Source organism: Loxodonta africana, chromosome 6 (genome assembly GCF_030014295.1).
Source record: "Loxodonta africana isolate mLoxAfr1 chromosome 6, mLoxAfr1.hap2, whole genome shotgun sequence".
In the NCBI taxonomy this organism is placed as follows: domain Eukaryota; kingdom Metazoa; phylum Chordata; class Mammalia; order Proboscidea; family Elephantidae; genus Loxodonta; species Loxodonta africana.
The window spans coordinates 13949298-14021386 of NC_087347.1; positions in this window are offsets into that span (position 1 = coordinate 13949298).

The following is a 72089-nucleotide window of genomic DNA, read 5'->3' on the forward strand; positions in this document are numbered from 1 at the left end:
CTTTAAATGACCCATTGTTGCTCAGTCTGAATCCTGCATCCGATTCATCATCACCTGATCTCTGGTTCTCGGAACCTTGAGCTAGCGGCCTGCCATATCACCTGCTGATCTTGGGATTCATCAGCCCTCCACAACCTGTGAACAAGCGGCCTGCTGTCTTACCTGCTGATCTTGAATTTGTCACCCCCTGTAGCTACATGAGTCAGAAGAAGCCACCAGCCTGACACCTGACCCACGGACTTGGGACTTGGCAGCCTTCGGTATAACTGCATGAGCCATTTACTTGAAATAAATCTTTCTCTCTCTTTCTGTATATATATATACACATACATATATATATACACACAGCGCATATATATTGGCTATGCTTTACTGGTTTTACTTCTCTAGAGAATCCAGCCTAAGACAGAGATTAAAAAAAAAAAAAAGGTAGAAATGAAATACAAGACAGCAGGGGGAATTTAGAAGTAAGGGGTTCTGACATTCTTAACTTTTTTCAGAAGATGGAGAACATGAATTATCTATTAAGCTAACTCTTTAATTGTAGTCACTGAAAGAACAGATAACTAATATATAACATCCAAAACAACTGGGAAGAAAAAATAGAATTTATTAACTTTGTTCAACTTAGTAGAAAGGATAAAAAGAGCAATGAAAGGTATTAAATATTAAAAAGAAGAAAATTAAAGAAATAAATCTAAATACAAATGATTAAAATATGCTAATGAATAAATGCTCATGTAAAAAGACTAATAATATCAAATGAATTAAATGCTTCTTTATAATAAAACCAGAAAACTTAAAGGTAAAGGAATGGGAAAAGATACTCCATATGAATACCAACTAAAAGGAAGCTAGTGAAAAAATAAAATCTTTTATCTAAAAGCATTATTAGGGAAATTTTATAATAAAAAGAAATTTTACTATGAAGACTTTAGTCCTGAACAAATATAAATTCATTTAACATGTCTTTAAAATATATTAAGCACACAAAACAAAACAAAAAGAACAAATTAACTTTTAAAATATTTTATTATACCTATGAATATGGTATATTTCTATCAAAAATTGATAAAATAGGCAAAAAAAAGAGTATACAGATTTGAAGTTTTTAATTAATAAGCTTAGTATATACCCTGGAACCTTCCACGCATCTGTCAGTGTGTCCTACTGTGCTGTTGCTGTGATTCTGCAAGCTATGCTACTGGTATTTCAAATACCAGCAGGGTTACCCGTGGTGGACAGGCTTCAGCTGAGCTTTCAGACTAAAACAGACTAGGAAAAAGGACCTGGCAGTCTGTTTCTGAAATATTAGCTACCAAAAATCTTATTTATAGCAGCTGAACATTGTTTGATATAGTGCCGGAAGATGAGCCACTAAGGTTGGAAGGCACTCAAAATATGACTGGGGAATAGCTGCTGCCTCAAATTGTAGTCAACCTTAATGACATAGATAGAGTCAAGCTTTCGGGACCTTCCTTTGCTGATGCAGCATGACTCAAAATAAGAAGAAACAACTGCAAACAGACATTGATAATTGGAACGTGGACTGTAGGAAGTATGAATCTAGGAAAATTGGGAATTGTCAAAAATGAAATGGAACACATAAAGATCAATATCGTAGGCATTAGTGAGCTAAAATGGACTGAAGTTGTCTTTATTGAATCAGACAATCATATTTTCTACTATGCCAGGAATGCCAAATTGATAAGGAATAACACCACGTTCATTGTCAAAAAGAACATTTTAAGATTTATCCTGAAGTACAGCACTGTTAGTGACAGGATAGTATCCATGTGCCTACAAGGAAGACCAGCTAATACAACTAGCATTAAAATTTTTGCACCAACTGCTGAGGCCAAAGATGAAGAAATTTAAGTTTTTGCCAACTTCTGCAGTCTGAAATTGATCATACATGCAATCGAGATGCACTGATAATTACTGGTGATTGGGATGCGAAAGTTGGAAACAAAAAATAAGAATTGGTACTTGAAAAATATGGCCTTGGCAACAGACCAAAATGGATGTCAGAAGAGACTCTGCAACTTGCTCTTCAATGTAGAGTAGCTAAAGCAGAATGAAGAAGTGATGAAGTAAAAGAGCTGAACAGAAGATTTCAAAGGACGGCTTGAGAAGACAAAGTAAAGTGTTAGAATGAAATGTGCAAAGACCTGGTGTTAGAAAACCAAAAGGGAAGAACACTGTCAGCATTTCTCAAGCTGAAAGAACTGAAGAAAAAATTTAAACCTTGAGTTGCAATATTGAAGGATTCTACAGAGAAAATACTAAATGACACAGGAAGCATCAAAAGAAGATGGAAGGAATACACAGAGTCGCTGCACCAAAAAGAATTGGTCAACATTCAACCATTTCAGGAGGTAGCCTGGGATCAAGAACTGAAGGCGATGAAGGAAGAAGTTCCAGCTGCACTGAAGCCACTGACAAAAAACAAGGCTCCAGGAATTGATGGAATACCAATTGAGACGTTTCAGTAGACAGATGCTGTTCTGAATGTGCTCACTCATCTATGCCAAGAAATTTGGGAGACAGCTACCTGGCCAACTGACTGGAAGATATCCTTATTTGTAAACAATCTAAAGAAAGGTGGTCCAATAGAATGTGGAAATTATTGAACAATATTATTAATATCACACATGCATAAAATTTTGCTGAAGATCATTCAAAAGCAGTTGCAACTTTACATCAACAGGGAACTGCCAGAAATTCAAGCTAGATTCAGAAGAGGATGTGTAACAAGAGATATCATTGCTGATATGTGGATCATAGCTGAAATTAGGGAACACCAAAAAAAGGGTTTACCTGTGTTTTATTGACTATTCAAAGGCATTCAAATGTGTGGATCATGACAAACTATGCAGAGAAGGGGAAATTCAGAATACTTAATTGCGCTCATGAGGAACCTGTATATAGACCAAGAGGCAGTCATTAAAACAAAACAAGGGGACACTGCCTGATTTAAAGTCAAGAAAGGTTTGCACCAGGGCTGTATTCTTTCAACATATTTATTCAGTCTGCGTACCGAGCAAATAATCCGAGAAGTTGGACTACATGAAGAAGAACACAGCATCAGGTCTGTGGGAAGACTCATTCACAACCTTCAATATGCAGCTGACACAACCTTGCTTGCTGAAAGTGAAGACATGAAGCACTTACTGATGAAGTTCAAAGACTACAGCTTTCAGTATGGACTGTGGCTCAACATAAAGAAAACAAAACTCCTCAAAACTGGACTAAAAAGCACCACCATAATAAGTGGAGAACAATTGAAGTTGTCAAGGACTTCATTTAACTGGAATCCACAATCGACACCCATGGAAGCAGGAGTCAAGAAATCAAAAGGTGTATTGAGTTGGGAAAATCTGCTGCAAAAAGACCTCTTTAAAGTGTTAAAAAGCAATAACATCACTTTAAGGACTAAGGTGTGCCTTACCAAAGCCATGGTGTTTTCAATCACCTCATATGCATGCAAAAAGTAGACAATGAATAAGGAAGGCTGAAGAAGAGTTGATGGCTTTGAATTATGATGTTGACAAAGAATATTGAATATACCACGGACTGCCAGAAGAACGAACAAATCTGTCTTGGACGAAGTATATCCAGAATGCTCCTTGAAAGCAAGGATGGTTACAATTTGTCTCACATACTTTGGACATCAGGAGGGACCAGTCCCTGGAATAAGACATCATGCTTGGTAAAGTAGAGGGTCATCGAAAAAGAGGAAGACCCTCAATGAGATGGATTGACGCAGCGGCTGCAACAGTGGGTTCGTGCATAACAATGATTGTGAGGATAGCACAGGACCAACAGTGTTTCGCTCTGCTGTACATAGGGCCTTTATGAGTTAGAGCTGATTCAAGGGCAACTAACAACAACAAGGTGTGCTGGAACCAACAAATCTTCTTTCATGTAAAAAAAAAAAAAAAAAATGTGGAAAATTCACTGAGTGGCCATGAACTTAAACTCAAAGGATCAAGATCATGAAAAGTATATTTTTTGACATGAAGCAACAAAGTTATATATCAATATATGCACAATAGTTAAAAAGCATATATTTAGAAAAGATTCACAATTCTCAGTACGTTATACATCCTTTAGAACAGGGAAATTATAAAATTTTTACTATATGATGAGGACTCTCATATACCCAACCTGGATCTTATCTCTGAGCTGGAGACTAATATACTTAATGGCCTATTCAATATGTCTACCTGATTGCCTAACATGCACCTTAAACTTAACATGTCCAGAATAACTCCTGACGTTCCTCCCTAACCTTGCTCCACCTGTAGTCCTCCCCATCTCAGTTAATGGCAACACAATCTTTTCAGGTTCCGAAGACAAACATCTTTGTGTCATTGATTTCTCTCTCACACACCCAATGTACAATCTATCTGGAAGTTCTACAAGCTCATTTTTAAGACAGAAACAGAATCCAGCCTTTTTTTTTTTAATTGTTCATATTTTTATTTTAATGTACAGCATAAGAAATGAACTTTTAAATCCACTAAATTTTATGGAAAATGAAGTAGCAAATAAATTAAAAAAAAAAATTAGACCCATGTTAAATTAGGAGGTCAGGTAAATGTCTAAACTTAAGGATATAAGAAACCCATTGCCATCAAGTCAATTCCAACTCATAGTGACCCTTTAGGACAGAGTAGAACTGCCCCATAGGGTTTCCAAGGACCACTGGTAGATTCAGACTGCTGACCTTTTGTTTAGCAGCCAAGCTCTTAACCGCTATGGCACCAGGGCTCCACCTGGGATATAAAAGCCAGAGATAAACTTCAGTTCCACAGTCCTCTTTCAGAGGTTGAAGTCTTTTAATCACCGCACTGCAATGAACTAAATCCAGAGCTCAACGGCATATGGCAATGAAACTCACTGCCCGCTAAACTTCCTATCTAACCTTTCTAGTTGCTGATGTCAATTTGTTCTCATACAGATAATTCTTTAAAAGAATATAATGCTTAAGGCAAACGTTCTTTACTAAGCAAGCTAAACTATTGTATGAATTTGCTATGAGTTGAAATTGACTCGGGTGCAGTGGGTTTCATTTTCTTTGGTTTATTGTATGAGTCAGTTTCAACTTGATGGCAATTTTTTTTTTTAATTTTTTGTTTAAAGAAGACTTTAGGGGGTATTTTTGGTTTCAGGTTTGTCATGGATTGAACTGTATCCCCCAAAAATATGTGTCAACTTGGCTAGGCCATGATTCCCAATACTGAGTGATTGTCCATCATTTTGTCATCTGATGTGATTTTGTTATGTGTTGTAAATCCTGCCTCTGTGATGTTAATGCTGCAGGATTCAATCTACAAGATTAGGTTGTGTCTTAAGTCAATCTCTTTTGAGTTATAAAGTTGAGAAGCGAGCAGAGAGACATGGAGACCTCGTGCCACCAAGAAACAAGAGCTAGGAGAATATTTCTCCCTTTGGACCCTGGGTCCCTGTGCAGAGAAGCTCCTTGACAAGGAAAGATTGATAACAACCTTCCTCCAGAGTCAACAGAGAGAGAAAGCCTTCCCCAGGAGCTGGCGCCCTGAATTTGGACTTCTGCCTACTAGACTGTGAGAAAATAAATCTCTGTTAAAGCCATCCACTTGTCATATTTCTGTTATAGCAGCACTAGATAACTAAGATAAGGTTTAAAGATTATCTCAGGGCAATATTTTCAGAGATTCATCCAGCATCAATGGTTCCCGAAAGCCTGGAGAATCCACTCTTTCTTATTTCTCCTTCTCCCCTTCCTCACACACACACACATGCTGGGAACCCATTAACACCTCTAGCCCAGAATATGGCAATAGGATTATAAAAGGTCTACCTGCTTTCACTTTGCTTTCCTACAGTCTACTCTCAATGCAGTGGACAGAGGAATCTTTTTAGCATGCATGTCACATTGTATCACTGTTCTGCTCAATATCCTTCAGTGCCTCATCTCACTCAGAATAAAAGTGACAGGCTTTATGATAGCCTGCAAAGGCCCGCCATTACCTTGCAGCTCTTATCTCTACTCTTCTCCCTTCTCTTGATTGTAGCCTCACAGGCCTCCTTGCTCTTTTAGCACAATGGAGAAGATACCCATCTGCTGTTTGCTGAATTTTCCCTTCCTCTTGCCTGAACACCTTGCTTGAACACTCTTCCCCCAGTTATCTACATAGTTTGCTCTCTCTCCTTCTTGCCTAGGGACTTTCCTTGTTATCTAACTTAAAATTTGCAATCCATCAAAATCTCGGCATCTCATCTCACCATTGATTCTACTGTAACTAATGGGACTTTGATGCCTTATCATGTCATCACTTCTTCTACATGATTCTTGCAGAAAAAAAGTATATGTGTATATTTATAAATATATGCATATACATATATGTGATGCAGCTATATATATACTTACTTGTCTATATCATATACATATACATGTATATATATCTTATGTGGGTAATACACTCTATTGATATCATTGCTAAATAACACCTTTAAAAAAATAGATTATGTTTCTCTCATAGCTAAGATTCTATTAAGAAGAAAGTTATAAAGTTGATCTATCTTAAATTCTGTTCTTAGGATAATTACAGTCATTTCTTTTGTTTTGTCAGAATATATTACTTCTAAATAAAATTTTAATTGGAATATTTTTATAAATACATTTTATTCTTCATGTGTCCATATCCAGTAATGTCAGATAAAGTTAACCACAAGCACAGCCCATGGTGTCCAGCTCTAAACCTATTAGCTAACAATATCCACGAAGTACACAACTCCAGGGACTACATCAGATTAAAAAACGCAAATGTCAACTCCTAGAACATGCTGTGAAGGATGCTGCCTGGAGGTGTGCAACGCTGGGTCCCTTTGAGTCCCTTTACGTATCAGTGAAAGTGGCTGCAATAGATCAAATTCTTGGTCCCAATTCTTCACTTCTCTGTAATAGAATTTTCCATCCCTAACCACGTAATAGCTTCATACTGGACTGAGTGTACTTCTCCATTCCTTTATTTTGATTTAGCCATGTGATTGTGATTTCTTTGGTCTTTGGGTTGTTAGTGGATATGACATGGGCAGAGGCTTGAGATGTGTTTGTGTGGTTATTTGCTGTTTGGTGCTCCCGGCTTCTGCCATGAGAAAAAATATTCTGTGTGTAGCCTGAGTCCAAGAAAGATGAGAGACATGTGGAGTTGGCCTAGCTGACCCAGCCCACACTTGGAGCTAAACCCAGCTGAGCCTAACCTGGATCAACCAAATCCCAGACAACTATGTGAAAAGAAGTGCTTATGGTTGTGTGCCAATGGGTTTTCTGATAATTTGTTACACAGTGTTACGGTGGCAATGGCTATTATGGTGGTTCATAACTGAGAGTGCTAAGTTATACAACAGCATGTGCTTGTGATCTGTTTTCTGTGAGGATAGTATTATTGCGAGTGTCCAGAAAGCTTAAACAGCATCATTCTTATTCTCCTAGGAAATAGCATCCATTATATGATACCTTGTACTTTGTGTAAGGGAACAAATATTCATTAGACATCTTCTAGATTCCAGGACTCATGCTGGTTTCTGGAGATATAGAGATGAATGGGGCATTATCACTGATCTCAAGGAGCTTATATGTAATTGAAAGAGATAGCCGAATATTACAGTAATGGAAAATCACGTGATGAACCATTGTCCACAAAGCCCTGAAGAAAGGCACCAAGCTCATTTAATATGCAGTAAACCAGCACTAGGGCTATATTCTGTAGCTGTGGGTCCAAGCTTTTGCCCAGGTGGAAACCAGTCCACAAAAATGAGAATGGAAGCCATCATTTGGGCTCCTTATCCAAACCATGCTCTATGGAATTGGGTCCATGAAAATCCATCCTCTGGCAATCTCAACTATCCAAAACATGGCTGAAACACCAGAAAGTGATGTTTTAAAACTTCCAAAGAAATTAAATAAATGTCACAAGTTCCATGCACTGAAGTTTACATGTTTTACTCCTAATATTTACCCTGACACCCTCAAGCCAGAATCTACTCATTTTCATCAAGCAAAAAGCCCACAGCATATTTTACAGTAATTGGTTAGCAAGTTTTCAGGCAGAATGGTGGATGTAGGCACAGCCTGTATGTAAAATTAGAACCTAAAAATGACACCAAGATAAAGGGCACTCCATGAACCCATTGCAATAGTGTGATTTCAGAGGGAAAAAAAATGAGTAGCCTCTGGAATAAGAGAAACCCATGTTTGAATAGAAATAGAAACATAGCAGATTCTATAGTAGGTAAAGGGAGCCCTGATGACGCAGTGGTTAGCCCTAGGCTACTAACTGAAAGGTTGGCAGTTTGAACCCACCAGCCACTTTACAGGAGACAGATGTGGCAGTCTGCTTCCATAAAGATTTACAGCCTTGGAAACCTTATGGGGCAGTTCTACTCTGTCTAATAGGGTCGCTATGAATTGGAATTGACCCGATGGCAACAGGTTTTTATGGGAGGTGAGGAGGAGTCCTGGTGGCACAACGGTAAATCTCTCAGGTGCTAACAGAAACATTGGCAGTTTGATACCACCAGAGGCTCCACGGGAGAAAAGGCCTGGTGATCTGCTCCCATAAAGATTACAGCCAAGAAAAGTCTATAGGGCAGTTCTACTCTGTCCTACAGGGTAGCTATGAGTTGATGTCTTAGTTATTTAGTGCTGCTGTAACAGAAATACCACAAGTGTATGGCTTTAACAAAGAGAAATATATTCTCTCACAGTCCAGTAAGCTAGAAGGCCAAATTCAGGGTGCCAGCTCCAAGGGAAGGCTTTCTGACTCTGCCAGCTCTGGGTGAAGGTCCTTGTCATCAATCTTCCCCTTGTCTAGGAGCTTCTCAGCATAGGAACCCAGGTCCAAAAGATGTGCTCTGTTCCTGGCACTGTTTCCTGGTGGCATGAGGTCTCCACGTCTCTCTGCTCACTTCTCTCTTTTATATCTCAAAAGAGACTGGCTCAAAACACAGTTCAATCTTGTAGATTGTGTCCTGTCTCATTAACATAACTGCTGCTAATCCCCTCTCATCAGCATCATAGAGACCAGATTTATACAACACATATGAAAATCACATCTGATGACAAAATGGTGGACAATCACACAATACTGGGAATCATGGCCTAGCCAAATTGATACACATATTTTGGGGGAACACAATTCAACCCATGACCATTGGAATCAACTGAACGGCACACAGCAACAACAACATGCCATGTAGGACTGAGAACAGAGGCATGGGTTGGTAGAGGGAACTAAAATGGTGGCTGTTGTTGACTACCTTTACATGACTTATGGTCTGACCACCGATGTTTCACTTGCCTTTTTAGCTGTTTCCTCTAATCCCTATTAATCACGGTCTTACCTCATTGAGGTTAACAAAACATTGTCCTTGTAGGTGGGGGTGAATTAACCAGGAAGCAAGGTACACTCAGGCTTAATTGTGTTTACTTGTTCATCTGTAGTGCACAATTTCACATGGGTTATCTTTCATGAGGTGAAATTGTGCACTCCAGATTAGTAAATAAGAACAAATAAGCTATGCATATCTCACTTACTGGCTAATCCATCCCTGCCAACAAACACCCCTTCCCTCTGCTCACTCCGCCGTCCACACACTTGGCCAATACCTTGCCTTTGTCAACACCTTCAAATCAGTATCTGAGTAATTCCAGAATAACATGTTTTAGTTTTTCATACTCACAAGTTGAGGAAAAAGCAGATCAGAATTTGTTGTAGCTTCCCTAACTTCAACAACAGGATATTTGGCCTGATTTGTTTCACTGTCTCAACTCTATTGACTGCCACGCATATCAAAGGCCTTAATTACAGAGATGAAAGGCATGACTCAAAGTTGTGAAGGAAGAAAGTCATTAGAGTCTCACAAGCCACCTCCTGCTTTCCTGGGCAATGATAGGGTCTGATCGAGGAACGTTGTGCTGTAATTATGATGTCCTTTTAGGCATGACTGTAACTGTACAAGATTTGTCCTCTCCGACAATACTCTGCATTTTGTACACGAGATAAATTAGGTCACTCGTTTAGGAACTAAGAAACCCTTTGTGCATGCTTTGTCTTGATTTGCCAGACGATCAAAAACTCAGCAAAATGTTCAGCTAGTTGTTTCCACTTCATCTAGCCAATATTGAAAAAGCCAGTATTTCCTTATTTTGGAAACTGTCCCCACTGAGAAGCTGTAAGAACTGTTCAGTCTCAATCCTGTGGCATAATTTAAGGAAAAAGCTTACATTCTAAAATGGAACATAGTTTAGGTTAGGGACCCATTAGAAAGATCACTGATGGCAAGGTAGGACAAGTGGGAACCAAATGATCAGTTTTTCAGTTTGGGGGCATTCCTACTTGAGTATCAAGGTGGGCAGCCAATCACTCGTAACCTTGATTTGTAAAATTTAAGCAGAAATTTCTAGGAGCTGAATGCTTGCCATAATAAATCTGTTAACTAATCTGCATAAGGTTTTTTTCCCTTGAAAATAAAATGAAGCTACAAGTTCATATCATTGGAGTTCTCTAGGGACTGGCTTAGAATATGACATCAGGCAGGGGGTATGCTGTATTCCCACAGAAATCTCCCCTTTCATAATAGACTCATTTCTTAGACCATATTTAATTTTGTCAGATCAGTTCATTAAAATGGTATGCCCTTTCCCTGAATCTCATTTTTTTCTCATTCATCAGTTTTTTCCTGAAACCAGACTTACTGAATACATTGAGAAGGGGGAACCCCTGAATCTATTACCTAGAAACAATCTCCAGGACTTGAACTGAAATGATCCCTTGAAGTCATATTTAAACTAAACAAAAATTTAGCTTATCTAATAAAGAATGTTGGCCTTGAGCATTGCCCTCTTGTAAAGAATTATCTATACGAGATGAAATGCACAACAGTAACTCTCAGACACAGACGAGAACTTGAAGGTGCAGAGAGTCTAAGTTAACGGTGGTGAAACGAGGCGGAGGAATAAGGAGAAGGGTCACACAATGTGAAGTACAGAACCACTGCTAATGAACTATATATGTAGAAATGGTAGAACGGGTGTATGTTTTGTTGGGCGTATTTTCACCAACAATAAAAATTTAAAAAACAAGAAAAAAGATGTTTCCTGAGTACTCTCAGCAGCAAATTATAAGGCAGCTACAGTAGTAGCACAGGCAAGTATAAAACTTGAAATGATCAGCGTTTTGTGGTTTTAACACACCACTGACCGCCATCCTGCAACACACACACACACACGCAAGCACGCACGCACGCACGCACGCACACACTGCCCTGTGTTTGCAGTCCTGTGGCGTTTAGGTCAGTTCTTCTCACTGTGGTAATTAGCTTTCAGTATTTTCACAGACTCAAGTATATTTTAGGATTTCATTTCTGTATAACTGTATGGGTTATATAAAGATTTTCCCTAGAAATGTCTATTATCACGTCCTCACTACTAATCCAAAAAATTCCTTCTTTCAGAATAAAATGTTGCTTATCAGATATCAGTCCCAAAGTTGAACATTTGAATAGTTTATAAGATGACCCTGAAAAAAAAAAAGTTTTTTTTTCAAATACAAGGGAGTTAGGATTTTCGTTATTATAGAATGTGTAGAAATCAGTATTTTTATATTAAAACTCAAAAAGTTAGGTTTAGTATAAAATAACCCATTAAAATCTATTGCTCTTGAGTTGACTCTGACTCAGTGATCCTATAGGATAGAGTAGAACTGCCACATAGGGTTTCCAAGGCTGTAATGTTTGCGGAAGCAGACTGCCATTCGTTTCTCCCAAGGAACGGCTGGTAGGTTTGAACCACTGACTCTTCAGTTAGCAGCCGAGCACTTTAACCACTGCACCGTCAAGGCTCCTTTAATATAAAATGGTGTTATTTGTTTTAAAAATAGGTTAGAAATGGAAATTTATTATTCAACAGATCAACAGCAATATCACTGGACATTTATGAGTTAATAAATCTAGTCATTTTATTGCATTTTCTTTGTTGTTGAGTAATTTGAGGCATCATTATTTTTAATGAGAAAGTCTATTCCATTCATATTTATCATGATACCTGATGTATGTGTGTTCTCATTCTTTTTGTACATTTTTCTTTTCTTGAACTTATGAGAAAATCTATTAATTTTGTTTTGATGTTTTAGCTTTTGCCATGGAGTCCCTCGGTGGTACAAATCGTTAACATGCTTGCTGTTAACTGAAATTACCTCAAAAGAAAGGCCTGGCCGTCTTTCCGCCAATGAAAATCCTAAGAAGCATAGTTTACTCTGACACACATGGGGTCGCCATGACTCGGAATCCACTCCATGGCAACCAATTTTTGTTGCGTTTTATTTTTTCTTTTGCTATAATTTTTTGGCCATTTTACTTTGACAAGGAGGATAGTTAATAAAAATTTATGACAATCCACTTTTTTGAAGAAATCTTAATTCCCACTCTCTTTTTTTCTTTTTCTTTAACTGTCTGACAGTATGATGTCATTCTCCTGCATAAAGCATTCCAAATGCTCTTTGCCCTGACTTACCAAGACCGACAGGGTCTCATCAGCTGACTTCTCTCACCTCATCGTCTATCAAGCTTCCTGGGTCCCACTCCACTCCAACCATATGGGTCTTATAACTCCCCAAGCTCTTTCTCCCTGGCCTTTGAGATATAAAATTCAAAGTCTCAGTTTAAGTACTATCCCCTCAGACCGGCTTTCTCTGACCAAAAACTCAAGCCAAACCCATTGCTGTGTTGATTTCAACTCATAGTGACCCTACAGGACAGAGTAGAACTGCCCCATAGAGTTTCCAAGGCTGTAATCTTTACAGGAGCAGACTGCCACATCTTTTTCCCACAAAGTCACAGGTGGGTTCAAACTGCCAGTCTTTTGGTCAGCAGCCAAGCACTTTAACCACTATGCAACCACGACTCCTTTCTCCATGACCACCCAAACTAAATTAGCATCTCACTATCTTTCTATTATGTCAGCCTATTTTATTTCTCTGCATTGCACTTTTTCATTGACACTTTTCTTATGGTGATGTCTGTAATATAATATTAGTGTCTGTATTACAGGATCTTGTCTATCTTGCATTCCTTTTCTCTTCATTGTTTTTGCTGCAGCGTAACCATTCAACAATATTTGTTGTCTATATAAAGGAATGGAAACCCTGGTGGCATAGTGGTTAAGAGCCACGGCTGCTAACCAAAAGGTCGATAGTTCAAATCCACCAGGCACTCCTTGGAAACCCTATGGGGCAATTCTGGTGAGGTCCTAGAAGGAAGTGAGGAGAGCTGTAGAGAAAGTCTCTATCATCTTAGAGAATACCTATGGCACCAACAAGAGCATGTTGCTAGAAATGTGGAAGTTCAATGTGTTTCTGGGAAGTTTTAAAAGAAAACGATGAACATGTGATTAAAAATGGAGGAACGGTGGTGCTTTTTATGCAGTGGCAAAGAACTTGTCTGAATTATTGTCAAATATTTGTTGGAGGTAGAACTCATAATTGATGAACGTGGATATCTGGCTGAGGAGATTTCTTAAACAAGGTCTTAAAGGGTCCACTTGGTTTCTCCTTGACACTTATAGTAAAATGACAGAGGAAAGAGATGGACTTAAAAATGAACCGTGTAAAACAAAAACAGAAATTGAAGATTTGAAAACTTCTGTTGTACAAACTAAGGACTCATGTTTTAGAATGTTAACCAAAGACATGGCTACACAATCTTTTATTAAAGAGATTGACCTGTAACTGATGGATCTAACCAACTACCACACCAGAAAACCCAACAACTTATATTGAAGGGGACAGAAAAAGAATGAAAAGAAAGAACACTGTCTGCCTTTTGAAATTCTACAGGCGGGAATCAGGCCAAATGAGCTACATCTGTTATCCTGCAAAAAAAGAAAAGGATCACCGCTGGAGCAGCTTGGAGATCAGCATAACTGTTGAAAGGACCACAGGAGGCAGGGCCTTCTTGGTTTCAAATAGTGGGGCCACAGTCTCCTGGATCTCAAAGGTGGGGCCATAGCCTCCTAGGTTTCAAAGAGTCGTATCTACGCCAGCTCAGTTCCGGAGTGTGGAACTACAGGTAAGGTATGCCAGGGGGATGTGGCTGTCATCCAAAGACCAGGGGGTGGGGTTTCCATGTCCAAGGGGCAGAAAAACAGGGCCTGCCACGGTTGAGGAGGTGGGGTCATCACTCAGATGGACTAGGAGAATGGAGCCACCTAAAGCTGAGAGCAGAGTTGCCACCCCAGTGGGCCTGGAAGGCGGAGCTAAAGCCCAGGGCTGAAGGACCTCCACACAGAATCCAGAGCACATGTCCAACACTCAGAGTCTGGAGGGAAGAGCCATTGCCCAGAAGGTCTCAGAGAAGAGAGAATTATTTTCAAGACTTAGCTAATGTAATTTGTTCTGCTGGGATTTAGACTTGCTTAGCACCTGTTTTGCCTTTGTTCCCTCCAATTTTTTCCATTTGTAATGGAAATATCTATCTTGGGCTCATTCCACTATTGCACTTTGGAAACAGATAACTTGTATTTTAGATTTCATAGGTTCACAGAACCCCTCCCCCCCAAAAAAAAGTTGCAGTCAAGTCGATTCCAACTCATAGCCTCCTAACAGGACAGAGTAGAACTGCCCCATAGGGTTTCCAAGCAGCAGCAGGTAGATTTGAACTGCCAACGTTTTGGTTATCAGCCAAGGTCTTTACCACTGCACCAGGTTCACAGAGGAAGAGGCATTTTTCCCCAGGATTGAATTTCGACTTGGAGCTGATTAAAGACTTTTGGGATGACGTGATGGGGTAAATGTGTTTTGCATGTGGCAAGGACATGAATTTGGGGGCCCAAAGTATGAAATGTTATGGGTTGAATTGTGTACCCCCAAAATATGTTATAAATCCTAACCTCTATGCCTGTGGTTATAATCCCACTTGGGAATGGGTTGTTTTAGATATGTTAATAAGACAGGATTAATGCAGGGTGTATCTTGAGCCAATCTCTTCTGAGATATAAAAGAGATTAAAAGCAAGTTAGCAAGCAGACATGGGGAAGAGATAACAAGCCACATGAAGATTGTTCAGGAGAAGAAGCTCAGAAGAAAAAAGGACCTTCCTCCAGAGCCGACAGAGAGAGAAAGCCTTCCCCTAGAATGGGCATCCTAAATTCAGACTTCCATCATCCTGTCTTAGGCTGGGTTCTCTAGAAAAGCAAAACCAGTGAAGTATATCTAGAGAGAGAGAGAGAAAATTATATATCAGGGAAATGGCTCACACCGTTGTAGAGGCTAGAAAGTCCCAAATCCATGGATCAGGCTGGAGGCTTCTCCCGGCTCATATAGCTGCAGGGGCTGGCGAATGCAAGATCGGCAGGCAAGCTGCTACCTCAAGTCCCAAGACCCAGGGATCAGGTGAACAGGAGCCACTTCCAGGATCCAGAGTGAGCTAAAGCTAGTGAACCCTGCCATAAAGTCCACCTATATTGGATGCAGGCCACACCCCCAAGGAAACTCCCTTTCAACTGATTGGCTGCTTACAAGAGATCTCAATACGGAGGTGACCACATTATATCAAATCTCGTTACTGAGGTGATAACATCATTAAAAAGCTGCCAAACTACATCACAGCTGCCAAACCACTGAGGATGTTGGCCCAGTCAATTTGACATACAACTTTAACTATCGCACTTCCCAAACTGTGAGAAAATAAATATCTGTTCGTTAAAGCCATCCACTTGTGGTATTTCTGCTATAGCAACACTAGATAACAAAGATAGATGCCAACTGAAGATCACCAAGGAACCAAGGATTGCTGGCTACTAGTAGCTGAAATAGACAAAGAAGGACCTCCCCCTAGAACCACACTCCGAATTCAGACTTCTGGCTTCCTAAACCATGGGAAAATAAATGTATATTTTTCTAAGCTACCCACTTGTAAGATTTCTATTGCAGCAGCACTAGGAAACGAAGACACACTAAAAGAAGAATTCTCTGTCTCACATTTAAGTGAAAGCCCTGTTTTATTAGGCAGCCCTGTCTAAAGTGCACTGCTGAGCAGTGTCCCCTCTAACTGGCATCTGTAGAATACCTGCTCTATTTGTCAAGCATGCATTTCTTGCTGCCTTTGACTTCCTAAACGTAGAACATGCCCGCTGATTGCTGTGGGCTCTGGGTCCTAATGGCCACTTTGACCCCTAGTTTAGTAATGAATTGGGCCCGAGACGAGGAAATGCAGAATTATCCATTCCACCTCTGTATGTGTTTCCATTAGCAGCACATTTTCTCTTTTCCAGATTCTTCTGAGACACCATTAAAAATCACTTGGTTACATCCTTCATCTCGCAAACTGCTGTTCAGTCAGTTATTCCTTCAAAACTCCAAGGTGTTTTAAGAGGATAGCACTAGTGGGATATGGTTTATGTTTCCCAAAAAAGTATAAAGAACCTAATAAACTTAAATGGAATGTAAAATGTGACCACACCAAGGAACTATCTTGTTTATGTGCAGTGTGAGGGGGAAGTTTTCACTTATCAGGCAGAACTTTTCCCACACTGGGGAAATGTGATCGTATACTTTATGTGTATTTTTAGTGATTGTGTTCCCAGTTTGCAAACTCAATTCTCCTTTTCTGATAAATATTTACAGAGAAAAAGAGGCCATAAAATATGAATTACTCGGATTTCTGCTAACAAACGTGTAAGTGAATCTATGAGTGCCCAATCCTATTCTCATTTCTTCCATTTATAACAGAGGAAAATGCATGCTTAAGCCTAGCTTCCTCCTGTCTTCTCAGGAGCCTTAAGCTAAAGAATACCTCTTTTCTCTATTTTGTAGACAACATTTTCTCACAACTGAATCTTTCTCACAACTGAATCTTTCGGGTTGGCACAATTTCCCATAAAATAAGCTCTTCCTAAATCCCAAACTGCCAACAGCTACCCTCTACCTACTTCTACCACTTCCCAGTCAAACTTCTGAAGATTTTTCATATTCATTACATTTATTACTTTCTACTTCATTCCACAGCCACTGAAATATTACTTCAACCTCTATCACTCATCCAACCTGCTCTTATCAAAGTCACCTTATTACACATCTTGTAGGCTAATTCTTAGCTTCTGTGGTAGGTAGTATAACTCCCTCTCCCCAGAGATGTCCATGTCTTAGACATGGATCACAATAGAGGGTCCTGGACAGAGCAGGAGAAAAATGTAGACTGAAGTTCAAATTCACAAAAAAGACCAGACTTATCTGACAGATACTGGAGGAACTCCCGAGATTATGGCCCCCAGAACCCTACTAACCCAGAATTGAAGCCACTCCCAAAGTCCGCCTTCAGCCAAAGATTAGAAAGGCCTATAAAACAAACAATAACACATGCGAAGGATGTGATTCTTAGTCCAATTAAGTATACGAGACCAAATGGTCGACACCTGCCCAAAAGCAAAGACAAGAAGGCATGAATGGACGCGGAGAACCCAGGGTGGAAAAGGGGAGGTTACTGACACAAGATAATTCGTGTATAAATTTTTTTAATGAGAAACTAATTTGCACTGTAACTAAGGCACAATAAAAAAAAAAAATAAAAGATTAAACAAGCAAGCTAGAAGCAGAGACGGGGGAAGAGAAATGCCAAGCCACATGAAAATGGCCCAGGACTAGAAGCTAAAAGAGACAAAGACCTTCTTCTAGAGCCAATAGAAAAAGGAAGACTTCCCCTAGAGCCAGCACCTTGAATTTGGACTTGTAGCCTTCTAAACTGTGAGAAAATAAATTTCTGTTCTTTAAAGAAAAAAAAAGTCCATGTCCTAATCCCCAGACCTGTGAATATGTTGTATTACATGGTAATGGGGAATCAAGATTGCGAACGGAATTAAGGTGACCTTAAAATAGGCAGATGATCTTGGATTATCTGGGTAAGCCCAATGTAAGGGTCTTTATAAGTAGAAGGGGAAGGCAGAAGAGAGTGAACCAGAGAGATGGCAGAGTGAGAAGGAGCTGGTTCAATGTTGCTGGCTTTGAAGATGAAGGGATGGAACCACAAACCAAGGAATGCAGGCAGCATCTAAAAGCTGGAAAAGGCAAGGAAACAAATCCTACCTAGAGCCTCAGAAGAGAACTTAGCACTGCTGATAGTTGATTTTAGCCCAATGAGACCCATACCTGACTTCTGATTGATAGAACTATAGGACAGTGCTGTGTTCTTTTTAGCCACCATGTTTGTGATAATTTGTTACAGCAACAGTAGGAAACTAACACAGCTTCCATGATCTAACGGTCACTTGGCTTTTCTCCCATTTCCCTGGCTGTTCTGTTTTTGCAGGTGCACCCTCCTCTACTCAGCCTTTAAATCCTTAGTCTTTGTCCAAGATGTACTTTTCTACTTACTCTGTATTTTCCTCCCCCAGGACTCTAACCACCACCACACATTTATATTCCCAGGTCATCTCTTGTTGAGTTCCAGGTCTATAAATACAACTTCTTGCCTGACAGCTCCTCTCAGATGTATTGCAATCACTTCAGACAAATACAGCCAGAAAAATATAAGCTTTTCCCCAAAACTGGACTTTCTCCCAGCAGGTTCTCTCTCATAGAATGGAATCATCTTTCACCAAGTTACACAAGCCGGACACTTAGGGGTCATCTTTGACACCTCTCTCTTCCCTTCATCTCCTATATCAAATCCATTGCCGTCTGCTATCCATTTAACTTCCTAAATATTGTTTAAGATTCATCCATCCTTTTCATGCCTCTCCTGCCACCATTCTAGTTGTATTAGTTTTCTTTTGTTGCATCACAAATTAATACAAACTTAGAAGCTTAAAACATTCATTAGGTCATTTATTAGGTGATGAGTCAGAGTCAACTTGACAGCACCTAGAACAAAATTTATGAAGAAGGTCCCATTATGAACCTACAAACGAGGAAATTGAGACACAAAGATGTTAACAACTTGTCCAAATAAGTGGCTGGGTCTAGACTGTATCCCTTATCTGCTACACTCATGTAAGAAATGGCAAAAAGAAAGTTTCAGGTAAGAAGATAATTGGAAGTGAGATTTTGGGAATTTGGCTGAATTGGACATATAAGGGTCAAGGGAGAAGTTGAGCGGGTGGAAAGAATTTGGGAATTTGGCTAATAGCAACACCCAGTTTGAAGGTTGATATGATAGAAAAGGCCACATGACACTTACAACTTCTGAATCTTGCCCTCCCTGCACTATTGTCCTGGGTTTTTAGTGTCCCATTGTTATTTCTAGTGGGGAAAATTTCCAATGGCTTTAGAAATAAAACTTTAATTTACTCAGCATCTGAACAATCTGTTAGAAATGGCAATGACTGCCCTTAACCTTCAAAAACTCACTCAAAATAACACCCATTTGCAGTTGATCTTAAAGGTAAAATAGACCAGTCTTAATAAAATTTATGCATTAAGCCCTTGATATATTATGTTCTGTTAGCCTTAACTGGTATAATTTTGCTACGATTATTTTATTTTGGGCCTTTTTTGATGGAAGCACAATCAATAGATCCTAAAATGACAAACATTTAAGATATTCTTAAATCTTATTTTTTCCCCTGTTCAATGATTTTATGTGTTTGGGACTAAAAATACCAAGGACTAAATACTGTTTTAGATGAAGAAAGAGAATGAACACATGTTCACTATTTTAATATGACAGCATTTTATAAAGGAGAGAATGGTCATAAAACTTAACTCTATCATGATTTTACTATAATATTTTCCATGATATTTAAACTGTTTTGTGATAGAAAGCATAGGAGAGAAGATTACATCTGCTTTGCATTATTATGCTTTGTTCAGGGAATAATGGTTTGTCATTCTTCAGTACCAGGGAATTTCTGAGTATTTTGCTACATGTACCACCATACATGTACCACCATTTTTTCTTTTTTTTTTACCGCCATATTGTTAAAAACATAGTACCTTTAAGTAAAAAGAAGACTTATTGGAATTCTATAATCACACTGTTTAATCTGATAGTAAATAATTCTCATTGGATAACTTTACACCTTCAAGCAATGTGATCATATAATACTAGAGGACACATATTTGTAAAGTAAATAAACCACCTTGCTATGCAACACTCTAAATGCAGAATTTTGAGCAAAAATTGTATAAAGTATAAATAGAAAATCCAATTACAGAAAAATGCACAGTAATACAGGCTATAATCTATAACCACACAACCAAGGTGTGTAAAACAGAAATCACTCTTGGTTAATAAAAATAAGTGAGGTCAAAGAGAGAAAAAGATACATTTTTTTTTTCATGAAGAAATGCTGTAATATATAGACACATTATAATGTTTAATTTGTGTATTGGGAGGTAGGCAATTTAAAACTGTGATATCAAGACAGTTTGACACCTTAAAGTACAGGCAGTCCCCAGATTACAAACGAGTGTGATTCCCATATATGTCTTTAAATTGAATTTGTGCATAAGTTGAACATTTAGGTATGGTTCGTCTCTAACGTCAGTCAAATGTTTGTCTTACTATATAGTACATGGTCTACATTTCTATGCATAAAATTTTTTTAAAAAAATTAAACACTTCCAGTCACACTAAAACACCTTTTGCATAATAATACAGTAATAATAATAATGGTTCAACGTGTGTCACCCATTTGTTGTTATGAACCATTGTATGTACCTTGAATTTTTAATATAATACACTTTACAGGGGTTGGTTGGTAACTACAGGTTATACGGAAGGCAAATGTTTATAACCGAGGACTGACTGTATCTAGGATATTATACTACCATATAGAAACTCTGATGCACAGACTGAGAGAAAAGTTCTTCCAGTAACAAAATAAGAAAACCAAAGTTTAGATTATACAGTTGAATTGATCAATGGACTCATAAAGCTAGAGAATTGCCCACTGGAGAGATGATGTCACCTGTGTTCCATCCATATTTCCATTCATCTACAGCTTGCTAATTCAGCAGGTCACAACCAGCATTTTATGAGGGAAAGGCAAGTCTTGTTTACCGAGTGCTTTGCAGTTCTCCTTCATAGAACTATAACTTCATTATGGCTACAGTGTTCCTTAGCTTGATGAAAAATTAAACTGCGTCTCATGTTTATTTTCAGGAAAGAAATCGATGTCTTTTACAAACAGAAATAAAATAATCTTTTAAATTTATTGAATTTCTTTTGACTAGGCCAAAAATATTAAAAAAGTAGAATATGATATGACTTTTATCTAAAGTCATATATCCTACCAGTATATTTTAAACACATGATTTTAAACCCGAATGTCTCCAATTACCACTAAGTAATAAAAACATTTAGGTTCTAAGATTCAAAAATTCAAAATTCTCGTAAATTTCTGTATTTTAAGGTAGCTTTTTCTAAAAGCTGTAGAGAGATAAAATATTAAAATGAAGACAAATTAAAATTGCACTAGTTTGAATAAAAAGGATTTCTCATAATCAGTATTTTTCTATGACCCTTTCTTTTACTTCTTCACAAGCTTTTAGTGTTCCTATTTTGCTTGGCAGTATTTTAAACAAACTGAAGGAGAAAATTGAATCCAAAGTGTAGTGAGCATTATCTTGATAGGTGGAAACCTTACTTCAGGCTCTGAAATTAAATTATTGGTTGAATGTTGTATAGACACTCTTGGTGAAAAGAGAATTATATAGTTACAAAAAGCAACTCGGTTGACTTGCAGCAAAATACAAAAAAAAAAAAAACTTATCTGACCACATTATCTATCATGCAAAATATAATCATGAGGAATTCCAATTCTTTGACATTGTTGTTTACGTGACTAGTCTTTCTTCAACGAAATAGCCTTGCTCTGTAGCTGTCGTATCACTGATGTCTTAACAATTATGTACCTGGATTCACTATTTCCTCTTAATCCTATGGAAACCCTGGTGATGTAGGAGTTAAGTGGCAGTTTGAATCCACCAGGCGCTCCTTGGAAACTCTACGGGGCAGTTCTACCCTGTCCTATAGGTCACTAGGAGTTGGAATTGACTCGATGGCAACAAGTTTTTTGGTTTGGTCTTAATTCTACTTTGAAATATCACAGCTACTTGAAGTTAAGATGAGCCACCAGTTATTTTCTCTATAGAACAACAGCTCAAAATCCAGTCCCTAAGAGCCAAGCGTACTATGGGTTTCTATCAAACTTGACCCTAAATTTCTGCAATATTACTCTGTTTTCTTGACCATCTCATAAAACAAGTAAATTGAATATCAGAATGTGAACACCTTGAAACGATCATGTTTGGATTGTGCTTTTCACAGCCAAAAGAAATGTCAATTTCCTAACCCCCCCATGTATTATACTTGTAATACTGATAACTAGAAACACTTTGAATAAATACTGAGCTTCAAGTACACACACATACACAATGATTCCCAAGTCATGCTAACAAGGAAAGAATAAACCTCCATTTAGGAAATCAATAGGAATCAGAGAAGTGGAGAACTAAACAGTGTTGAAGTACTTGAATAAATAAAACAAAACAAACAAACAAAAAAAGGGTAAATGGTTAAACCAATTACCGGAGTGATTCAGGATGAGTTCCCCATCTTTCTCTTTCTTGGAGTTTTCAGCATATAAAGTAGAACAATAAAGAAAAAAAGAAAATGAAGAAAAAGAAATAGAGGTTGATTTAGCATTACACCACTGTTAAGTGGCAAAGCTCCCTTTTGGCAACCAAAGGCAAAGGTGTGTCAGGTACCATCCTCTGTTATCAGACAGGTAAAAGCAGCTTCCCCTTCTTCTCTCCTAGCATGAAGCTCCAGGTCATCCAGGAGAAAAGCATTTGAGACAGAATGACTGAGAACAGAGGGGATTAAGAAACTGAGACACCTGTGAGAAGACAATGACTAATCCCCAGGAGAGTTTCCCAGGGAGGAAACTACTTGTGTGGACTCCGTGGAGCTAGAGTTAGGGCGAGTTGCATAACAAGGAGACCCTCCTGACTGTCTTCAAAATGGCTGCTTAGGGAATGTGGTGATGTGATAAGAAGTCAGGGAAGAACTGGTCTGCTCCACCTTCTGGTAATGAGCTGTCCTAGTTTTCTAATGTTAAGGGTTCACTGGGAGATGGTAACAACAATTGTTTTGATTAACCTTGTACTTTTCTGAATGTAAAATCACTAAAGTCAGTGTTTTTAATATCTCTTTTTGGAGCCCAGAGCTATAGATACACTGTCCTACACAACACAAACACTACTCAGAAACCAAACAAACAAAAAGAAACCAAGAACCTCTTACCTAGACTAAGGATTAGTGCACTTTCACTCTATTATTTTTACTGTGCTTTATTATATCTATTTATAAAAATGTCAATTGTATCCCAATACATTGCACAACCCATCAATGAGTCATTATGTATAGTTTGGAGCCTGGTGGCATAGTGGTAAAGAGTTTGGATGCTAATCAAAAGGTCAGGAGTTTGAATTCACCAACTGTTTGTTCCTTGGAAACCCTACCGGGCAGTTCTACTCTGTCCTATGGGTTGCTATGAGTCAGAATCCACTTGACAGCAACAGGTTTTTTTTTTTTTTAATGTGCAGTTTTAAAACCACTGATCTCGGGAATTTTTAAGGTGAAAGAAAGAGAAAGCAAAAGTCTTACAAAAAAATGACAAGAGAGTATATGTTATTATTTTTGTAAAAAATATAAACTTAAATTTCTTTTATTCCTGCACAATAAAGTTGCAAAACAGTACAATGAACACCTGCAAAAGCTGTACACTTTACCTAAATTGTGTTGTTTTGGCTTCTCAATCCCTCTCCAATCAGTCAAGCAATCTGTATATATATATATATATATACACACACACTCATACACACCTATATCTATAACTATATACCCAGTGCCGTCGAGTTGATTCCGACACATAGCGACCCTATACACCTGTATATACATGTATATCTTTATGGATTATGTATATGCATATATAGGTATATCTCACTTTATTGAACTTCGCTTTATTGTGCTTTGCAGTTATTGTTTTTTTTTTAGAAATTGAAGGTTTGTGGCAACCCTGTATTGGACAAGTCTATCGGTGCCATTTTTCTAACAGCGTGTGCTCACTTTGTGTCTCTGTATCACATTCTGGTAATTCTCACAATATTTCAAACTTGTTCATTATTATTATATCTGTTATGATGATCTGTGATCAGTGATCTTTGATGTTTTCATTGTAATTGTTTTGGGGTACCATAAACCACGCTCATATAAGACAGTGAACTTAATAAATGTTGCGTGTGTTCTGACTGCACCACCAACTGGCTGTTCGTTCCCTAATCTCTCTTCCTCTTCTTGGGCCTCCCTATTCTGTGAGACATGACAATATTGAAATTAGGCCAATTAATGAACCTACAATGGACTCTAAGTGTTCAAGTGAAAGGAAGAGTCACATGTCTCTCACTGTAAATCAAAAGCTAGAAATGGTCAAGCTTAGTGAGAAAGGTAGGCCAAAAGCCTAGACAGGCTGAAAGCTAGGCCTCTTGCACCAAACAGTTTGCATGGTTGTGAATGCAAAGGAAAACTTCTTGAAGGGAATTAAAAGTGCTACTCCAGTGAGCACTCAAATGATAAGGAAGTAAGACAGCCTTATTGCTGATATGGAGAAAGTTTTAGTGGTTTCTGGATAGAAGATCAAAACAGCCACAACATTCCCTCAAGCCAAAGCCTAATCCAGAGCAAGGCCCTCCTTCTCTTCAATTCAATGAAGGCAGATAGAGGTGAGGAGGCTGCAGAAGTATGACGCTAGCAGAGGTTCATGAGATTAAAGAAAAGAAGTCACCTCCATGATATAAAAGTTCAAGATGAAGCAGCAAGTGTTGATGTTGAAACTGCAGCAAGTTATCCAGAAGGTGTAGCTAAGATAATTGATGAAGGTGGCTACACTAAATAACAGAGTTTCAGTGTAGACGTAACAGCCTTGTATTGGAGGAAGATGTCATCTAGGACCTTCAGATCTAGAGAGAAGTCAATGCCTGGCTTCAAAGCTTCAAAGGACAGGCTGACTCTCTTGTGAGGGGCTAACACCGCTTGTGACTTTAAATTGATGCCAATGCTCATTTACCAGTCTGAAACCCCTCAGGCCCTTAAGAACTATGCTAAATCTACTCTTCTGTGCTCTATAAATGAAACAACAAAGCTTCGATGATAGCACATCTGTATACAACATGTTTTACTAAATATTTTAAGCCCACTGTTGAGACCTACTGCTCAGAAAAAAGATTCCCTTCAAAATATTACTGCTCATTGACAATGCACCTGGTAACTCTAGAGCTCTGATAGAGACATACAAGGAGATTACTGTTGTTTTCATGCCTGCTAACCCAACATCCATTCTGCAGCCCACAGATCAAGGAGCAATTCCAACTTTTAAGTCTTTTTATTTAAGAAATACATTTCATAAGGCTAAAGCTGCCATAGATAGTCATTACTTTGGTGGATCTGGTCAAAGTAAATTGAAAACCTTTTGGAAAGGATTGGCTATTCTAGATGCCATTAAGAACATTCATGATTCATGGGAGGAGATCAAAATACCAACATTAACAGGAGTTTAGAAGGAGCTGATTCCAACCCTCAGGGATGACTTTGAGAGGTTCAAGACTTCAGTGGAGGAAGTAACTGTAGATGTGGTGGAAATAGCAAGAGAACTAGAAATAAAAGTGGAGCCTGAAGATGTGACTGAATTGCTGCAATTTCATCATAAAACTTACAGATAAAGCGTTGCTTCTCATGGATGAGCAAAGAAAGTTGTTTCTTGATATGGAATCTACTCCTGATGAAGATGCTTGGGAGCATTGTTGAAATGACAACAAAGGATTTAGAATATTGCATAAACTTAGTTGGTAAAACAGCAGTAGGGTTTGAGAGGATTGACTCCAATTTTGAAAGAAGTTCTACTGTGGTTAAAATGCTATCAAACAACATCACATGCTACAGAGAAGCCTTTCGTGAAAGGAAGAGTCAATTGATACAGCAAACCTCATCGTTGTCTTATTTTAAGAAACTGCCACAGCCACCCCAACCTTCAGCAACCACCACCCTGATCAGTCAGCACCCATTAACACTGAGGTAAGATTATCCACCAGCAAAAAAGATTATAACCCACTGAAAGCTTAGATGATGCTCAGCATTTTTTTTTAGCAATAAAGTATTTTTTAATTAAGGTTTGTACACTGTTTTTTTAGACATAATGCTATTACACACTTATTAGACTACCAAAACCAAACCAAACCTGTTGCCATTGAATCGATTCTGACTCATAGAGACCCTATAGGACAGAGTAGAACTTCCCCATAGGGTTTCCAAGAAGTGGCTGATGGATTCAAATGCCAATCTTTTGGTTAGCAGCCTGAGCCCTTAACCACTGAGCCACCATAGCTCATAATAGATTACAGTATACTATAAACATAATTTTTTATGCACTGGGAAACCAAGAATTCGTGTGACTTGCTTAATTGTGATATTCGATTTATTGTGGTGGTCAGTAACGAAGCCCACAATATCTCCGAGCTATGTGTTTATGTGTGCATCAGTAAAATTATTGTTATCATTATGAGTAAGATCATTATTATTACTGTGAAGTTATATTGGGATGTTATAATGCTTTGTCCTTAAATAATCCAATATATCTTTCCTAACAACAAGGACATTTTCTTATACAGCTACAATACAGATATCAACTTCAGTAAATTTAATGTTGATATAATTCTCTTATAATATGTACTGCATATTCAAATTTTGCCATTTGTCTCTGTTTAGCTTGTTGTACTGGGTATTGGAAAGATTTTAAAATAAAATTTCATTGTAAAAATATTTCAATGACAAACCAAGTTTATCAGCTGATAAGACACATCTTGACTCAACAGTAAGTTTTTTTGGGGGGGGGAGATGTCATAATATCAAGATATTTATTAAATAATCATGACGTTTTAAAACCTGAAGGTAATTAAGCAAGCTTCTGGTCCAAACCACTCACCCCATAAAAATTATTTCCCTAAAAATGTTTTGTATCCGATTCAAAATTTATCTTCCACTGACTTCTGTTTAATTAATGAAATAATTATTTCAGCCATGGATAGAGTTCTCCACTTCTGTTCTTTAAGGCGTACGTGTTCACTTCCATTTGGAAATTCATAGTAGTGTTCACAAGCGGACTGAAGTCATTTGCTTGAAGGTGATAGTTACAAAGAAAAAAGCACATGCACGGGCGTGAGTATAGAAAATATAAGTGTTTATTTATTTATTTTTATAGTAAATCATCCACTTTTCTCACATGGCAAAAAAATTATTTTTTGAGAAGATACTTAAATTACTAGTCGAAAATATACCCACAAAATAATTCCAAAAAGCAACAACAATTAAAAGCCAGCTCATGACTTTAGGTTTCTGCTCAGAAATGTTGCATGCTAGAAAGAGAATTGATCTCAAACATCCAAGGAAAAAAAAAAGGTCAAATAGCAAGTTCACAACTTTTGTTGAACCTATCAAAGTACAGGAGTTACAAGACTTGCCGAGAATCTTGTAAACACGTGGTCCCATGGGGAGAAGTGATATACAAGCACTGACTTACCTACGCAAGACACAGCCGGACACCATTGAAGAGTTCAGCTAATGGGACTGATGAATTGCTGGAGGCCCAGTGTGCACTGGTGAGGGAGGCTGTAGCTGCTGGGGCCACAAAAGTAAGAGGATTTCTATACCTTTTTGTAGACTTTTTCTTCGTGAACTCTGATGGATGCTCATTTAAAAAAAAAACAAAAAACTTTAAAAGAGACCTAAATAAATGGAAAAATGCACCATATACATGGATTGGAAGCCTTGATGTCATTAAAATGTCAGTCTCCCCAGTTTGTATTATAGATGCAACACAATCCCAATCAAGTTACCAGCAAGCTTTTTGTATATGGCAATAGGCTAAATCTAAAATCTATGTGGAAAAGAAAAACGTGTACACCCATACAAATACAGTCAACTAATTTTTTCAAAGGAGGAAAGGGAATTCTATAAAGAATAGTCTTCAAAAACAGTATGGGGAAAAATGGGACATCTGTGTGCAAAAACAATGAACTTCAATATGTATATGTTAAAAATTATTAAAAATTAACTACAAATGGATCTTGACCTAAATGTAAAATTAGAAAGCTTCTAGAAGAAAATGTAGCAGAAAATCGATGCGACCTCATACTTGAGAAGTGTTTTTACGTATGATACCAAAAGCATGATCCACAGAAGAACGTATCAATCGATCAATTGAACTTTATTAATATTGAAAACATTACTCACAAAAGGACACTGTGAAGAGAATGAAAAGGCAAGCCACAACTGAGAAAAAAATTTGCAACTGTACCTGACAAAGAACTTGTATCCAGGAGATATAAAGAAATCTCACAACTTAACAATAAGAAAACAAACAACCCGATAAAAAATTTTCAAAAGTCACTTTACCTAAGCCGATAGTTAACAAATGTCATATATAAATACATAAATAAGATGTCCAACATGAAAAGCTAAAAGGAAATTCAAGTTAAAACCATGAGGCACATACCCATTAGAAAGGAAAATAACAACAGCCTGATGATATCAAGTTCTGGTGAGGATGAGAAGCAACCGGAATGCAAAATGCATCAGGCATTATGCAAAACACTTTCATCGTTTCCTATAAATTTAAACAAACACTTACGTACCAGCCAGCACTCCCATTCCTAAGTTTCTATCCACTGGAAATAAAAAACTTACGTTTGCAGAAACACCACCATGTGGATGTTTATAGCAGCTTTATTCATAGTCACTAAAAACTGGAAACAACCCAGATGTCCTTCCACAGATAAATAAACAGTGGCGCATCCATACTATGAAAGGCTATTCAGGAATAAAAGTGACCAAACTATTCATTCAAGGCCTAACATGGATGTATCTTATATGCATTTTGGTGAGAGAAGCCAGATCCAAAGGCCACTTATTGTGACCTTTCATTTACGTGACATTCGAGAAAAAGCCAGAGTTGGAGTTGCAGAGAAGGTTTACTTCAAAGCGGCTGCAGGAAGGAATTGGGAGCTCACGGTACCGCATGTGGTTGCAGCGCTGGTGGATTCGTCGCTCTGTGCATTTTTCAAAACCATAGAACTATACACCACTGCGATGTGATGGATCACACCACTGCGATGTGATGGATCACACCACTGCGATGTGATGGATCACACCACTGCGATGTGATGGATCACACCACTGCGATGTGATGGATCACTTTTGTGTCAACTTTCTTGTCATGGTCTTGTAGCCCAACCCAGGGGATTTGGCAGGACTGTGCAGATAGGGTAATTGTAGCCCACCAAGGGGATTGGCCAGTTCTGCCATCCTACTGGGTTTGAAATGAGGCACCCCAGGGGCAAGAAAGAGAAGATACCACCACCACCAAGAAAGAAGAGCCAGCAGGTTTTTTGGACCTGGGATCCTTCGTGCTGAGAAGCTCCTGGAAGCAGAAGACCAAGAGAGAGTGAGCTGTAACCCTAAAGACGGTGAGAAGGGGTGGCAGCAGAGAACCGGCAGTGGGAGATGGCATGGCGGACTTCTCGGCCCACGGAGTGAGAAAGCTGAGTGCCTCTGGGCAGAGACCTAGGGCCAAGGAGAGGCGTGGCTGTGAGCACAGCTGAGAAGAGGCTGTCCTGATGGAAGGAAGAACTGTTTCGTTGAGTGTTTCTGAGCCTGAATTGTGACCTGTTACTTCCCTAATAAACCCCATAATCGTGAGTATGGTCTGTGAATTCAGCGTGGCCGTTGTAATGAATAATCAAACCCAGAGAGAGATATAGAGTGCTGTGGGATGAATGTTCAGTGTCAGAATTGATAAAGATGGTGGAGAGAGGAGGCATAGCTGACCTCTGCCTCATAGGAATCAGCCTTGGGCTAGTGATCTTAATTCTCTTTTCTGGGTGAAGTTAGAGGAGATCAGTATGAGTTAGCAATTCTGAAACTTCCTTTCACATATACTAGGGTTGAACAAATACATAAGTGTATCATAGATAATGAGAGCTGGGTTTCTCATTGTTGGGAAAGAAGTTACAAATGAGCAAAGGGAGGACGCAAGAATGGACACTGGTATTTGGGCTGGAGTTGGAGGTATTATAATGAACTTTGGTTTTTGTAATCATACAATGTTGTTGCTGTGTGCCATCAAGTCGATTCCAACTTATAGAGACCCCATGGGACAGAGTAGAACTGCCCCATCTGGTTTCCTAGACTGTAATCTTTACGGGATCAGATCGTCAGCTTTTTTCTCTTTGGGAGCAGCTGGTGGGTCCCAACCTCTAACCTTTCTGGTTAGCAGTAGAACAATTAACCATTGCACTGCCAGGGCTCCTAATCATATAATAGTCTGTGTGGAAAGTCTGGAAACCCTGGTGACCTAATGGTTAAGTGCTATGGCTGTTAACCAAAGGGTCGGCAGTTCAAATCTACCAGGTGCTGCTTGGAAACTGGGGCAGCTCTACTCTGCCCTATAGGGTTGCTCTGAGTCAGAATCTGCTCGACGGCACTGGGTTTATATATATATACGGAAAGTCAAAGAGGGAGTTTAGCATACATGCTGTGTTAAAGAGCAATACTCAAAAATAAAATATAATTTTTAAAACATGCAATTTAAGTAATTTTTGAAAAGGTAACTTGGTATAAATCTAACAAAACATGTTCAAGAGCCTTTGAAGAAAATAGTAAAACTTTATTGAAAGATATTGAAGAGGACTTATATTATTTTCTGTACAAAATGTAATCCTAAGATCCTTGTAACTCACTTGTAGACAAAATAATCTTTTTTTTTTTTTTTTAATCAGAACAGGAAAGTTTTTAAGAGGCTGAAAATTTTGTGTCTGTTTCTGGGTATTTCTCTGCATGTAATAAATGTCCACAATAATTTGTCAGGTTAATAATTAAAATTAATGACTAGACATGGATTATTGCATTAAAAATAAATATTGGGCTCATTTGAGCTGGTTGAAAAAACCTAATTTTTTCCACAGACAGTATTCATTAAACGAGAGATGAAAAATTTGTTTAAATGAGTAGAAATAAGATTAGAGTTACAAAATTATTTATATTAATAGGTGGCATATATATTGGTTAAGAGCTCAAGCTCTGAAGTGAGGCTGGCTGGGTTGGATGTCTACACCTGTCAGCTGTGAAATCGGGAACGTTATTGTACTTGCCTTGTAGGATTATACAATTTTAATGAGATGACAAATATGAGGTGTGTAGCATGACTCCCTCGTGGCATGGTGGTAAAGTGCTCAGCTGCTGAGAGGTCGGCAGTTCCAATCCACTGGCCACCCCATTGGAAAAAGATGTGGCAGCCTACTTCTGTAAAGATTAGAGCCCAGGAAACCCTATGGGGCCATTCTACTCTGTCCTATTGGGTCACTATGAGTCCGAATCAACTCAATGGCAATGGGTAATGGGAGCATGACTCCTGGCACATAGTAAGTCCAGAGAAGTAGTAGCAATTAATAGCATGAATATGATTAACTGAATTGAAAAGGAAACATCTAGCAAGTCTGGAGGTATGAGAATCTAGGTTGTCCTGTCAAAGGTAAAGATATATTAGCACAACCCCACATCTGCTAGAAAGGAGCTCTCCTTTGTACCACTTTCCTACCCTATAGTTTAGTACTTTAGAGAATGTGCCAGCACATAGACACTCAGCTTGAACCCCTCCGACTTCTCACTTTTTACAGCAGCTCAAACATATTATTAACACAACCCTTCTATATTTCAAGATGATGGTAAATGCAGTATTCTCCAGAGGAGAGCTGACATCCTCACATTAAATTGCACTCGAAGAAAAATGGTAGAAAGTATGTGATAATTTTCCATCAAAACCCAGCATTCAAAAAAAGCGCTTCTACGTTATGTACCACATTTAAGACACAACATTATGCATGGGTTGGCAATATACTCCATATGCTTTCAGGGGTCTCCAGGTTTAAAATGCTCAGTGTCTTTAAATAGATAAATTATAAAAGTCATTACTATTAAACAATCTAACATTAATTTTTATATAGACTTTTGATGAATTAAGCAAATGCAGACTTCTGATTAAGGTAAATTTCATATTATTTTTATACGGAGTTAAATATAAAACTTATCTAGAATTTTATGAACCCACGTCTATTATTACTGATTTGTTGAAGGCAAAATTCGTGACACAAAGTAGAGTGAAGATGACCTTGCTTTCCTCTGGGACTTTTGGTCCGTTTTCTAAACTCACAGCTGTGTATAGGATTAGAGTTTCAGGGTATTTGTCAACAAAAAGGAAATGTGATATTGTTTTCATAGGTAGATAAATAGACAGGTAGATAGGAAGATAGATATAGGTACACACATACATGTGTATGTGTTTATGTATGTAAATATACATATCTTTATAAAAAATTTTTTTTTATACACACATAAGTATGTTGTGTGAAGACTGACAAGATGGGATAAAAATTAACATTGATTTCTTTTTCCTCAGTCACTTGTTTCTATGGAAACATGACAGTTAACAGAAATATAAAATCTGAACTCCTTTGCAATAACATTATATAATTTTCTCACTCTACTCTTGACAAAGGTAGGCTTTCCAAATTATGATTTCATGACCTGAGTTAACGGTTCATTTAGAAATCACCTCCTTTCTAGTCGAAAAAAAGTTCAGTTTTTATTGTAGCAAATTTATTTTAAGATTCTCCTTGAAAAAGCCACTAAGTGCGTAATATAGTGCATACGAATTATGATCTGTGAATAAATGCCATGCTTGTCATTGCAAGATACAATGTCCTACAGAGTGAGTTCATGATTAAATGCTAAATTCAAAGGTTTAAATGGTGAACATTTAATATGCTGCTTGATGGTGATATAAAGTAACTCATTGATTTTGAAATGAAAATGGAAAATAGTTTGAAAGGAAAACCGTAAAGTAAATAAAAGGCATTGCATTGAACCCATGGGTATCTAGCCTGGTCAAGAATTGAGCATATTAAATATTTTATTTGCCAGTTGCCATAAATGTAATACATTAAAAAAAAATCTTTAAAAGAACTTAGTTCAATATGAAACCTTTAGCATTAAAATTTGACTGCATCTATTTTTCATCTTAATTCAGAAAGCATTTTGGTATCTTGCTTTCAAGTTAGTCTTGAGGTTTTTACTTACTTTCTCATTCTCAAAAAATATTTTTGGATAATTCATGCTAGTTTTTTCAAGTTAAATAAATACCTCACATTTAATAAGTGCTAATTATATATTCCATCACCCATCTGTCAGTTTGTTGTACTGTGGTGGCTTGCATGTTGCTATGATACTGGAAGCTATGCCACTGGTATTTCAAATATCAGCAAGGTCACGCATGGTGGACTGGTTTCAGTGAAGCTTTCAGTCTAAGACAGACTAGGAAGAAAGGCCTGGTGATGTACTTCTAAAAATTAGCCAATAAAAACATGGTGGATCTCAGCAGAATATTGTCTGATACAGTGCTAAAAGATGAGCCTTCTGGGTTGGAAGGCACTCAAAATATGCTGTGAATGCAATAATGGACTGAAACATGTTGATGATCCTGAAAATGGCACAGGATTGGCCAACGTTCATTCTGCTGTAGATGGGGTTGCCATAAGTCAGAGACAACTCAACCGCAATAACTAACAACAGCTATGTAGTTTTACAGTCCGCAACTATACACAGAGGTAGCTGGGCAGAAAGACCTAGACTCATCAAAACCTGAGAGGCAATAAGAAACTGCCTCATGATGTTGTTATTGTTGTTAGGTGCCATCTAGTTGGTTCTGACTCATAGTGGCTGTGTGTACAACAGAACAAAACACTGCCTAGTCCTGTGCCATCCTCTTAATCGTTGTTACCCTTGAGCCTCATGATAGCTTCCAGAAAAAGATTAAGGAGGTGACTGGGAGATAGTTCTTCATAGGTTTCCAATCTTCTCATGTTCCTGGAGGATCACAAGGCATTCTACCAAGATAAGATTAGCAGGGTCCAAGCCTTTGTTTGGAGGAATACACAGAGTCATTATACCAAAAAGAATTGGTGGACATTCAACCATTTCAAGAGGTAGCATATGATCAGGAAGCAATGGTACTGAAGGAAGAAGAACAACTTACACTGAAGGCATTGGTGAAAAACAAAGATCCAGGAATTGGTGGAATACCAACCGAGATTTTTCAGCAAATAGATGTAGCACTGGAAGTGCTCAGTCATCTATGCCAAGAAATTTGGAAAGCATCTACCTGGCCAACCGACAGCAGGAGATCCATATTTATGTATCCAACTGAATGTGAAAATTATCAATCAATATCACTAATATCACACACAAGCAAAATTTTGCTAAAGATCATTCAAGAGCAGATGCAGCAGTATATTGACAGGGAACTTCCAGAAATTCAGGCTGAATTCAGAAGACGATGTGGAACCAGGGATATCATTGCTGATGTCAGATGGATCCTGGCTGAAAGCAGAAAGTACCAGAAGGATGTTTACCTGTTTTGATTATGCAAAAGTATTCGACTGTGTAGATCATAACAAATTATGGATAACGTTGCAAAGAATGGGAATTGCAGGACAGTTAATTGTGCTCATGAGGGACCAGTATGTAGCTCAACAGGAAGTTGTTCGGACAGAACAAAGGGATATACTATGTGGTTTAAAGTCAAAAAAGGTACGTATAAGGGTTGCATCCTTTCAATATACATATTCAATCTGTATGCTGAGCAAGTAATCTGAGAAGCTGGACTAAATGAAGAAGGGCAGGGCATCAGGATTGGAGGAAAGCTTGTCAATAACCTGCATTATGGAGATGACACAACCTTGTTTGCTGAAAGTGAAGAGGACTTGAAGCACTTACCGATGAAAATCAAAGACCACAGCCTTTAGTATGGATTACACCTCAACATAAAGAAAACAAAAACCCTCACAACTGGACCAATAAGCAACATCATGATGAATGGTGAAAAGATTGAGGTTGTCAAGGATTTCGTTGATCCACAATCAACGCCCATGGGTGCAGTCAAGAAATCAAAAGATGCATTGCATCGGGTAAATCTGCTGCAAAGGACCTCTTTGAAGAGTTGAAAAGCAAAGATGTCACCTTGAAGAAGTTTCAGTCATATCATATGCATGGGAAAGCTAGACAATGAATAAGGAAGACCAAAGAAGAATTGACACCTTTGAATGGTGGTATTGGAAAAGAATATTGAATATACCATGGACTGCGAAAAGAACGAACAAATCTGTGTTGGAAGAAATACAACCAGAATGCTCCTTAGAAGCAAGGATGGTGAGACTGCACCTTACATACTTTGGACACGTTGTCATGAGGAATCAGTCCCTGGAGAAGGACATCATCCTTGGTAAAATACAGGGTCAACTTAAAAGAGGAAAACCCTCAAAGAGATGCTGCAATAATGGGCTCAAGCATAGTGATTGTGAGCATGGTGCAGGACTGGGCAGTGTTTCGTTCTGTGGTACATAGGGTCACTACGAGTTGGAGCTGATCCAATGGCACTTAACAACAGGCCTTTGCCTGCGTGGCCTCTGTGGATATCTGCAAGGCCATCAGAGCACCATGGTGGAGTCATTCGCCTGCCAGATCTTTTGATCCCAGAGCACATGATCTTAATCATGACTCTATGTGTAACTTATTTCAGTCTTAGTATATAAAACATCTAGAGGGCAATTTAAAAAGTTCCAATCTCATGGCACTGTGTTGAGTATTAAAAGAGATACTATATGAGATGAAGCACTGGACTATATGAAGAAGGACGTGGCATCAGGATTGGAGGAAGACTCATTAACAACCTACAATATGCAGATGACACAACCTTGCTTGCTGAAAGTGAAGAGGACTTGAAGCAGTTACTAATGAAGATCAAAGACTACAGCCTTCAGTATAGGTTACACCTCAACAAAAAGAAAACAAAAATCCTCTCAAGCCCTAATCACTAATATTCATGTGAATGCTGGACAATGACTAAAGAAGACTGAAGAAGAATTGATGCCTTTGGACTATGGTGTTCACAAAGAATATTGAATATACCATGGAGTGCCAGAAGAATGAACAAATCTGTCTGGGAAGAAGTACAGCCAGAATGCAAGGACAGTGAGACTTTGTCTCATTTACTTTGGACATGTTATCACAAGGGACCAATCCTTGGAGAAGGACATTATGCTTGGTAAAGTAGAAGGTAAACAAAAAGAGGAAGACCCTCAATGAGATGGATTGAAACAATGGCTGCAACAATGGGCTGAAACATACCTATTGTTGTGAGGGTGGCTCAGGATCAAGGAATGTTTCGTTCTGTTATACATAGGGTTGCTATGAGTTGGAATCAACTAGACAGCCAGAACCAAACAACAACAGCAACGTAGCTGTCCCTGTATATATGTATATAGTTATATTTCTTAAGGAGTCCCTTAATAGTATAAATGGTTAAGTGCTGTCCTGCTAACTGAAAGGCTGGAAGTTCAAGTCCATTCAGAGATGCCTTGGAAGAAAGTCCTGCTGATCTGCCTCCAAAAAATGAGTCACTGAAAACCCTACGGAGCGCAGTTCTATTCTGACACACAGGGGGGTCACCATGAGCTGGGGTCACCTCAATGGCTACTGGTTTGGTTTTGGTTTTTGTAATTGCTAAATTTGAATATGTCAGTATCAGGCTGTCTGTAATTAACCCCCTTTTTTAGGGCCTCTTTTAAGACTTCTACTTAACCCTCTGCATTTAGCTGGCCAATGAACAAAAGAGGACACAAGAAAAAACTCACATAAAAATTTTAGGAGTCCTCATGAAAGTGGCATACATCACTTTCAAACATGTTCCACTGGCCAGAAGTCATTTATATCTTCTTTATATAACCACAGAGGAGGCTGGGAAGTGAGGAGGAGCCACAGATGGAGGCAGGGGAGCACAATGAATTCTACCAAAAAGAGACTAGAGCCGTTTCTAAGAATGTAACCCAAGACAGTCCGACATGCATGCAAAATTATGTTCACCATAGCAACATTGTTGTCATAGTGAAAAATTGAAAACAACCTGAACACTCTCTAGCAGGTGAATGAATAAGTGACATATGATATATTCATAAAATGGAATATTATGTAGAGTTAAATACACTAAATGTATATGAGCATATGTATGGCATAGACATATCTTGAAAATACCATGCAGAGTAAAAAAAGCTAGAGGCACTATGACAATTTTTATTAACACCATTTGTAAAAATTTTGAAAGTGCAGAATGCAATAGTTTATTATTTGATAAATATATATATATTTTTTAATTTAGTGGAATGATAAATACCAAATCAAGTAAAGTAGTGCTGTCTTGAGAGGAGGAGCTGGTGAACGTGAGAAGGGAAACAAATCAAACAATCTGTTGCCATCAAGTGGATTCTGACTCATAGTGATCCTATAGGATAGAGTAGAACTGCCCCATAGAGTTTCCAAGGAGCAGCTAGTGGATTTGAACTGCCAACCTTTTGGTTAGCAGCCTGAGCTTTTAACCACTGCATTAGCACCAGAGGTAAAGCTTTATTTCTTATATTTAAAAGTATTTAAGACTATATGAAAAATAACTTGAAGTGAATTTAATGTTGGTTAGTTAATTAAAACCCAGACAAAACATATTGAAAAGTAATGTGTCCCTGTACAGTATGCCACTTATCATTTGCTTGATGAATATCACATTTAATCGGTCTGCCGAATTTGCTACATTTACCAAATGGGATTACCATGAATTAAAGAAGTGTTTTCTTAAAATTACATTCCCAAAAACCAATTATTTTTTTTCCTTTTCCTCTTTGTATATGACGTTTAATGTGATAAAATGCCAAGCTGATTTCTAAATGTCATTTATTACTAAAAATAAAGATTTTTAATGAAAAAGGCAAAATCACTGCTTTTTTAAAATTTTAAAGACGATATTGAGCATATGTATTGAAATGTCCCTCCCTATGAAGTTACTTTTTCCCTGTAAGGTTTGAATCTTTACCTAAAGATAAAAGGAGTCATTTCAGAAAGCCCAAATCTCTAATCAAGTATTTGTATTGTTCTAATGAACATCTTAATGTACATTGTTTTAATGTTACCTAAGAGGAAGAAAATTTAAACATACAAAACTTACAATTTATCAGAAATAAACATCTTTATAATATGTTTTCTCAGAGTTCTGAGCTGTTAAGCTAATCTAAACAATGAATCGAGTACCTCAGTTTTAAAATTATGTCATCTATAACGTTGTTGAGAGCATTCATACCTCACCACCAATTCATTTTCCAGGCATTGAACATTTGCGTCAAAAAGTTAGGGTTGAGAGGCGGGGCCGAGATGGCAGACTCACCAGATGCTTCCTGCGAAACTTCTTACAACAAAGACAAGAAAAAACAAGTGAAATGATTACATTTATGACAAGCTAGGAGCCCTGAACAACAAAGGCAAAGTTAGAAAATGGACTGAGTGGCAGGGGGAGGGGAAGACGGGTTCAGAAATGGAAAGGAGTTGCCGGACCTAAATTACCGGGATCCCTCAGGCACCATTCCCAGGGAGAGGCTGCGGCAGACTGGTAGTAGTGTTCAGCTGCAGTGTCCTCAAGGAAAAGCCGCCAGCCCCACAGCCTACTCACACCTCTGGAACCAGAGAATAACAGCACTCTCGGCAAAAGCTAAGTACTTGCGTACATTTTACCATGTTCCCTGCCCCCAAGCTGGCTTCAGTGGCTGTTGATTTCCCTGGGCCTGACGTAGGCCCTGTTGAGCATCTGGAGGCATCCTCCAGGCCTTGGAGAAGGAACAAATTTTCAACTTGGGTAAAAGATAATTTGCCAGCTCCACTAACCTGGGAAGCTCAGGACAGAAGTGGCTCCTGTCCAGGCATAAACGGTCTGTGGACTTTGAATAACTTCCCGCCATGCATGGTCCTGTGTGGGCCTATGTCAGGAGAATAGGCCCCTGTTGGCAGGCTACAACTATTTCAGCTCTGTGGTGGAGAGGTGGCTATTTGATGTTGGTCACCACTTTGCCTGTAAAACAGGGTCCTCACCTACCCACATCAGGGGCCTAAAGACTGGTGGCTCCACTCAGGTCACCCAGCCACCCATGACAGAGTTCACAGATAAGTGGTACCTCCCAATCCTTACAACCAAAAATATTGGGTGCACGTGGTCCATCTGCAGAACCCACCCACCCTTAAGCTCTAGGGAAGAGGGCTGCACTTTCCTCAGAGACATGTGGGGACGATTCCTCTTTGTATATGATGTTTAATGTGATAGCCCCCTGCCTTGTTCAGAGCATGACCCCCTGCTGCAACCAGATACCAGTACCCACATCAATCACCCCTGCCCCTCTAAGACTGTAGGACAGAGCCTGTACCACACACTTGATGATCAGCTACCCGGACACCTGAGCTGAATTCATACAAGAAAAGTGAATGGACTCCTAGACTGATATACCTGATTGAAGCTCTACCTATCTATGACAGGACACCAGAGCGCCAAAGTCGAAAATAATCAAGCTGGCTCACTCAAGCAACCCATTTGGGCCTATCAAAACAAAACAAAGCAATAAGCTAGGATACAGTAAGCGAACATAAAATAAGCTAATACAATAACTTATAGATGGCCAATATCAAGTCACATAAAGAAACAGACCATGATTGCCTCAACAAGCTCTCAAAACAAAGAATCAAACGATCTTCTGGATAAAGATGCCTTCCTGGAATTATTAGGTGCAGAATTCAAAAGATTAATATACAGAACTCTCCAAGACATCAGGAACAAAATTAGGAAGGAGTTCAGGCAATACGCAGAACAAACCAGGGAACACACAGATAAAGTAGTTGAAGAAATTACAATGGTTATTCAAGAACATAATGAAAAATTTAATAAGTTGCAAGAATCTATAGAGACACAGCAATCAGAAATTCAGAAGATTAACAATGAAATTACAGAAGTAGACAACTCGATAGAAAATCAGAGGAATAGAATTGAGCAAGTGGAAGGCAGAATTGATGAAATTAAAGAGAAAGCACTTGGTACCAATATATTTGAAGAAAAATCAGATAAAAGAAATTTTTAAAAATGAAGAAACCTTAAGAATCATGTGGTACTCTATCAAGAGAAATAACCTATGAGTGATTGGAGTACCAGAACAGGGAGGGATAACAGAAAATACAGAAAAAATTGTTGAAGATTTGTTGGCAGAAAACTTCCCTGATATCATGAAAGATGAGAAGATACCTACCTAAGATGCTCATCGAACTCCACATAAGGTAGATTTTAAAAAAAGAAAGGCACCGAGAAATATTATAACCAGAATTGCCAAAACCAAAGGTAAAGAGAGAACACCAAAGACACAAGGTAATTATGAGCCCAAGAGACAGAAAGGGCCACATGAACCAGAGACTACATCAGCCTGAGACCAGAAGAACTAGATGGTGCCTGGCTACAACCGCTGACTGCCCTGACAGGGAACACAACAGAGAACCCCTGAGGGAGCAGGAGAGCAGTGGGATGCAGGTCCCAAATTCTCATAAAAAGACCAGACATAATGGTCCTACTGAGACTAGAAGGACCCCGGAGTTCATGGTCCCCAGGTCTTCCATTAGCCCAAGACAGGAACCATTCCCAAAGCCAACTGTTCAGACAGGGATTGGATCGGGCAATGGGACAGAAAATAATACTGGTGAAGAACGAGCTTCTTGGATCAAGTAGACACATGAGACTATGTTGGCATCTCCCATCTGGAGGGGAGATGAGAGGGCAGAGGGGTTCAGAAGCTGGCCGAATGGACACAAAAAGAGGGAGTGGAGGAAAAAAGTGTGCTGTCTCGTTAGGGGGAGAGCAATTAGGAGTATATATAAAAAAAAATTAGGAGTATATAGCAAGGTGTATATAGATTTTTATATGAGACTGACTTGTAAACTTTCACTTAAAGCAAAATAAAAATTGAAAAAAAAAAGAGTAAAGGGCATGATACATGAAAAATATTCTTAAATATTCCGGAATATATATGTGTGTGTGTGTGTATATATATATATATATATATATACACACATATATATATATGCCAAACCTACCACCATCAAGTGGATTGTGCCTCACGGTGACCCCGCGTGTTTCAGAATAGAACTATGTTCCAAAGGGTTTTCAGTGGCTGTGATCTTTTGGAAGTAGGCCACCAGGTGTTGTTTCTGAAGCCCCTCTGGGCAGATTCCAACTGCCAGTCCTTCATTTAGTAGCTCAGTGCTTAACAGTTTGCACCACCCAGGGACTCTGTGCGAGTGTGTGTGTGTGTCAAAGTGGGTCAAAATGCTAATAGATGAGTCTAGATAAAGAGTATGTTTGTTTACTATCCATGCAACTCCTGTAAGCTTAATAATTTCCATGTAACTATGTTTCAAAAGGAAACCCTGGTGACGTAGTGGTTAAGTGCTACGGCTGCTAACCAAAGGGTCGGCAGTTCAAATCCGCCAGGTGCTCCTTGGAAACTCTATGGGACAGCTCTAGTCTGCCCTATAGGGTCGCTATGAGTTGTAATCACCTCGACGGCGCTGAGTTTGGTTTGGTTTTTTGGTATGTTTCAAAAATGGACCATCAACTATATCAGCCTGAATTTTTACCTAATCTTTGAGATTTCTTCGTTTGATTCCTGCAGCTACCACTCTCAGACCCCAGAGCTGTGCAATGTCAACTTTAAAAGAGTTGTATTACTTCCTTCCCAGGCAATAAATAAATAAATAAATAACTGGCATTCGCTTAGCATAATTGAAGCAGGCCAACATTTCAACAGAGTTTTATAAATTGCTGAAAAACAGCACCAGCTTTTTTTTTTTTTTAGTTACATGCAAAATAAAAAAAAGAATAAAAAAATTCAAAGGATCATGTTTGCAGTGTATAACCTTCAATTTCTTATTTGATATCACCAGGTTATCTTCTGGAATTTCATGGTCTGAATTGGGTTGCAGGCATTTTGTCTGATGGCGTCTTCTGCTAAGTCAATTACCACACCTCCACCGGATTTCTATCTTCCAGACATTTGTGGACATCTTTTATTGGATCCTCTCCCATTCTCAGCATCCTTAAGAGTTTATTCTTTTTAATCCTTTACTTCTTTACTTTTTTAAACAGCTTTTTTGATATTTAGTTTACATACCATACAATTCACCTACTTATACAATTCAGTGAGTTTTAGCATATTCACAGATATGTACAACCATCACCTCAGCCAAGCTGACAATGTTTCATCATCTCCAAAAGAAACTGTACCCATTAGCTATCGCCTGCCACCTCTCCATTCCCCTGTCCCTAAGCAACCACAAATCTACTCTCTCTTTACATTTCTCCATTCTAGATAATTCATGGGAATTCAATCATATAATACATGCTCTTTTGTGGCTGGCTTCTTTCACTTAGCATAATTTTTTAAGGCTCATCCATATTGTAGCACGTAACATGCACTTCATTCCTTTTTACTGCTGAATAACATCCTATTGTATAGATGGAGCCCATTTTGTGTATCCATTGATCAGCTGTTGGACATTTGGGTTATTATTACCTTTTGGCTGATGTGAATAATGGTTCTTAGTCATCTAGTGCTGCCAAAACAGAAATACCACAAGTGGATGGCTTTAACAAAGAGAAACTAATTTTCTCACAGCCTAGTAGGTTGCAAGTCCAAATTCAGGGCATTGGCTCCAAGGGAAGGCTTTCTTTCTCTGTCAGCTCTGGAGGAAGATCTTTGTCCTCAATCTTCTCTTGGTTGAGTAGCTTCTCAGGTGCAGCACCCTGGGTCCAAAGGATGTGCTCTGCTCCTGGTGCTGCTTTCTTCGTGGTATGAGGTCCCCAACTCTCTGCTTGCTTCTCTTTCTTTTTACCTCTTGAGAGATAAAATGTGGTACAAGACACAGCCCAGGGAAACTCTCTTTACCTTGGATCAGGGAGGTGACCTGAGTAAGGGCGGTGTTACAATCCCACCCTAATCCTCTCAACATAAAATTACAATCACAAAATGGAGGACCACCATACAATACTGGGAATCATGGCCTCACCAAGTTGACACATATTTTTGGGGGGGACATGATTTAATCCATGACAGTTCTATAAATACTACAGGTTTTTGTATGAGTGTAGGTTTTCCTTTCTCTTGGGTATATATCTGCAAGTGGAATTGCTAGGTCATATGGTAACTCTGTGTTTAATCTTTTGAGGAATTGCCAGACTGTTTTCCAAAGCGACTATACGATTTTATATTCCTACCAGCAGTATAGGAGGGATTCAATTTTTCCACTTCCTTGCCAATGCTTACTATCTGCCTTTTTGATTCTAGCGATCTTATTGATGTTAGGTGCTATCGAGCCAACTTTTAACTCATAGTGATCCCATGTGACAAAGAAGAACTTCCCCATAGGGTTTTTTAGGTTGTAATCTTTGCAGGAGCAGATCACCAAGTCTTTCTCCTGTGGAGCTGCTATGTGGGTTCAAACTGCCAACTTTTCAGTTGGTAGCCCAAGTGCTTAACCACTGCACCACCATTGCTGTTTTCTAGCCATCCTAGTGGGTGTGAAGTACTATCTCATCGTGGTTTTGATTTGCATTTTCCTGATGGCTAATGGAGCCTTTGTGGCACAGTGGATAAGAGCTATGGCTGCTAGTCAAAAGGTCGGCAGTTCAAATCTACCAGCCCGTCCTTGGAAACAGTTCGCAGCCGTTCTACTCTGTCCTATAAGGTGGCTATGAGTCAGAATCAATTTGGTGGCAATGGGTTTGGTTTTTATTTTCAATGATGCCAAGCATCTTTTTGTGTAATTGTTTACTTTTAATGGCATTTTGGGAAGGAGGGCAGATAAACAAGTCTGTTTGATCTACTGTGTTTAACTGAAAACCCATTAGTCATTTTAATTTGTGACAGGAAAAAAGAATCTGTTTTATCCTGAATATTTGAAAGCATGTATATAGCCATCTCAAGTTTTTATCAACGTGTACAGTTTTGTACTCCTACAAGTTTCACAGTTATAGTTACTGTATGATTAAGGGACTGCAATATTGTACAGTGAGATTGCTTGGTATGATTACTTCTTGTGTTGGGGAGGGACAAGGAATTCACTCAAATGACCACTCAGGGTTGAGCAAAGAGCAAACCAGAACTGATTAAAAAAAAAAAAAAATTAGGGTCCAAGAACAAATGATTGTGAAAAATCACTTTTTTAACAAACAAGCAAAATGAACATCTCCTGAAAACAGTCCTGAAGAGAGGAATCCAATTTAGTGCCTTGGCAGAGCCCCAAATTATGATTCTATTTTAAGCAACAACTAAGTGAACTGCTTCACCTGCAAGAAAGGAAAGAGACTCAAGTAAATTTTTAAGGAAAAAATAACTGTAGTATCCTGTTGTTAGAACTCAAAAAAAAAAAAAAAAAGAATTCAAGAAAAACAAGATGTCTTAGCCATCTATTGCTGCCATAACAGAAATACCACAAGTGGGTGGCTTTAACAAAGATAAATTTATTTCTTCACAGTAAAGTAGGCTAAAAGTCCAAATTCAGGGTGTCAGCTCCAGGGGAAGGCTTTCTCTCTCTGTTGGCCTTCTCATCAATAGCTTCTCCACATGGGGACCCCAAGTCCAAGGGACGCATTCTGCTCCAGGCACTGCTTTCTTGATGGTATGAGATTCCCCACTCTCCACTTACTTCCCTTTCCTTTTATCTCTTGAAAGATAAAAGGTGGTGCAGGCCACACCCCAGTGAAACTCCTTTACACTGGATCAGGGCTGTGACCTGAGTAAGGATGGTGTTACAATCTCACCCTAATCCTCTCAACATAAAATTACAATCACAAAATGGAGGACAACCACACAATACTGGGAATCATGGATTAACCAAGTTGGTACACACATTTCTGGGGGGACATAATTCCATCCATGACACAAGATAATCACAAAATGCTACCATTACTGCTTGCAGTCAGCTGATTTCAGCAATGGTAAAATTGATAACAGCCAAATGATGAATACAGGTAAAGAGGGAGCCCTGGTCACTCAATGGTTAAGAGCTCAGCTAAAAACAGAAAAAAAATTTTTTTTTTTTTTTTTTTACTAACTGCAAGGTCGATGGTTCAAACCCACTCAGCAGCTCCATGGGAGAAAAGATGTGGTGATCTTCTTCTGTAAAGATTTTAGCCTAGAAAACCCTATGGGGCAGTTCTATGAGTCACTACGAGTCAAAACTGACTCGGTGGCACACAACAACAACGGGTAAAGAAACTTTTTATGTTAATAGAAATTTCAAATGAAAATATTATTTATGGCCCAATAGAAAAATATTTGTGGTCCATTTTTGTAGAAAAATGTAGAAATATTACATTGTTAAGGATTTTTTTTGAGGAACAAAATGTACACAATGAATTTTCTTTCTAGAATGAGCACTTGTGGCAAGGATAAATGAGGGGATTATATGGGACAAGAAGTAAGATGGAACTTAGAAAGGAGTAAAACCTCAAAATGAGAAAGGAGCAAGAATTGTAAGTAGGATGAAATCCTAAATAGGGTGGGAGTAAGGCTCACTAAGGAGTAGCATACGTAATACTCAGGGGCAGGTGAAGTTCAGATATAGTATGAAATTCAGGGAAGCAAGAGGTTTAATGGAAAGACAGAAAGAGAATCAGAAACAGGTTAAACCCTAATAATCGGGTAAGGGTATTTGTAGAGAACATTCTTTTAAAATGCAGTATGTTTTAGACTGCACTAAAATATCCTCAAAATAGCCATGTTAAAATAACCATTTCATATATTCTGTTCTTTTAGCTTTGTATCTACAATTGGAGACAGATTCTAGATATTATAATTTGGCATAGTCAGAATAAAACAACACTTATTTCTGTACCTGGCTAAAATGAAATAAACTGATTACAACCAAAAACTCTGAGAATACATAAAGCAACTATCTAAGGGCTGTGAACAGTACATAAAAGAAGACAGATTTTTATGTGAGGAAGGAAATTAAAATTCAAAGTACAGCTCTAAAGAGACTCTAACTCAGGAACTGTGTACCTAGCAGAGACAGAAAATTCTCCAAGGGAAATTGTTTTTTTTTTTTTTCTGGCCATAGAACATGGAATGGCTACCCTGGGGAAGGCAAGCGTAGGGAGAAATTCTCTCTTTTTTTTTTTTTTTCTTTTACTCTCCTGGACTTGTCCTGAGGTAAACCCCAGTCATGAAGCCGTATTTTTGTGGTAGCAATAGTGGCCACATAGGGTCCTAAAACTCTGGGATAAAAATCTTTCTTATAAAAGGAATTGGAGAAAAGAGCCCTTTGTAGTCTAAAAAGTGTTGAGGGAATTACTCAGTTTTTTTCCTTCACTGATTTGCCCCAAGATAGACCCAGTCATGGAAGTGTGAATGGGGAGGCTAAAATCTGAGCTTTCTAGTGAGAGCAGGAGAAAAAGTGGCCCCTGGGAGCCAGAGACTGCGGGGAACTCAGAGAAGGCGCAGGACAGGCACTGTTTCCTTCTGTTGTACATGGAGTTGCTATGAGTTGGAACTGACTTGACGGCACCTAACAACATAAAGTCCTGGGCTCAACCATGAGAGGCACGTGCATAGAAGAACTGTCCTGATGCAGCATAGCCAAAGCTTTCAGAACTGAACCGTCGTGTTGACCATTGACCTGGTCCCAAAGAAGCTCTGAAGGCACACACGCAGAGAAGTTTAGAATAGCATTACAAACTCTTGTTAAATAAAAGGATACTGAAACTACAGCCTGTAGATGTTATCTGTGACTTGCAGTCTGAAATTAATAACTGTTTGTATGGAGAAAAAAAAAAAAATAACAAATAACTCAATATTCTCCAGAAGATTACTGTAAGTTTCAAAGTTCTATTACATTATATTTGAAATGTCCAGGATCAATAAAAAATAACTTGACATATGAAGAAACAGAAAAATATCTTAAGGGGATAAGTCTCAAGGGAAATGATCATCAATAGACAGGCATCAGCCCCAAGATGACCCAGATATAGGAATTATCACACAAAGACATGAAAGCAGCTACTATACCTATGCGTCATGAAGTAAGGGTGAGTACTCTTGAAACAAATGGAAGGAAGTAGTTCTGAGGAAATGAATACAAGGTGTGAAAAAGACCAAAATGGCAAGCTTATAATAACAAAAATTTTAAAGTTAACTGAAGAGGATCCATAGCAAAGCTGGCAGAGGAGTCAGTGAAGTTGAAGATATAAATAAATAGAAATTATCTAATCTGTCAGTTTGTTGTACTGTGGGGGCTTGTGTGTTGCTGTGATGCTAGAAGCTATGCCACTGGTATTCAGATACCAGCAGGGTCACCCATGGAGGACAGGTTTCAGCTGAGCTTCCAGACTCAGACAGACTAGGAAGAAATACCCGACAGTCTACTTCTGAAAAGCATTAGCCAGTGAAAACCTTATGAATAACAGCGGAACATTGTCTGATATAGTGCTGGAAGATGAGTCTCCCTGGTTGGAAGGCACTCAAAAGGTGACTGGGGAAGAGCTGCTTCCTCAAAGTAGAGTCAACCTTAATGACATGGGTAGAGTAAAGCTTTCGGGATCTCCATTTGCTGAGATGGCACAACTCAAAATGAGAAGAAACAGCTGCAAATATCCATTAATAATCAGAACCTGGAATGTATGAAGTATGAGTCTAGGAAAATTGGAAATCATCAAAAATGAAATGGAACACAGAAACATCGATATCCTAGGCATTAGTGAGCTGAAATGGACTGGTATTGGCCATTTTGAATCAAACAATCATATAGTCTACTATGCTGGGAATGGCAACTCAAAGAGGAATGGTGTTCACTACTACTGAAGGTATTTCAAAGCATAGAAAATGACGGAATACTACCCAACTCATTCTATGAAGCCACCATCTCCCTGATACCAAAACCAGGTAAAGACATTACAAAAAAAGAAAATTTTAGACCTATATCCCTCATGAACATAGATGTAAAAATCCTCAACAAAATTCTAGCCGATAGAATCCAACCACACATCAAAAAAATAATTCACTGTGATCAAGTGGGATTTATACCAGGTATGCAAGGCTGGTTTAATATCAGAAAAACCACTAATGTAATCCATCACATAAATAAAACAAAAGATAAAAACCACATGATCTTATCAATTGATGCAGAAAAGGCATTTGACAAAGTCCAACACCCATTTATGATAAAAACTCTTACCAAAATAGGAATTGAAGGAAAATTCCTCAACATAATAAAGGGCATCTATGCAAAGCCAACAGCCAATATCACTCTAAATGGAGAGAACCTGAAAGCATTTCCCTTGAGAACGGGAACCAGACAAGGATGCCCTTTATCACTGCTCTTATTCAACATCGTGCTGGAAGTCCTAGCCAGGGCAATTAGGCTAGACAAAGAAATAAAAGGTATCCGGATTGGCGAGGAAGAAGTAAAGTTATCACTATTTGCAGATGACATGATCTTATACACAGAAAACCCTAAGGAATCCTCCAGAAAACTACTGAAACTAATAGAAGAGTTTGGCAGAGTCTCAGGTTATAAAATAAACATACAAAAATCACTTGGATTCCTCTACATCAACAAAAAGAACACCGAAGAGGAAATAACCAAATCAATACCATTCACAGTAGCCCCCAAGAAGATAAAATACTTAGGAATAAATCTTACCAAGAATGTAAAAGACCTATACAAAGAAAACTACAAAGCTCTACTACAAGAAATTCAAAAGGACATACTTAAGTGGAAAAACATACCTTGCTCATGGATAGAAAGACTTAACATAGTAAAAATGTCTATTCTACCAAAAGCCATCTATACATATAACGCACTTCCGATCCAAATTCCAATGTCATATTTTAAGGGGATAGAGAAACAAATCACCAATTTCATATGGAAGGGAAAGAAGCACCGGATAAGCAAAGCACTACTGAAAAAGAAGAAAGTGGGAGGCCTCACTCTACCTGATTTCAGAAGCTATTATACAGCCACAGTAGTCAAAACAGCCTGGTACTGGTACAACAACAGGCACACAGACCAATGGAACAGAATTGGGAACTCAGATATAAATCCATCCACATATGAGCAGTTGATATTTGACAAAGGACCAGTGTCAGTTAATTGGGGAAAAGATAGTCTTTTTAACAAATGGTGCTGGCATAACTGGATATCCATTTGCAAAAGAATGAAACAGGACCCATACCTCACACCATGCACAAAAACTAACTCCACATGTATCAAAGACCTAAACATAAAGACTAAAATGATAAAGATCATGGAAGAAAAAATAGGGACAACCCTAGGAGCCCTAATACAAGGCATAAACAGAATACAAAACATTACCAAAAATGATGAAGAGAAACCCGATAACTGGGTGCTCCTAAAAATCAAACACCTATGCTCATCTAAAGACTTCACCAAAAGAGTAAAAAGACCACCTACAGACTGGGAAAGAATTTTCAGCTATGACATCTCAGACCAGTGCCTGATCTCTAAAATCTACATGATTCTGTCAAAACTCAACCACAAAAAGACAAACAACCCAATCAAGAAGTGGGCAAAGGACATGAACACACATTTCACTAAAGAAGATATTCAGGCAGCCAACAGATACATGAGAAAATGCTCTCGATCACTAGCCATTAGAGAAATGCAAATTAAAACTACGATGAGATTCCATCTCACTCCAACAAGGCTGGCATTAATCCAAAAAACACAAAATAATAAATGTTGGAGAGGCTGCGGAGAGATTGGAACTCTTATACACTGCTGGTGGGAATGTAAAATGGTACTACCACTTTGGAAATCTATCTGGCGTTATCTTAAACAGTTAGAAATAGAACTACCATACAACCCAGAAATCCCACTCCTCGGAATATACCCTAGAGATACAAGAGCCTTCACACAAACAGATACATGCACACCCATGTTTATTGCAGCTCTGTTTACAATAGCAAAAAGCTGGAAGCAACCAATGTGCCCATCAACGAATGAATGGGTAAATAAATTGTGGTATATTCACACAATAGAATACTACGCATCGATAAAGAACAGTGACGAATCTGTGAAACATTTCATAACATGCAGGAACCTGGAAGGCATTATGCTGAGCGAAATGAGTCAGAGGCAAAAGGACAAATATTGTATAAGACCACTATTATAAGATCTTGAGAAATAGTAAAAACTGAGAAGAACACATACTTTTGTGGTTACGAAGGGGGGAGGGAGGGAGGGAGGGAGAGGGTTTTTTATTGATTAATCAGTAGATAAGAACTGCTTTGGGTGAAGGGAAAGACAACACTCAATACATGGAAGCTCAGCTCAATTGGACTGGATCAAAAGCAAAGAAGTTTCCAGGAGAAAATGAATGCTTCAAAGGTCAGCGGAGCAAGGGCTGGGGTCTGGGGAACATGGTTTGAGGGGACTTCTAAGTCAATTGGCAAAATAATTCTATTATGAAAACACTCTGCATCCCATTTTGAAATGTGGCGTCTGGGGTCTTAAATGCTAACAAGCGGCCATCTAAGATGCATCCATTGGTCTCAACCCACCTGGAGCAAAGGAAAATGAAGAACACCAAAGTCACACGACAACTAAGAGCCCGTGAGACAGAAAGGGCCGCATGAACCAGAGACCTACATCATCCTGAGACCAGAAGAACTAGTTGGTGCCCAGCCACAATCGATGACTGCCCCGACAGGTAGCACAACAGAGAAGTCCTGAGGGAACAGGAAATCAGTGGGATGCAGACCCCAAATTCTCATAAAAAGACCATACTTAATGGTCTGACTGAGACTAGAGGAATCCCAGTGGCCATGGTCCCTAGACCTTCTGTTGGCACAGGACAGGAACCATCCCCGAAGACAACTCATCAGACATGAAAGGGACTGGTCAGCGGGTGGGAGAGAGATGCTGATGAAGAATGAGCTAATTATATCAGGTGGACACTTGAGATTGTGTTGGCAACTCTTGTCCGGAGGGGGGATGGGAGGATAGAGAGAGAGGGAAGCTGGCAAAATTGTCACGAAAGGAGAGACTGAAAGGGTTGACTCAATAGGGGGAGAGCAAGTGGGAGTACGGAGTAAGATGTATGTAAATTTATATGTGACAGACTGATTGGATTTGTAAATGTTCACTTGAAGCTTAATAAAAGTTAATAAAAAAAAAAAAGGAATGGTGTTACATTCATCGTCAAAAAGAATGTCTCAAGGTCTATCCTGAAGTACAATGCCGTCAGTGATAGGATAATATCCCTATGCCTACAAGGAAGACCAGTTAATACAAATATTATTCAAATTTATGCACCAACCACTAGGGCCAAAGATGAAGAAATAGAAGATTTTTATCAGCTGCTACAGTCTGAAATTGATCAAACATGCAATCCAGATGCACTGATAATTACTGGCAATTGGAATGCAAAAGTTGGAAACAAAGAAGAAGTATCAGTCTTTAGAAAATATGGCCTTGGTGATAGAAACAATGCCGGAGATCGAATGACAGAATTTTGCAAGACCAACGACTTCTTCATTGCAAATACATTCTTTCACCAACCTAAGGAGTGACTATACACATGGACCTCGCCAGATGGAACACACAAAAATCAAACTGACTACATCAGTGGAAAGAGATGATGGAAAAGCTCAATATCATCAGTCAGAACAAGGCCAGGGGCCGACTGTGGAACAAACCATCAATTGCTCATATGCAAGTTCAAGCTGAAACTGAAGAAAATCAGAGCAAGTCCACGAAAGCCAAAATATGACCTTGCGTATACCACCTGAATTTAGAGACCATCTCAAGAATAGATTTGATGCATTAAACACTAGTGACCGAAGACCAGATGAGTTGTGGAATGACATCAAGGACATTATCCATGAAGAAAGCAAGAGGTCACTGAAAAGTCAGGAAAGAAAGAAAAGACCAAGGTGGATGTCAGAGGAGACTCTGAAACTTGCTCTTGAGTGTAGAGCAGCTAAAGCAAAGGAAGAATTGATGAAGTAAAAGAACTGAAGATTTCAAAGAGCCTCTCGAGAAGACAAAATAAAGTATTATAACGACATGTGCAAAGAGCTGGAAATGGAAAACCGAAAGGGAAGAACACACTCAGTGTTTCTCAAGCTGAAAGAACTGAAGAAAAAATTCAAGCCTTGAGTTGCAATAGTGAAGGATTCCATGGGGAAAATATTAAATGACGCAGGAAGCATCAAAAGAAGATGGAAGGAATACACAGAGTCATTATACCAAAAAGAATTAGTCAATATTCAACCATTTCAAGAGGTGGCATATGATCAGGAACCGATGGTATTGAAGGAAGAAGTCCAAGCTGCTCTGAAGGCATTGGCGAAAAACAAGGCTCCAGGAATTAATGGAATATCAATTGAGATGTTTCAACAAACAGATGCAGCACTGGAGGTGCTCACTTGTCTATGCCAAGAAATACGGAAGACAGCTTCCTGGCCAACTGACTGGAAGAGATCCATATTTATGCCTATTCCCAAGAAAGGTGATCCAACCAAATGTGGAAATTATAGAACCATATCATTACTATCACATGCAAGCAAAATTTTGCTGAAGATCATTCAAAAATGGCTGCAGCAGCATATCAACAGGGAACTGCCAGAAATTCAGGCTGGATTCAGAAGAGGACGTGGAACCAGGGATATCATTGCTGATGTCAGATGGATCCTGACTGAAAGCAGAGAATACCAGAAGGATGTTTACCTGTGTTTTATTGACTACGCAAAGGCATTCGACTGTGTGGATCATAACAAATTACGGATAACATTGTGAAGAATGAGAATTCCAGAACTCTTAATTGTGCTCATGAGGAACCTTTACATAAATCAAGAGGCAGTTGTTCGGACAGAACAAGGGGATACTGATTGGTTTGAATTCAGGAAAGGTGTGCATCAGGGTTGTATTCCTTCACCATACCTATTTAATCTGTATGCTGAACAAATAATATGAGAAGCTGGACTATATGAAGAAGAACAGGGCATCAGGTTTAGAGGAAGACTCATTAACAACCTGTGTTATGCAGATGACACAACCTTGCTTGCTGAAAATGAAGAGGACTTGGAGCACTTACTAACAAAGATCAAAGACCGGAGCCTTCAGTATGGATTACACCTCAACATAAAGAAAACAAAAATCCTCACAACTGGGCAACGTCATGATAAACGGAGAAAAGATTGAGGTTGTCAAGGATTTCATTTTACTTGGATCCACAATCAATAGCCATGGAAGCAGCAGTCACAAAATCAAAAGACGCATTTCATTGGGAAATCTGCTGGAAAGGACCTCTTCAAAGTGTTGAAGAGCAAAGATGTCACCTTGAAGACTAAGGTGCGCCTGACCCAAGCCATGGTATTATCAATCACATCATATGCATGTGAAAGCTGGACAATGAATAAGGAAGACCGAAGAATAGTTGACACCTTTGAATTGTGGTGTTGGTGAAGAATAGTGAATATACCACAGACTGCCAAAAGAACGAACAAATCTATCTTGGAAGAAGTGGGGCTAGAATACTCCTTAGAGGCAAGGATGGCGACACTGCGTCTTACATACTTTGGACATGTTGTCAGGAGGGATCCGTCCCTGGAGAAGGACATCATGTTTGGCAGAGTACAGGGTCAGCGGAAAAGAGGAAGACCCTCAACGAGGTGGACTGACACAGTGGCTGCAACAATGAGCTCAAGCATAACGATCGTAAGGATTGCGCAGAACCGGGCAGTGTTTCGTTCTGTTGTGCATAGGGGCGCTATGAGTCGGAACCTACTCAACGACACCTAACAAAAACAACAACAAGAAAAAAAGTTTGAGAAATAACAGAGCCTCAGGAACTTGTAGATCAAAGGTCAAATATGCATGTTGTCATTAGAGTCCCAGTGGAGAAGTGGAAGATACCAAGGTAGAAAAAAAATATTCTTAGGTAATTGCCCTAGAGAAATGAAAACATGGTTACACAATAACCCTGTACTTGAAGTGTTTATAACACAAATAGTCCCTGGCATACAATAGGGTTCCATGCTGAGGTTTCAATCGTAAATTGGTTCTGATGTAAGTTGAATCCCTCTTTTTTTTTATGTTGTCACTATTATTGCCTTTTATTATCAGTATCTATATTATCCATATTTGATTATGTGCAAGTGAACATCTGAGAATGATTAAAAAAAAGCGTCAGTTAAATGACTTGCTACAAATTGTATGTAGTATGTATTACTAATGATAAGATATACAAAAAAAAAAACAGATGGTCATAAGTACAGTTCGTGGTAACTCGAATTAATCTTAAGTTGGGGACTACCTTTGGTAGACTTTAAACCATGTACCCTTTTCATATTCTTTTTACTGGTCAGGCTACAATGCTTTTAGCTATTTTCATGATATCCTAGTGAATTTACCATACCTTTTTTCATACCTTTCATGCCTTTCATGGGTCGGTATGAGTCGGAATCGACTCAATGACAGTGGGTGGGTTTTTCATGCCTTTGGCTCTGTGGCCACAACTCTGAAGTTATGCTCTAACAGGTAGAGGACATCTGCATATAACACAACCCATTCTAACTAGCTTAAGTAGGATGGGACTTTGAAAGAAAACATTAGGTGGCATAACAAAACAATTGGAAGTGTTGCAAGAGTGGACTCCAAGCTGTTTTCAGGAATAGTTTCCAGAAAACACAGCTGAATTGGCCTACAAGAGAGCTATACTATCGTCAGAAATTCTTTAATATCAATCACTAGTTTCAGAACCAGAAGCCCTGGCAGAAATTCATTTCTAAAGTGATTGAAATCTTATTACATAGAAGACGGCAAGAACTCATATTTAGCGTATAAAATCAGTACACTGAGATACTAATTTTAATCCCCAGGGAAACTACTAAGAAAGTAACTCCAAAATATAACCAAAGAAATGACAAGGAAATTTAAAAGTATGCCAGAAAATATGTTTACCCAAAAGAAGGCAGTAATAGAGGAATACAGGAGCAAAAAAGACCTAAGACATATAGAAATCAAATAGCAAAATGATAGACATAAATAAATCCTACCTTGTCAGTAATTAATAAACACTGCAACTAAAAGGAAGAGATTAGAATAACAGATTTTTTTAATGTTACAACAAAATTCCGTCTACAAGAAACACATTTTAGATTCAAAGGTGCAAATGAGTTGAAAACAAACAGATGAATAAGATATACCACACAAACAATAACAAAAAGAGAGCTGGAAAGGCTATATCAGACAAAATAGACTCTAAGAAAAAGTTTACTATGAGAAACAAAAAGCACATTTAATAAAGATAAAAGTGTTAGTCCATCAAGGAGATATGACCATTGTAAATATATACACACCTTACAACAAATTCCCAAAATACTTGAAGCAAAAACTGACAAAACTGAAGGGAGAAATAGCCAGTTTAACAATAATATTTAGAGACTTCAATACTCCACTTTCAATAATGAATAGAATAACTAGACAGAAGATCCACAAGAAAATAGAAAACTTGAACAATGTTATCAATCAATTAGACCCAACAGACATACATAGAATACTCCATGCAGCAACACCTGAATTCGCACTCTTCTCTGGTGCCCAAGAACCATTCTCCAGGGGACAGCATGGAACTGGAAACTCTCATCTACAATATACGTCTCAGGACCTGCCTGTCCTAGGGAGACTTAGTCCTAAAGGAACTCGGAGTTAAGAAACTATAACTAAGATTACATTTTTGACTATCAGAAGCTGCAGCTCCTGCAAACTTAAAAATATTTTGCTAAAAGGCATCTGAATAAACCCATACTTCTTGTCATCAAGCCAGACAAGACCTATAGTTCTTCATAGTTTAGGCTGCAAATTTTAAAATAATTGCATTTCTCCCATGTGCTAGTGACCTGTTGTTAGAGGCTGTCGAGTCAGTTTCAACTCAGAGTGACCTAATGTAAAACAGAATGAAACACTACCCAGTCCTGTGCCATCCTCACAATTGGTGTTATGCTTGAGCCCATTGTTGCAGCCACTGTGTCAATCCATTTTGTTGAGGGTCTTCCTCGTTTGTGCTCATGCTCTACTTTACCAAGCGTAATGTGCTTCTCCAGGGACTGGTTCCTCCTGATAACATATGTGAGACGAAGCCTCACCATCCTCACTTCTAAGGAACATTCTGGCTGTACTTCTTCCAGACAGATTTGTTTGTTCTTCTGGCAGTCCATAGATATTCAATATTCTTTGCCAACACCATAACCCAAAGGCATCAAATCTTCTTCAGTCTTCCTTATTCATTGTCCAGCTTTCACATGCATATAAGGCAATTGAAAATACCAGAGCTTGGGTCAGGGGCACCATAGTCCTCAAGGTGACCTCTTTGATTTTCAACACTTTAAAGAGGTCTTCTGCATCAGATTTGACCCTGCAATAATACCTTGTTTGATTTATTGACTGCTGCTTCCATTGGCATCGATTGTGGATTCAAGTAAAATGAAATCATTGACAGCTTCATTCTTTTCTCCGTTTATCGTGATGCTGTTTATTGGTCCAGTTGTGAGGATTTTTTCTTTACGTTGTGCTGTAATCCATACTGAAGGCTATAGTCTTTGATTTTCATCAGTAAGTGCTCCAAGTCCTCTTCGCTTTCAGCAAGCAAGGTTGTGTCGTGTGTATATTGTAGGCGGTTAATGAGTCCTCCTTCAATCCAAATTATTTGCTCAGCATACAGATTGAACAAATACAGTGAAAGGATACAATCCTGACACATGTCTTTCCTGATTTTAAACCATGAAGTATCCCCTTGTTCTGTTCCAACTACTGCCTTTTGGTCTATGTGCAGGTTCCTCACGAGCACTATTAGGTGTTCTGGAATTCCCATTCTTCGCAATGTTATCCATAATTTGTTATGATTCACACAGACGAATGCCTTTGCATAGTCAATAAAACATAGGTAAACATCTTTCTGGTATTCTCTGATTTCAGCGGTGATCCACTTGACATTAGCAATGATATCCCCAGTTCCACATCCTCTTCTGAATCTGGCTTGAATTTCTGGCAGTTTCCTGTCGGTATAATGATGCAAACATTTTTGAATGATCTTTGGCAAAATTTTTTTTGCCGGTGGTATTAATGATATTGGTTGAAAGTTTCCACATCCTGTTGCATCACCTTTCTTTGGAATAAGCATAAATATGGATTTCTTGTAGCCAGTTGGTGAGGTAGTTGTCTTCCAAATTTCTTGCAAAGATTTGTAAGAGCTTCCAGGTTTACATCTGTTTGTTAAATCATGTCAGTTGGTAGTCTGTCAATTCCTGGAGGCTTGTTCTTTGCCAGTGCCTTCAGTGCAGCTTGGACTCCTTCCTTAGTACCACCTCCATCTCCTGAAATGGCTGAAGGTTGAACATTAACTATTAACTATAATTGTACCTTACTTATTTCTTGATATTTTAATGAACGAGTTATAGTTATTAAGTAGTTTACTAAAATTGTCAATTATATACATTTATGTTTATCTTTACTAGAGTATATTAATATAACAAAGGATTTCCAGTAGCCAAGGTCTTAAATAATTATTTTTATGTGCCTTCATGTAAATTTGAGGTATAGGTTTTTAATCAACAAGAGTGTTTATCCCTTACCTTAATTCTTAGATGCCCTGGTGATGGGGTGGTTAATTAACGTGCTTAGCTGCCAAACAAAATTTTGGTGGTTTAAAACCACCAGCTACTCCACGGGAGAAAGATGTGGCAGTCTGCTTCCACATAGATTACAGCCTTGGAAACCCTATGGGGCAGTTCTTCTCTGTCCTATAGGATCCACTTGAAGGCAATAGGTTTGGTTTGGTATCTTAATTCTTAAATTCAAACACCTACAGCGGACAGACACATTCTAGGACAGTAAAAAAATGAAGGAGGCAAATGCTAATGGCAGGAAGAAGTGAAGACTCTAATGAAGGGCTGTGTTCATGCGCTGCTCAATGAAATCCTTTTATTCAGAAGCAGCTAAGAAAAAATGGTGGTTCAGTATGCCTAGATCTTCCAATTCTTGACAATATCCAGAAATGTGGAGTTTTATATGGGAAATCGTCTCAATTTTTAAATGCCTGATACAGCTTTATAAAAATTGAACCAAGAGAAATAAATATAACATTTTTATTTTTTAGATTTATTTCATTTAATACAGTGGGAGAAAGATGTGGCAGTCTGTTTCCATAAAGATTTACAGCCTTGGAAACCCTATCGGGGAGTTCCACTCTGTCCTATACAGTTACTATGAGTCAGAATCGACTAGAAGGGAATGTTTTTTTTTTTTTTTCATTTAAGTCCCTTCTCCTCTGGAGCATACAAACCTGCCATTTATGCTCCAGAGGAGGTAATCATGGGAATTTTGTGTGTAGTGCTCTAGATTCCAGACTTCCAGATTAAATTTTGGCGACCTCCGGTGACATTCTTATATTATTCAAATCTATGCCATCTAATTCCCTGATGGTCACTCAGTCATTTACCAGATTGATATCACACTTCATCATAACCTGTCTGATTGAATTTAAGTAAACCAAGTCATTGCCATTTGGTTGTTATACTTTGAAGTTTATCCTCCTAATCAAAACAGCAACAGTCTGGAGTTGTTTATAGATTCTGAATTATTACTAAGCCCACTGCCGTCAAGTCCATTCTGACTCATAGCAACCCTGTAGGACAGAGTACAACTGCCCAAAAAGGTTTCCAAGGAGCTGCTGGTGGGTTTGAACTGCCAACCTTTTGTTGGCGGCCTAGCTCTTAACCAAGGCTCTGAATTATTACTACTGACCGCAATCTTCAATTGGCCAGCGGTGATTTCCACCTTAAAGTCTATGAAGTATCTCAAAATCAAAATGCAGGAGGTGGGGCCAAGATGGCAGACTAGGTGGACGCTACCGCGGATCCCTCTTGCACAAAGACTTGGAAAAACAAGTGAATCGATCACATACATAACAATCTACGAACCCTGAACAACAAACACAGATTTAGAGACGGAGAACGAACAAATACAGGTAGGCAGCGATTGTTTTCAGAGCCTGGAGCCAGCGTACCAGTCAGGTGAGCTTCGGCGCCCGATTTGGGGCAGAGCCCAGGGGGGCAGACGGCACAAACAAGGGGCCCAGCCCTGGCCCCCGAACTCATTCCGGGAGGGGGCCCAGCCGGTTAGCGTGGGCGGCGTGGCAACGCAGCCTGTGGGAGAAGTCCCCGGGAGACAGTGACGGGTCTTGGAGTGGTAAGAGCAGCGTCCCAGCCGGGGAACCGTCCCACCGGAATTTTGACTGGGCGCAGGCACGGCATAGGCTCGGAGAGCTGCTCCACCCCCCTGAACTAGCCGCGGGGGGGGGCCCAGCCAGTTCGCGCTGGTGGTGTGGTGACGCGGCTGGTGGGGGAGGTCCCCGGGGGGCAGCGACTGGTCTTGGAGCGGGGAGAGCGGCGTCCCAGCTGGGACGCGTGGTCGCGGCGCAGGCATGGGGAGCTGCTCCACTCGCCTGAGCTGACCCCGGGGGGGGGCCAGCCAGTTCGCGGAGGTGGCGCGGCAACGCAGCTGGCGGGATGGGGAGTCACCGGGAGGCAGCGACTGATTTTGGAGTCAGGAGTGCACTGTCCCAGTAGGGGAACCTTGACGTTGGGCGTGGGGCTGGCAGCAGAGGATCTGACCGTGACTCCAGCGGGCCAGACACCCCGGGGGCAATCTCCACACAGCCAGCACACATAGGCGACGTGCCCCGCGGAAATCTCAGATATAATAGTCATCCCAAGCAAGACAAGCAACTCTGGCTATATTCTGAGGTGCTACTCTCCTATCTCTCTGATCCCTCTCCTACCCTCCCCAGGCGGCTTCATTAACATCTGAATAGCCTGAGCCAGAGGGAGAACTCTGATAGGGCTCTGACTGCAGTTTTTTTTTTTTAGCGGATTTTCTGGAAAAACTAGTTTCCCAGTGATGGCTCGGAGACAGCAGTCCATATCAAACCACATAAAGAAGCAGACCATGACAGCTTCTCCAACCCCCCAAACAAAAGAATCAAAATCTTTCCCAAATGAAGACACAATCCTGGAATTATCAGATACAGAATATAAAAAACTAATTTACAGAATGCTTCAAGACATCACAAACGAAATAAGGCAAACTGCAGAAAAAGCCAAGGAACACACCGATAAAACTGTTGAAGAACTCAAAAAGATTATTCAAGAACATAGTGGAAATATTAAAAAGTTGCAAGAATCCATAGAGAGACAGCATGCAGAAATCCAAAAGATTAACAATAAAATTACAGAATTAGACAATGCAATAGGAAGTCAGAGTAGCAGACTCGAGCAATTAGAATGCAGACTGGGACATCTGGAGGACCAGGGAATCAACACCAACATAGCTGAAAAAAAATCAGATAAAAGAATTAAAAAAAATGAAGAAACCCTAAGAATCATGTGGGACTCTATCAAGAAGGATAACTTGCGGGTGATTGGAGTCCCAGTAAAGGGAGGGGGGGGACAGAAAACATAGAGAAAATAGTTGAAGAACTCCTGACACAAAACTTCCCTGACATCATGAAAGACGAAAGGATATCTATCCAAGATGCTCATCGAACCCCATTTAAGATTGATCCAAAAAGAAAAACACCAGGACATATTATCATCAAACTCGCCAAAACCAAAGATAAACAGAAAATTTTAAAAGCTGCCAGGGAGAAAAGAAAGGTTTCCTTCAAGGGAGAATCAATAAGAATAAGTTCAGACTACTCAGCAGAAACCATGCAGGCAAGAAGGGAAGGGGATGACATATACAGAGCACAGAAGGAGAAAAACTGCCAGCCAAGGATCATATATCCAGCAAAACTCTCTCTGAAATATGAAGGCGAAATTAAGATATTTACAGATAAACACAAGTTTAGAGAATTTGCAAAAACCAAACCAAAGCTACAAGAAATTCTAAAGGATATTGTTTGGTCAGAAAACCAATAATATCAGATACCAGCACAATACAAGGTCACAAAACAGAACGTCCTGATATCAACTCAAATAGGGAAATCACAAAAACAAACAAATTAAGATTAATTAAAAAAAAAGATAATACACATAACAGGGAATCATGGAAGTCAATAGGTAAAAGATGACAATAATCAAAAAGAGGGACTAAATACAGGAGGCATTGAACTGCCAGATGGAGAGTGATACAAGGCAATATAGAACGATACAAGTTAGGTTTTTACTTAGAAAAATAGGGGTAAATAATAAGGTAACCACAAAAAAGTATAACAACTCCATAACTCAAGATAAAAGCCAAGAAAAATGTAACGACTCAACTAACATAAAGTCAAACACTATGAAAATGAGGATCTCACAATTTACTAAGAAAAACGCCTCAGCACAAAAAAGTATGTGGAAAAATGAAATTGTCAACAACACACATAAAAAGGCATCAAAATGACAGCACTAAAAACTTATTTATCTATAATTACGCTGAATGTAAATGGACTAAATACACCAATAAAGAGACAGAGAGTCACAGACTGGATAAAGAAACACGATCCATCTATATGCTGCCTACAAGAGACACACCTTAGACTTAGAGACACAAACAAACTAAAACTCAAAGGATGGAAAAAAGTATATCAAGCAAACAATAAGCAAAAAAGAAGAGGAGTAGCAATATTAATTTCTGACAAAATAGACTTTAGAGTTAAATCCACCACAAAGGATAAAGAAGGACACTATATAATGATAAAAGGGACAATTGATCAGGAAGACATAACCATATTAAATATTTATGCACCCAATGACAGGGCTGCAAGATACATAAATCAAATTTTAACAGAACTGAAAAGTGAGATAGACACCTCCACAATTATAGTAGGAGACTTCAACACACCACTTTCGGAAAAGGACAGGACAACCAGTAAGAAGCTCAACAGAGACACGAAAGACCTACTTACAACAATCAACCAACTTGACCTCATTGACTTATACAGAACTCTCCACCCAGCTGCTGCAAAGTATACTTTTTTTTCTAGCGCACATGGAACATTCTCTAGAATAGACCACATATTAGGTCATAAAACAAACCTTTGCAGAGTCCAAAACATCGAAATATTACAAAGCATCTTCTCAGACCACAAGGCAATAAAACTAGAAATCAATAACAGAAAAACTAGGGAAAAGAAATCAAATATTTGGAAAATGAACAATACCCTCCTGAAAAAAGATTGGGTTATAGAAGACATCAAGGAGGGAATAAGGAAATTCATAGAATGCAATGAGAATGAAAATACTTCCTATCAAAACCTCTGGGACACAGCAAAAGCAGTGCTCAGAGGCCAATTTATATCAATAAATGCACACATACAAAAAGAAGAAAGAGCCAAAAGCAGAGAACTGTCCCTACAGGTTGAACAAATAGAAAGTGAGCAACAAAAGAATCCATCAGGCACCAGAAGAAAACAAATAATAAAAATTAGAGCGGAACTAAATGAATTAGAGAACAGAAAAACAATTGAAAGAATTAACAAAGCCAAAAGCTGGTTCTTTGAAAAAATTAACAAAATTGATAAACCATTGGCTAGACTGACTAAAGAAATAAAGAAAGGAAACAAATAACCCAAATAAGAAACGAGAAGGACCACATCACAACAGAACCAAATGAAATTAAAAGAATCATTTCAGATTACTACGAAAAATTGTACTCTAACAAATTTGAAAACCTAGAAGAAATGGATGAATTCTTGGAAAAACACTACCTACCTAAACTAACACATTCAGAAGTAGAACAACTAAATAGACCCATAACAAAAAAAGAGATTGAAACGGTAATCAAAAAAACTTCCAACAAAAAAAAGCCCTGGCCCGGACGGCTTCACTGCAGAGTTCTACCAAACTGTCAGACAAGAGTTAACACCACTACTACTGAAGGTATTTCAAAGCATAGAAAATGACGGAATACTACCCAACTCATTCTATGAAGCCACCATTTCCCTGATACCAAAACCAGGTAAAGACATTACAAAAAAAGAAAATTATAGACCTATATCCCTCATGAACATTGATGCAAAAATCCTCAACAAAATTCTAGCCAATAGAATCCAACAACACATCGAAAAAATAATTCACCATGATCAAGTGGGATTTATACCAGGTATGCAAGGCTGGTTCAATATCAGAAAAACCATTAATGTAATCCATCACATAAATAAAACAAAAGATAAAAACCACATGATCTTATCAATTGATGCAGAAAAGGCATTTGACAAAGTCCAACACCCATTTATGATAAAAACTCTTACCAAAATAGGAATTGAAGGAAAATTCCTCAACATAATTTTTTATGCAAAGCCAACAGCCAATATCACTGTAAATGGAGAGAACCTGAAAGCATTTCCCTTGAGAACAGGAACCAGACAAGGATGCCCTTTATCACCGCTCTTATTCAACATCGTACTTGAAGTCTTAGCCAGGGCAATTAGGCTAGACAAAGAAATAAAGTGTATCCGTATTGGCAAGGAGGAAGTAAAGTTATCACTATTTGCAGATGACATGATCTTATACACAGAAAACCCTAAGGAATCCTGCAGAAAACTACTGAAACTAATAGAAGAGTTTGGCAGAGTCTCAGGTTATAAAATAAACATACAAAAATCACTTGGATTCCTCTACATCAACAAAAAGAACACCGAAGAGGAAATAACCAAATCAATACCATTCACAGTAGCCCCCAAAAAGATAAAATACTTAGGAATAAATCTCACCAAGGATGTAAAAGACCTATACAAAGAAAACTACAAAGCTCTACTACAAGAAATTCAAAAGGACATACTTCAGTGGAAAAACATACCTTGCTCATGGATAGGAAGACTTAACATAGTAAAAATGTCTATTCTACCAAAAGCCATCTATACATATAACGCACTTCCAATCCAAATTCCAATGTCATATTTTAAGGGGATACAGAAACAAATCACTAATTTCATATGGAAGGGAAAGAGGCCTCGGATAAGCAAAGCATTACTGAAAAAGAAGAAGAAAGTGGGAGGCCTCACTCTACCTGATTTCAGAAGCTATTATACAGCCACAGTAGTCAAAACAGCCTGGTACGGGTACAACAACAGTCACATAGACCAGTGGAACAGAATTGAGAACCCAGATATAAATCCATCCACGTATGAGCAGCTGATATTTGACAAAGGCCCAGTGTCAGTTAATTGGGGAAAAGATAGTCTTTTTAACAAATGGTGCTGGCATAACTGGATATCCATTTGCAAAAGAATGAAACAGGACCCATACCTCACACCATGCACAAAAACTAACTCCAAGTGGATCAAAGACCTAAACATAAAGACTAAAACGATAAAGATCATGGAAGAAAAAATGGGGACAACCCTAGGAGCCCTAATACAAGGCATAAACAGAATACAAAACATTACCAAAAATGATGAAGAGAAACCCGATAACTGGGTGCTCCTAAAAATCAAACACCTATGCTCATCTAAAGACTTCACCAAAAGAGTAAAAAGACCACCCACAGGCTGGGAAAGAATTTTCAGCTATGACATCTCAGACCAGTGCCTGATCTCTAAAATCTACATGATTCTGTCAAAACTCAACCACAAAAAGACAAACAACCCAATCAAGAAGTGGGCAAAGGACATGAACACACATTTCGCTAAAGAAGATATTCAGGCAGCCAACAGATACATAAGAAAATGCTCCCGATCATTAGCCATTAGAGAAATGCAAATTAAAACTACGATGAGATTCCATCTCACACCAACAAGGCTGGCATTAATCCAAAAAACACAAAATAATAAATGCTGGAGAGGCTGCGGAGAGATTGGAACTCTTATACACTGCTGGTGGGAATGTAAAATGGTACTACCACTTTGGAAATCTATCTGGCGTTATCTTAAACAGTTAGAAATAGAACTACCATACAACCCAGAAATCCCACTCCTCGGAATATACCCTAGAGATACAAGAGCCTTCACACAAACAGATATATGCACACCCATGTTTATTGCAGCTCTGTTTACAATAGCAAAAAGCTGGAAGCAACCAAGATGTCCATCAATGGATGAATGGGTAAATAAATTGTGGTATATTCACACAATGGAATACTACACATCGATAAAGAACAGTGACGAATCTGTGAAACATTTCATAACATGGAGGAACCTGGAAGGCATTATGCTGAGCGAAATGAGTCAGAGGCAAAAGGACAAATATTGTATAAGACCACTATTATAAGATCTTGAGAAATAGTAAAAACTGAGAAGAACACATACTTTTGTGGTTATGAAGGGGGGAGGGAGGGAGGGAGAGGGTTTTTTATTGATTAATCAGTAGATAAGAACTGCTTTGGGTGAAGGGAAAGACAACACTCAATTGAAGGTCAGCTCAATTGGACTGAACCAAAAGCAAAGAAGTTTCCAGGAGAAAATGAATGCTTCAAAGGTCAGCGGAGCAGGGGCGGGGGTCTGGGGAACATGGTTTGAGGGGACTTCTAAGTCAATTGGCAAAATAATTCTATTATGAAAACATTCTGCATCCCACTTTGAAATGTGGCGTCTGGGGTCTTAAATGCCAACAAGCGGCCATCTAAGATGTATCAATTGGTCTCAACCCACCTGGAGCAAAGGAAAATAAAGAACACCAAGATCACACGACAACTAAGAGCCCGTGAGACAGAAAGGGCCACATGAACCAGAGACCTACATCATCCTGAGACCAGAAGAACTAGTTGGTGCCCAGCCACAATCGATGACTGCCCTGACAGGGAGCACAACAGAGAACTCCTGAGGGAACAGGAGATCAGTGGGATGCAGACCCCAAATTCTCATAAAAAGACCATACTTAATGGTCTGACTGAGACTAGAGGAATCCCGGCGGCCATGCTCCCCAGACCTTCTGTTGGCACAGGACAGGAACCATCCCCGAAGACAACTCATCAGACATGAAAGGGACTGGTCAGCGGGTGGGAGAGAGACGCTGATGGAGAGTGAGCTAATTATATCAGGTGGACACTTGAGAGTGTGTTGGCAACTCTTGACTGGAGGGGGGATGGGAGGATAGAGAGAGAGGGAAGCTGGCAAAATTGTCACGAAAGGAGAGACTGAAAGGGCTGACTCAGTAGGGGGAGAGCAAGTGGGAGTACGGAGTAAGATATATGTAAACTTATATGTGACAGACTGATTGGATTTGTAAACGTTCACTTGAAGCTTAATAAAAGTTAAAAAAAAATCAAAATGCAAAAAGAGTAATAAATGTATTGATCATTGTATTCCCAACTTCTGACTGACTCAATGGCACCCTCAGAGCTCCCTCTAATTTATCTTACTCACCATGGAATCATTTGATAAGTCCCACTAACAATCATTCTGAAATATCTCTCCTGTCCATTCTCTCCTCTCCATTTTTAATACCATAGCAATCAGAGGGCCTCTTATCTTCCATGTGAATGACTACAATAGCTTCCACAACCTTCTGCCTGACCCCATTCAACGAGCTGCTCTAGGAAGACTCGTAATCTAAGTACCACATTGATTGCTTTCCTTTCCTACTCGACAAAATCAAGGGCTCTCCATTGCTCGTTAAACAAAGCCAAAACTGTATAGGAAGGGAGAAAACTCACATTTTGTGGGTGTGGATAATAAAACAATCTCTGGAGTCAGATAGACCTGTGTTCAACAGACTTACTAAAATAACTCCTCCAACAGGTTACATTCCAGAACCTCAGAGTCCTTAACTACAAGGTTGTAATCTTAACGCTTAACTCAGAAGGAGTTGTTGTGAAGATCAAACGTGAAGTGGCTAACACAGTTTAGGATCTTTGAACTATACTGTCGGTAAGAAGCTAGACCTGGAATCTTACCTTATTTGCTGGTTCGGATGTGTTGGCAGCTAGTCTCCTGACTCAGCTGCAGAGAGGTCAGGCTCATGAGCCAATGTCTGCTGAAGACACACCCCCAAGATTACGGATAAGGTGGAATTTATCACTACAACTATGAGCATATCCTCACCTCATTTGGCCACCTTGGAAAAACCACAAGGCAGGGACCTCGTGCCTTAGAACCTGCAGTTTATGCTCCAGAAGAGACATCCCTTTTGTGCAACCTGGTCACCTAGGAAGTGACCATTTAAGAAATAGAAGTGACTTAACGAGGGCAATAAAAATAACAAATATGCCAGTAAAAGATGAGGCCTCGGAAAACTAGCAGCGGATTATTGAATTCCACCTCTTCCCATTTCTCAGTCTTTTATCTCTACTACACATTCAACTTACTATTTCACAACTTTCTCCTTAGTTTGCCCAACATATGGATTGAGATCTAAAATAGCAGCGTATTTTCTGCTGTTGCTATGTTGGAAAGTTGTAGTAGGTGTTGGAATCTGCATTTGCATTTGCTTTATCAACAATTTAAGATGACTTTTCCACATTTCTTTGCTGTCACACAAGTACAGTGTGATAATAATAACTCAACATACCCCTGATTGTTAATAACCCTCATCTTATGCTTTGATCCAAGTGAAAGTTTTTTTCTGTTTTATTCATCTGAAACATATGCTCAGTGGCCTGCCTGACCTTGAAGAAATATGTCCATGGAAGAAGGTGAGTTTGTATCTACCCCAGGTTTCTCATGAAACATATCCAAGCTCTTACAGGTGTAGCTTGTGATCATGTAATAGAACAAAGATGGCCAAGTCCTTTCTCCTGCCTTAGACTGGGTGTCATGGATTGACTTATGTCCCTCCCAAAATGTATATATCACCTTGGTTAGGCCATGATTCTCAGTATTGTATGGTTTTCCTCCATTTTATGATTGTAATTTTATGTTGAAAGGATTAGGGTGGGATCGTAACACCACCCTCACTCAGGTCACCTCCCTGATCCAAGGTAAGGGGAGTTTTCCTGGGTGGTGGCATGCACCACCTTTTATCTCTCAAGAGATAAAAGGAAAGGGAAACAAGCAGAGAATGGGAGACCTCATACCACCAAGAAAGCAGCACCAGAAGTGGAGCAGGTTCTTTGGACACAGGGCCCCTGTGCCTGAGAAGCTCCTTGACCAGGGGAAGACTGAGTACAAGGACCTTCCTCTAAAGCCAACAGCGAGAGAAAGCTTTCCCCTGGAGCCAACGCCCTGAATTTGGAGTTGGAACCTACCAGACGGTGAGAAAATAAATTTCTCTTTGTTAAAGCCATCCACTTGTGGTATTTCTGTTATGGCAGCACTAGACGACTAACACTGGGTTTCTGAGAAACAGCCTCTGAGATTAGAGCAATGTGCAGAAAGTTATTGGGGAAAGGGTGTTCTCAGTGACATCTATGAGGAAATGAGGAAGGAAGGACTAGGTAAAGGGTGTAGCTCACCTGTGTTGCTGTTGCAACTAGGGCTGTAGTCAATTCTCCAGTAGAGCTCTAAGGATTTCTGGTTGCACAATGGTTAAGAACTCAGCTACTATGTGAAAGGTTGATGGTTCAAACCCACCCATCAGCTCCACAGGAGAAAGACCTGGTGATCTGCTCCCATAAAGATTACAGCCTAGAAAGCTCTATGGGGTACTTCTACTCTGGCACTTGGGGTTGCTATGAGGTGAAATCAACGTGACGCAGACGCACCTAACAACAACAACCACATGGGCGAGCTCTAGAGCAAAATAGGCTTTTATTGCTGTCCTATATATATATTTTTTTTATATTAACTGACTCAATGGCAGTGGGTTATATTAACATGTGGCTGAATGTTTCTTTGCATCAGCAGATCATTAGCTGCGGGCTATCCCTTGGGAGAGGGTATAATACTGGTAGAAACAATTCGTTACAGCTGAGGTTAATGCCCAGTGAGAGAAGGAGCTGCAATCAGCACCTGATATTCACAGGGAGTAGAGGAAACCCTCGTGGTGTAGTGGTTAAGAGCTAGGGCTGCTAACCAAAGGATTTGGCAGTTGGAATCCGCCGAGGCGCTCCTTGGAAACTCTATAGGGCAGTTCTACTCTGTGTGTAGGGTCGCTATGAGTCAGGATTGACCCAACAGTGCTGGGTTTGGCTTGGTTTTGGTTAGAGGAGAGAAACGAATGTCTGTCCTTGAAGAAGAGATCTGATAAAAGATCTGTATTTTCATGTAAATTTGGATTATAAATGTTTAATCTTCAGAGAAGTTAAATCCTATGTCATGACCTCATTAGCTTTTGTCTGTTGAGCTAGTCACATGAGATTTGGTTAGCACTGCAGAAGGACTGAAGGTAACAGTTCATTTCAAAGCACAAAGTGCTACTTAATCTAGCTGAACTACTAATTCAGTGATAGGAGAAAAATATGAAGAAAATACAAACTCACCTTTTAAATTCTATCTGGGCATAAGATGTTAAAGAGTAACACCTATTTTACTTTAGATATTCTAAATGCATCTTTACACAAAACAATCAAAACTATCACAGTCTTAGTTGTGCTTGAGCCCTTCTCATTGAGGGTCTTCCTCTTTTTCACTGACGCTCTACTTTACCAAGCATGATGTCCTTCTCCAGGGACTGGTCCCTCCTAATAACATGTGCAAAGTATGTGAGATGAAGTCTCATCATCCTCCCTTCTAAGAAGCATTCTGGCTGTATTTCTTCCAAAACAAATTTGTTCTTTCTTCTGGCAGTCCATGGTATATTCAATATTCTTTGCCAACACCATAATTCAAAGGCATCAATTCTTCAGTCTTCTTTATTCATTGTCCAGCTTTCACGTGCATATGAGGCAATTCAGAATATCATGGTTTGGGTCAGGCACACCTTGGTCCTCAAAGTGACATCTTTGTTTTTAACACTTTAAAGAGGTGTTTTGCAACACATTTGCCCAATGAAATATGTTGTTTGATCTTGTGACTGCTGCTTCCATGGGTGTTGATTGTGGAATCAAGTTAAATGAAATCCTTGACAACTTCAATCTTTTCTCCATCTATCATGATGTTGCTTACCAATTCAGTTGTGAGGATTTTTATTTTCTTTAAGTTGAGGTGCAATCATATTGAAGCCTGTAGTCTTTGATCTTCATCAGCAAGTGCTTCAAGTCTCTTCACTTTCAGCAAGCAAGCTTGTGTCATCTGCATATCACAGGTTGAGTCTTCCTCTAATCCTGATGCCGCATTCTTCTTCATATAGTCCAGCTTCTCAGGTAATTTGTTCAGCATTCAGACTGAATAAGTACGATGAAAGGATACAACCCTGACACACACCTTTCCTGACTTAAAACTACACAACATACCCATATTCTGTTCAAATGACTGCCTCTTGGTCTATGTATAGTTTCCTCATGCGCACAATTAAGTGTTCTGGGATTCTCATTATTCGCAATGTTATCCATAATTTGTTATAATCCACACAGTCAAATGCGTTTGCATAGTCAATAAAACAGAGGTAAACATCTTTCTGGTATTCTCTGCTTTCCACCAAGATTCATCTGACATCAGCAATGATATTCCCAGTTACATGTCCTCTTCTGAAGCCAGCTTGAATTTCTGGCAGTTGCCTATTGATGTATTGCTGCAACTGCTTTTGAAAGTTTTACTTGTGTGTGATACTAAAGATATTGTTTGATAACTTCTGCATTCTCTTGAATTACCTTTCTTTGGAATGAGCACAAATATGGATCTCTTCCCTTTGGTTGGCCAGGAAGTTGTCTTCCAAATTTCTTGGCATAGATGAGTGAGCACCTCAAGCACTGCGTCTGTTTGTTGAAACATCTCAATTTGTATTTCTTCAATCCTGAAGCCTTGTTTTTGGTCAATGCCTTCAGTGCAGCTTGAACCTCTTCCTTTAGTACCATTGGTTCCTAATTATGTGCTACCTCCTGAAATGGTTGTCAGCCAATTCTTTTTGGTATAGTGACTCCGTATTTTTTCCAACTTCTTTTGGTGCTTCCTGGGTTGTTTAAGATATTCCCTGTAGAAATCTTTACTATGGCAACTATGAAGTCTGAATCTAGGGAAATTGGAAATAGTGGAAAATGAAATGGAATGCATAGAGTTCAATATCCTTGGCATTAGTGAACTGAAACAGACTGGTATTGGCCATTTTGAATCAGACAGTCATATTGTCTACTATGGCAGAAATGACAAATTGAAGAGGAATGGTGACACATTCATTGTCAATAAGAATATTTCAAGATCTTTGCTGAAGTACGATTCTCTCAGTGATAGGATAATATCCATAAGCCTACAAGGAAGATCAGTTAATATAATTATCATTCAAATGTACACACCAACCACTAAGGCCAAAGATGAAGAAATTGAAGATTTTTACCAACTTCTACAGTCTGAAATTGATCAAACATGCAATCAAGATGCACTGATAATTACTAGTGATTGGAATTCCAAACTTGGAAACAAGGAAGGTTTGGTAGTTGGAAAATATGGCCTTAGTGATAGAAACGACGTCAGAGATCACATAATAGAATTTTGCTGGACAAATGACTTCTTCATTGCAAATATCCTTTTCCAACAGCATAAATGACAACTATCGACCTTGCCAGATGGAATACATAGAAATCAAATCAACTACCTCTGTGGAAAGAGACCATGCAGAAGCTCAATATCATCAGTCATAACAAGACAAGGGGTCACCTGTGGAACAGACCATCAATTGCTTCTATGCAAGTTTTTTTTTAAGTTCAAGTATAGAGTTCTATAGTTAGCCATAATATCATTAAAAAGCTAAGGCAAAATAACTGTTTTTTTTAGACAAACAAAAATTGAAAGAATCTTTCACCAGCACACTGGAAGTATAAGAAATGTTAAAGGAAGTTCTTCAAACATTAAGAAAAAAAATTTTACTAGACAGAAATCTGGATCTACATAAGAAAGAAGAGTGCCAGAAAATGTATAATTTAAACCTCTTTAAAAGATAACTGACTGTCAAAGCGAAATAAAAGGTATGTGAGCTTTATTGTACATGTATTATTAAAATGTTTGGTAACGAGAGTCCAAAGTTCAGAAAGGAAGAAATATACAATTGTAAAGTTTTTATGTATGTGTA